Source organism: Protopterus annectens, chromosome 4.part0 (genome assembly GCF_019279795.1).
Source record: "Protopterus annectens isolate FY-2018-M chromosome 4.part0, PAN1.0, whole genome shotgun sequence".
NCBI classification, from domain to species: domain Eukaryota; kingdom Metazoa; phylum Chordata; order Ceratodontiformes; family Protopteridae; genus Protopterus; species Protopterus annectens.
Genome location: NC_056733.1, coordinates 341,517,294 through 341,589,382, shown reverse-complemented (window position 1 = coordinate 341,589,382; position 72,089 = coordinate 341,517,294).

Below are 72,089 nucleotides of genomic sequence, written 5' to 3'. Positions count from 1 at the left end.
TGAGGGTATTTTTGGGGGGATGGTTGTGGGGGGGGGTAAACTTGGAACTGAATTTGTCTACTAAGAGGTTCATTATATCACCAGGCTTGGTGAATGTGCACCATTGACCACCAGTTCAGCACATTGCTGTGTACATCCCTTGACATTTCTGACACAACTGAAAGCCTTATGGCTATCCTTCACTGGGGAGGCTATCTTAACCTCACAGTTAGCTTTGATTGGCCTAATTATCCCTTTTAGTTGTCTATTTATTAGTTTTATGAGACAATCTTTATCTTTTTTTTTTAAAACAAGAAACATCCTATGAATTACCCTTCCTGATTTTTGCTATAGTTCTTTACTTTTATTGTATATTCTATTTAATTTGAGATGCCACCAAACTAGTTTGTTTCTGGGGTTGGTCCTGGGTTTACTTCTGATAGGTACAGCAGTCTCTATACAGCCATTGATATGGTTCTACAGAGCTTGTGAGAGCAATTCGGCATAAGCTGCTTTGTTCTCGGAGTTTGGAGGGGCATTGAATTTGATAAACCATCACTTATTAAAAGGTAATTTCCCTTTGAATAGTTCCTTTTACTGGTTTTAATGGGATTGTGGAGTTGATTTTGATTTCTAAGGAGATAGCTTTATGAATAGACCTTACCAGGGAGTGCAAAACATTGGGTTGGAGTAGCGTTCTCCCATATTTGTGATACGGTTGCCAACTGTACAGAATTTTTCCGGATTGCCCGGAAATAAAGGCTGTTGTCCGGTTGTCCAGATTTCACTGTGAAAATCCAGAAATTGCTTTTTGCAGGCTCGCCGCTCGGTCAGCATTTGAAAAAAAAACTTGACTGGTGCCTGCTTGGCCCTGCCGAGAGTCAGACTGCTGATGAAACATCAGCGAGTTATAACACTAACCAGTAACCGCTCACAACGTTGTCACGACTCACAACCCAACAACACCAGTGTCACCTAACCTTATTGTTGAGGTTGCTAAAGCAACCATATATGGGCATGCAAGCCATGGTGCCCATGCAGCATGAGGGACTGTAGATTCTCGCTCCATTCACCCGGGATCGCATGGAGGTGAGATTTATCAATGATCTTTACTGCCAAAAAGAACGATTTTTCAGTAGGGGTATTTGCCAAGAAGAGTTTCAAAAATGTGTATTAGCGCCGCTAATATAATACACATTTTTGAAACTCTTCTAGAGCATTAGTAACCAGCATATACCTAACCTAACTAAATGTATTGGAATTATAATTAATATAGTTTGGCAGTTTGATACTTGCAGTAAGGGACTCCCGGACTCCTCTTGCATCCGTCCGTCGCCGTCCTTGGTCTCCTCAGTGCTCTAGCAAACTTTAGGGTTTGGTAAAGAATGGGAGGGAGCAGGTTTTACCAATTAACAGGGTTAGCGCCTGTCCATTTTTACACAAGACAATTTGTGCAGTTGTGTTCTGGAAAAAAGCATGATAAGTGGCAAATGTCCTCTGAAATTAGAACATCGACTAGCCATAGCTGCATAAATAAACAAATGCTCTGAACTAATAAATAACATGTTATATGATATGAGACAAGAAAAAAAAAGCAACTCAAAATTCTATTACTTAGAGTGAGTTTTTACTTTGACAAACAAAACTGAACTTCGGCTTTTTGCACGGTTGTGTGAGAATGGTTTGTCCATTGTCCTGTCCTGAAAAATCTCACGTTCCCGTGGACCCGTGCCCCACTTTGGACATAATGAATGAAAATAAATATTGCACCAGTGACCAGTGGGTTTTACAGACGAGACCTTAGTAGTAGGCAGCCAGCAGAATGAATGATGACAACATACTGAATTGATAGAATAGATAGATAATCATTAGATCCGTCCGGAGTCCGGACTCTGTACATACTAGGCTAGCCCAGGTGGCATAAGCAGGAGGGTGGAGAGTAGTTCTTCTCAGTCCACAAAAGGCAAAAGCTGATGATGATGATCCGATCCCTACAATAAACAATACACAGACATATATACTACTTGATTAACTCTCATTTTCTCTTTGCTTGCTTCCTTTACCCTACACTACTGCAGTAACCGAACTGAGGCATTTCCCCAAAGGTGATTGGTTAATCTCAGTTTGCAAGTGAAAGCTGAGATAACCAATTACCACAGATTCAGCACCGCACCAGAATTGAAGAAAACAAACAGAAAATTCAGAAATCCAGGTTTGACAGCTCCTGAGACCTCACGAAAGTGAGGCATGTATAAAAACACCATGGATGCATCCACCTTATGCAAAGAAAAAGTGAAGGTGACTGACTAGTGACTGACTATGTGGAAAACAACAATAAATTATCTTTTAGGCGGGAAGAAGATTAGAAGGAGAAGGAATAAGGATTGGAATTTGGAAGAACTTACTGTAAAGATTGAAGCCAATTATTGTAGGTAAGTAAGTACAGTGTAATTTAATACAGAGTCAGACAGAGAATAACTTTCATTGCAGAGAAGGAGAAGGTATAAAAAAACAATAAATAATAAATAATACACGACAACAGCACAGTGCATTATTATTTATTAATGGAATGGCACGGTGATCATTTTATTCATAGTAATAAGTAAATGCGTGACTATACAGAGTAACAGAGACAGACAGATTCTAAATTTATAGATATATATTAATTAGATATATTCTAAATGTATAGATTGGTAGCAGTGTGGAAGAGTGGAACAATGTGGAAAGTATAGTAAAATTGAAAACCAGTGGGAAAAAGGGAGAAGAAGATATGGTGGATGGCAGTCTAGAGCATACCTCAACTGTACAGATTTCTGCAGAATGTTCCTCTATTTTCCTGGCAAATCACTGGGATGCTCTTGCTCTCAGGATTGTAGTCACTAAATGAGTGACACTAAATAATGACATACATTTGAGTTTCAGACTTCAGAGATCCTTCAGAAAAATGTATATGAAAACCAATCCTGTTACTCTAGCAACTTTCTAAAAGTTTATAAGAGCAATATTTAAAATATGCCCCTATTTCTACCCCCATTTTGTCAAGCTTTGTTCAGATTTTTTGCATTAAGAGGTTGAGAGGTATGGTATGGTCTAGTCTAGAGCTTAGCTGAAATGTAAAAGAAAACATAACATTGGTGGTATTATATGTTTGTAGTTGTAGAGGTTTATCTTGGGAGAAGTGCAAGAGCAAAGTAAGCAATCCAAATTTAGGTATTTTGTGTAGTGTGTTAGGTGTGATTTGAAGGAGTTTTAATTTTCAGTTTGAGGGAGAGAGAGTGTTGGTGTTCTACTTTTTTTTTCTTTGAGACCTTTTAGTATAATGAGTTCCCTGCTGCTGCATTGATTTGGATTACAAATAGGCAGCTGTTTCTTTCTTTTGTGGAGCATACAATTCTGCTTGCTTAGTAGTGCTCGCTTGTCTCGATAATGCCATTTACAGTCTCAGAAGGCATGGGATTGGGTAGTTTTCTACAGTAGTTTTCTGGTTTGTTAATGGGATTATGCTGCATTGTTTGTCACTAACTTAGCTAGCTCAATCCAGTCTGTTGTTGTAAGACTGCACAATGGTGTAGTTGCCAGTGAGATGACAGCAGTACAGTACAGAAGGAAGATATGATTAAATTAATAATTTAAAATACTAAAATACATTAAATTAATAATTTAAAATACTAAAAATAAGATACTAAAAATAAAGTAAGAAAAAAAATGAAAGTTTTTTCTACAGCAGAAACAAACAACAAATACAACAACATAGTAGAAATATAAGAATATATAACAAGCAGTACTATAAAGATAAAAAAGCACACGTAAAAAAATTTACCGCCAGCCATCACCAATGTATCTATATATGTATGCCATACACTTAACATTTATAGTTTTATAAGGCAGATAGAGATGCATACGGCGGTGTTATGTAGACAGTTATGTAAATAGCAATGACATATTGTTGCACATAATGTTTTACCCATTTAGTGGGTTAGGCTATATGGGTTTGTTGGTCAGCAGTCTGATTTAGCGTGTGACACTGTGTATTGGAAGAAGAAGCTGTTATGGTTATGGAATCTGGATGTCCAGGCTGCATCTAATGCTTGTAGCACTCCCTTGGAGTTTGGTTTCATGCATCTATATTATATGTTTATATATATATGTTATTATGTTATATATATATAATTCAAACTGTGCATTCATGCAGAGAGACTGTATATAATTGCATTCTGAATTAATAACAGTACAACAACTTTGTTGATCTGTCCCACTCCCCTTCAAGTTGTCAACTTGTTTGCTAATTATGTAGATCATCACCAGTATGAACAGTAGTGGGTGGGTGCAAAACTACATCCTAATGCACATCCACACACCCACTGGAAAATCCCTCTGAGTCCACACTGTTTGTACTTCAACAGTACTTGTGTCATCTCATTGGAGTCTTGTACTGTGCATAGCCTGTATGAAGTCTACTGTTTCTGGAGCCTTTGAACTATCTTAGCACTGCCAATGCCAACATCAACTTTCTTGGAACCTTGTATGCTTTCTCCAAATCTAGAAATGCCCACTTGGACTCTTTCCACATCTCTAGCCTTTTCTCCACAGTCCACTATCTGTCTCATTGCAACATGTTTGTTTATTTGGTTAGTGTATCCTCCTGATGATCTGAATCCAAACTGCTCCTGTCTCCCCCACCCTTACTTTCATTTAGCACCATGATTCTACTTATTTCTTGATGAGGCCGGGGAAAGTAAATTATATTGTTTTCCTTTTCTACTAGGAAATTTAATAGACAAACAGGATTTGCTGCATCAGCATCATCACACATCTTGAAAAATGGATAATGGACTTCCTCCTGCACCTGTGGAGAAGAAGATAACCTCACGTCCTACATGTGCGACTACTAAGGAAGACACTCCACCTAAAAAGAAACAAAGAAGTTGCGTGTTTCGACAGGGGTGGCTGAAGGATTCAGAGTTCAAATCATGGTTATACCGGGATGATAAAAATGTCGACTTTGCCCAGGTGTAAAGTTTGCTGCTGTTCATTTTCTGTCAGAACTGATGGACTTACAGGTGTCCGGAAACATGCAGCTGGTGACAAGCACAAACGAAACTTTGAAAGACAAAAAATGTCAAGTACAGTGAAGCATTTCTTTCCTACTCCCAACTGTTTGGATGAAGAACAAGTTACTGCTTCCGAATTAGCAATGACATTTCATGGAATACATCATCATAGCTACTCTTCACAGGCTTGTGGTAATAAACTCTTTTGCCAAATATTTTCCGATTCCAAATTGAGCAAAAAAAATTCCTGTGGAAAAATCAAAGCAGAGTCATTCGCTGAAAACATTTTATCACCTCATTCTGTGGAGCTGGCTTTAAGGGAACTGCAGCAAAATAAGCCATTCTCATTAGCAACCGATGCTTCAAACAAAGGCAATTTGAAAATGTATCCGGTGTCAGTCAGGTTCTTTTCATCTAGCAGAGGTGTCACTGATTGTTTGATTGATTTCTATGCGGACAGTGATGAAACGGCAGATGGAGTAACAACCAAGATTTTAGAAGTGCTAGAAGGCAATGGTCTGCAAGTTGAAAACGTAGTCAGCTACTGTGCTGATAATGCATCTGTCAGCTATGGCAAGCACCATTCCATTTTTACTAATTTAAAGACCAAACAGCCTCGTCTTATCAAAGCAAACTGCAACTGCCATGTTCTGCACAACACTGCCAAACACGCATGCAAACAGCTAAGCTATTATGTTGAACAGTTGATTGTCAAGGTGTACAATGAATTTTCATCATCAGCTAAATGATTGGATGAGCTGAAATCTTGCTATGACTTTGCAGGGGAAGAATACATTGCTTTATTGCATCATATTCCTGTACGTTGGTTGTCTCTTGAACCTGCAGTTGAAAGGCTAATAAATGCTGGACAGCTGTAAAGATTTACTTCATCAGTGAAGGAAAACAGGAAACCAATAAATTGATTTGGAGTTTTATTTCAGATCAGGAAGATGGGTTGTTGAAGAATGGTGAACTTTCTGTCCCAGAATGCTACATCCATTTTGTGTACAGCTTCATGAGAGTGTTCACACAGGCCATTAAGCAGCTGGAGTCAAACACAACTTATATCACACAGCTTTTTGCTGTGATGGAGAAAGTACACAATGAGTTGGTCGAGAGAAAAAATGATCAATTTTTTGGATTTGCTGTTAACAACAATTTCAGATTTATGACCGACGGCCAGGTGTCATCATTTAAAACAGAAGCACTGAAAGTGTACGATCGAGCAATTGCTTACCTGGATAAGTGGTTTGACTTTGAAACAAGTCTGCTGAAGAAACTGCATGTTCTAAACCTTGATGAGCCTTGCTGCTTTTCTGACATTTTGGAGATAGTATCAGCCTGTGGTGTGACTGTTGATGGAGATGAACTGTATGCGGAGTATCTGTGCTTGAAACAAGTCATTCCAAAGCTGAAGGAAAATCAAGCTGAAGTTGACAAACGATGGGTTGAATTCTTTAGTGGTTGTGATGCACCTAACTTGAAACGAATCATTGAATTTGTTTTTGCTATTCCTACTAGCAATGCCTATGTTGAACGTATATTTTCAATGATGAAAAACTTGTGGACTGATGAAAGAAACCGCATGAGGCCTGAACTTGTGAAAGTTGAACTATGTGTAAAAGTCAACTTTGATATGTCGTGTTCTCAGTCTTTTCACTATGTATCCAAAGAAAAGTCATTGCTGAGAGCTGCAAAAAGTGAGCAGAAATATTCATTTAAGAAGAACAGGTATTAGAGCATTAGACAGTAGTCATGGAGGAACAATAACAGTTTATGGACCTGGTATATATTTGTTTGAAGTGTTAGGGACAGTAGGAGTAGGACCTTGTGGGATTCAAGTGGGACTGGGGAGACGTCCTTAAAACTGAATGGCTTTAGAACTGTCCTCACTCAGTCAGAGGAGACTTCTATTCTATAACAAAAGAACAGCAAGCCCCAGAAACCTCTGGCACTAAGAGAAGATAACAAGTGTTCTCTCTCCTCTGTCCTGAGTTTGTTTTCCTCTGTTTTAAGTTTAACTAGGTTGAACTGTAACTGAGTGTTTTGTTTCCCCTTGCTAAACTGTGTGAAAAAATATTATATAAACCAATATTGTGTGCCCTTCCTTAACACTGTGTTAACTAAGTTTGCTATAATATGCATGCAACAAAAATTGTTTATCTAGCACTAGCAATTAAAATAAAGTTTCATATTATATATGTGTGCTGTGTATATGCATGTTCATGTTTTGTGTGTGTGTGTGTGTGTGTGTGTGTGTGTGTGTGTGTGTGTGTGTGTGTGTGTGTGTGTAAGTCTGTGAACTACTTACAGTTTAAGCATCAGAGAATAATTATTCTCTTTGGCTAGGAGCCTATGAATGGAGAGGTTTGCTGTCATGTATGAAAGACAAGTGTACATTTAATTGAAGTAAAAACCCTGTGAGTCTTTAACACCTAGGTCTCATTCAGACCTTCACAATCACATATTTGGTTGAAGTCACCTCCTAACATCAGCTCACTGACTCAGCATCTTTTTTTTTTTCCATAATTTTGAATCATTTAAGTACTGTCAGTCAGTTTCCTTTTCAGCATTAGTGAATTGAGCAAAATGGTTTGTTTTCTATATAATATTTCTTTTCAATTTTACTATCTCCTCACATTGTCCACTTTTTTGGGTAATTGTAAATGTAAATATGCCAATTTTAATTCAGGCTCTTTCTATTGTGTCCAACCCAGCCTATGTTTTCCAGGGATTCTTTTCAAATACATTCATTAGTTATTTATTTTGTCAATTAGCTTTGTGTAGTCTGTCTGTATATCTTCATGAAGATTATCTGCAATTTTTTACCCCATCCTACAGCAAGATGATTCAAGCATCATCAAGTTCTTGATAGGCAGTGTCAGCCGACAGCAGACAATACATTTTCAGTATTAAGCAGAATAAAGTATTAAGTACTTTCAGCTCAACTAAGCATAAAGAAAGATCATATGACATGTCCAATGTAATGGAAAGCAGAGGGTTGCCACTTGCCACCTTTTTAAATGCCCAAGGTTGGACATTTTTGGTAGAAACGTGAGATTTTTTAGGAAAGAAACATATCCATGAGTATGTTTCATTGTTCCATGGCTGTGTAAATACAAAATCTTACAGTTTACAGCCAGAAAAAAAGTAAGAAATGTAAGTTGCAGTTAATAAAAATAATGCGAGAGCAAGACTAATGATTCCAAACATTATTAAGCAAAATTTTGTATTTTGAGTACCAAAATTACATGCCATTTTTGGTTTCACGTACATGTCCAGAATTTTTGACATGAGTCCAGAATTTTTGACATGAAAAGTTGTACATGTCCAGAATTTTTGACATGAAAAGTCGGCAACCCTAATTTGTGAGTGTGAGGTCCAGTCTGTTGTAGCCTCAGGTTGGAGTATTCACTATTTGGACAAATGTGTTTGCATTTAAAAACTCCAGGAACCTCTGTACTTGTAGACTTGAGGCTGTGTAGGATTTCTAGTCTATTTAGGGGTAATTAAAGTCTGCCATGAATAGAGTGTTAGGTTGGATGGTACGTGTCTCCAGTAGGTCAAAGTATGCATTGTCAGCTTCTTGGGACTTGGAGGATGACCTATAGCTGGCTAGGTTATGGTACAGGATTTTGTCTGTGATGATCTGCATGTTGACAAACTCCAGCACGTCATCCTGTTTGACCACCCTACAGGTATGCTTGTAATGGATTTATATTGAGACACCTCCACCTTTAACACTTGTCTGAGCAGCTATTGGTCTAAAGGTGTGGAAGGCACTGAAACTTTACACTGCTGGGATACTCTTTGTCTCTTTAAACCATGTCTCAGTAACTGTACAGATATCTGTAGTCTCAAGTGTGAGGAGGGCTTAGAATGAGCATGGTTTTTATTTATTTTTTTTAGGCTCCTGGCATTGAGCAGTAACACCTCAAGGTTCAGTTGAATTGATTTTGCTATATCGGTAGGTTTATCAGTTTGGCATTGCCTAAAAAAGGCACTATGAAGGTGGATAAAGTTTTAGCCAGTATTCTAAAGCATAAAGGGGAGAAGGTGCAGGCCATCCTTGGCAAAGCAATGTGGTCTGTTAACCGTGTCCTCCCAAGTTTAGCCAGTATTCAAAAGCATAATGGGGAAAGGTGCAGACCATCCTTGGAAAAGCACTGTGGTCTGTAACCATGTCCTCCCAAGCTGACAAATACTGGATGCTCTTAGAATGACACCAGAAAAACAGCCAGTTGTTGAAATCAATCATTTTTGCTCATATTGTAGCATCAACCTCTGTGATGATAATACGCTGCTCAGTGCTAGGCTCATACCAGCCTGAAACACATAGTCTGAAAGCTCCATAATGTCTCCCTTCGTATAGTCCAGGGAGATACATCACAGGTCATATACACCTACATGTACTATGATGGAATTATACTGGTACATGTGACATAACTGACTTGAATGCATGTGTGATTTGGCGGACCCTGGCTCCAGATAAGGAACTACTATTTATCTTCTTCTTGTGCAGCCTGGTTAGAGGGACATCAGTATATCTTAAAATCGGGTCCCCTATGACGAGAGTCCTGGGAAGTGTATTTCCTTGCCTTAGGGGCTTAGTCTTTTGGGTTCCACTGAGAGTGACAGTATGTCTGGTGTTAGGTGTTGTTTTTTCTGATTGTCTTTGGACTTGCTGAGGCATTGCTTTGACAGCAGACAGTCTGGATGATCTTTTTTGTTTAGAAAGATTGCTTTTAAGTGCCTCAGTATACATTAGTCTATTTGTATTGTGTACTATGTAAGTTGGGTGTTCTGTGTGTGGTTTTGACAACTTCATGTGTGCTTGTATGCTAGAGTTTAGCTTCCAGTGTCATTGTCTATCTACACCTATTGCATACTGTGTCTGCTTCTTTAAAGATTAGGTGGTTGTTAGTAAACATGAGACAATTGCTGCATTGTCTCAAAATGTCCTTATCCACCAAGCTGGCTATAGAGAAATTAGGAAACTGAATAACCATATTGTCCAGTCCTACAAGGGTGCTGTGTATTGGGGCAGATTATGCTAGACAGTTCTAAATTATGCTAACTTTAATGTTTATACAATACTGAATTTTAATAATTCTGCAGGTATTACCACTTGAAGCCCAACTAGCTGCTCTAAGCTTGTCAGCACACAAAATATTTGCTGTATATTCCTGTTTTACAGGGTATAGTTTTATGGACTATTCTACACGGAAAATTTGCTTTCTTGGTGTTTACTACTGTACAGGGTACTACTTCTTCTTTCGGCTTTTCCCAGTTAGGGGTCACCACAGTGGATCATCTGTCCGCTCATGATTGGCAGTAGAGTTTTTACAGTGTTGAGTTGCCAGCCCAGTGCCCAACCTTCCACAGAAGGCACACACTCATACCTAGGGCCAATTTACAGTGTCCAATCCACCTACAGCATGTCTTTGGGATGAAACCAGAGCACCCAGAGGAAACCCATGTGACCACAGGAAGGACATGCCAACTCCAGACAGAAGGCGCCCCAACCGATGATCGAACCGGAGAACCTCTTGCTGTGAGGTGACAACGCTAACCGCTGCACCACCATGGCCATCCACTGTGCAGGGTACTCCTAATCCACACAAATGTGTGCAAAATTTATAGAAGGACAGCAAAAAAACAGAAAACTAACAAATGAGACCTCTGGCTACACAATGAGTCCTTTTGTGTATTTTCCAACTCATATAGACCAGGCAAACATCTCCTGCCACACGACAAATACACCCAGTCCTCCTAACTTAAAAAACATAGTAGAAAAGACTCACACATGCAATGCTTCCACAAACAAATTAAACAGTAGCTGAAAATCCCTTGCTGAAGGTGATTTTAAGACAGTCTCACAGCAGTAACAGTGAAAAGAAGAGCATTTTTTACAAAAAATACAGTGAAATGGACAGGTAAAAACAGGAAGCAGTCGAAATCACTCAAAACTACTTAAACAAGTGCAATTTATTTATTTTACATTTGTTAACCGGGGAAGTCCGACTGGATACAGGTCCATTTTCAGCGGAGGCCCGGGAAGAAAAGCTCCACATAACACTAAGAATGAATACATCTAAGAATAAAAATAGGCATTCATAAGGAAGCATTAACAATTTCTAGGTAGTTGCAATAGTGAATGGTGCATGAAGAAAGGCTTGAGTTACCTTTTTTTTTTACTAGAAGGATGCTCTTTGTGTTGAGAACTTTTCATTAGTTAAACAGGTCTACTGCCACTGTAAAGGACTTATCTTTGGAATAGTTGGATCATGATAGATTCCCAGCAACAGTGCAGAGTATGGATTAACTTGGGGAGTAGCATGAGCAAAGCCAGTTATTTAAGTAATGGGTTTGAGGACTTTTTTAAATAGGAGATGGGAGATGATAGAAGTTAACTGGATTGGGAGTGAGTTCCAGATGTTGGAAATGGAGAAGAGAGATTTCCCAGCTTCATTTTTACGTTTGATGACACTGATTAGGTTTTGATTATTAGATCTTAAGGCTCTGGTGGTGGTATAGTGATGAATTAAGTGCTGAAGGGCTGTTTTTTTCTGGAAGGAAGCAGAGCTTGTGAGCTATTAAGAGTTGGTTGAGTAGGAGTAGCTGAGGTAGCTCAAGCCAGTTTAGTTGCTTGAGGGCAAGGCAGTGATGGGCTCTATGAGTGGCATCTGTGGCGAACTTGTCAGTCTTGTTGTAACAAGATTCCATTTTGTTTAGTTCACTGTGGTAGGACTGTGTACCAGCTGAAGGTACTTAACTTTGCCTGGATGGTACTGGATACAAGTAAAACACTTCTGAAATGCAGACTAGGACCCCAAGCTTTGCTGAGCTCTGGGAAAATGAGCAGCACACAATATGTAGCAAAGAAGGTTTACTCAAGAGCAATACTGTTTTTCTGGGGGGGGATACTCATTATCATGGATCTATGGAAAACAATGTGTGGAAAAAGTAGCTATCATTCTAAGTCTTTTTGATTAAGCACTTGGGCTTCAGACCAGTCATTTTACATTAAGAAGGTTCGTGGTCTGCACTCTTGCGGGAGGAGAGGCTGGACTCTGCCCTTCTGAGCTGGGAATTTCTGGTTAAAGGCTTATAGTGCCTGCATATTTGAACTGTTTCTTACTGAAATTGGTACACCTTTTTTGCTGTAGCATAGACTAGATCCAGGCCTGCTGAATCTAGCTTTGTTTGTATGCTTGTTGTTTGTTTGCTTGTTATTTCCCTGAAATGCTAATTCCACGTAAAACGCGGCTTTTCAGCGCTTCTGTGGATCCCTAGTGATATCTGCATTGCTTACTGTACTTATTTCCTTGTTTCACTTGAAAGAAAGTTACTGTTTGTCGTTGTTGCATTTAAGTTACCTGTAACACATTGCATTTAAGTTACCTGGCACTTGCTCACTAAAGCAATTATATAAGTCAGCACTAAAATATTAAAAGCACTACACCCTCACAAACTCCCCTTTTGTACCTCATTCCCCATTGGCCCTTTTTTTTCAATTATAAAGGAATTCCCAATACTATTCTAGCATGTCCAAAAGTCAGTTGTCAATCTCCTCTCCGGTCCAGCTGGTGAATCTGGGAATCTTGAGACAATGTTACAACTGCCTCATGTATACAGACAACCCTCTCCTCCTCCCAACAAATTCCTACACATGTGAGAGATGCAACCATATAGCCATACTGGAGGCTAAGCTCTCTCAACTCAGTACTGGCGAAACCAGTCAGGAGGAGAAGGAAACCACACTCACTACAATTCCAGTCTCACATAGACCTACCATGACAGCAAACCAAAAACACAAACACACAAAAACATACTCGGAGGCTCTAAATAAAAATCTGCCTAAGCAGCAGAGACCTCCAAAGCAGACACGCAAGCAACCGCTACCCCAAAACAAAACACGTGCAACACATAGCTCACAAAGCCAGTGTGCTGAACAGTCACAGCCCTTAAGGCTAAACAACACACCTGATACACTTGTAATAGGTGACTCTATCGTCAGGCACACTGACGTCCCACTCACCAGGCTGAACAAGGAGAAGGTCACGGTGAGCTGCCTGTCGGGTACTAGGATCCGCCACATAACACAAGCACTCAGGTCACTCCAAGGCAAGTACAAATATGACTCAGTCATTGTCCATGCTGATGTGAATGACCTGAGACGTACCTCCCTGGACTACATGAAAAGAGACATAGAGGAGCTCTCTGAGCATGTAGCCCAGGCCGGTATGACCCTGACCTTGAGTAGCATCTTACCCTCACCAAGAATGATGCCACAATATGAAGACAAGATGATCAATTTCAACAATTGGCTTAAGTATTGGTGTCATTCAAAGGGGATCCAATGCCTGTCAGCCTGGGATGACATGCTCGACAAGTCACGATGCTTCGCTAGGGACGGCTTGCATCTGTCACCCCTGGGCTTTTGGATATTGGCAAAGGCTCTTGCTACCCCCATAGTGCCTTTTTTAGGCAAGGCTCAAAAGACAAACCCACCTCCATAGGTATCACAAGGGATAAGAAACTAAGAGTAATGCTACTCAACGCCAGAAGTCTAAACCTCAAGATGCATGCACTCGAAACTCTCCTTAGCATGGAGAACATCGATATCAGTGCGGTAACAGAAACCTGGTTCAAGGCTCCCGAGAGCACCCCAGCACTACCAGGTTATACCTCATACCACACTTTTTGGCCCCAAAACTTAGACCAAACCACAAAAGGAGGGGGAGTATCAATATCCGTCAAAGATACCCACACCTCCAGATTGGTGGCACAGCACGAACCATCAGAGACTATCCATGTGCAACTAACAGTGGGTAAAACTGCCTTCCAGTTTATAGCCTGCTACAGACCACCCTCCAAAACCCAGGAACCCCACTCTGCCTTCCTGAGAACACTGGAAAATATGAAGGTCTCTCCAAACACCATTATATTGGGCGACTTCAACTACCCAAACATAGACTGGGAGCATTACTCTAGCTCCAACACCCTAGCCCAAAGGTTCCTAGAATTTATAAACTCAAATGCTATGGAACAACTTGTTACCACTCCCACAAGAGAGGAAAACATACTGGACCTGATCATCACCAACATGGGGACTCTATGCTCCAGACCAGAAGTGTATCCCTCACTGGTAAGATCAGACCATAAACTAATCTCACTGGATATTCACATCCCGACTCCACCCCCTGCCCTGAAAACCACAGTGAAAAACTTCTCTAAAGCAAATTTCACACTCCTCAAAACTGAGGTGGAATCCTTCAAAGCCCCCGGGCCTGTGGAAAATATGGCCCAGACCGCAGAATCCTTTATAAACGCATTCTATGAACACCTTCAGAAATGCATGGATCATGCAATCCCAAATAAAACCAAGACCCAATCCTCCAAAGGCAGACGTCCTGTCTGGTGGATCCCAGCCATAAACAAACTATACAATAGAAGGAGGAAGCTACTACATGATAGAGCAAAATCCCAAAAAGGGAAGGCATCTCTGATCAGTATTAGCAAAAAACTACGGGCACTCATAAAATCGTCTAAGGCCAGCTTTGAGAGGAAAATTGCACAGGACACTAAGGATAATCACAAGGCTTTCTTTAGTTATGTTAGGAACCTGGGTGGGAATTCCCAGATATGCTCAGAATTAGTCCAAAATGACAAAAAATACACTGAACCCACAGACATTGCCAACGTCCTAGCTGACAGGTTCAGTGCAAACTTCTCCCACCAAAAGGGCAAATATCTATCCCAGCAGAGTGCTGCCCCCCTGACATCTCAGATGCTCAGGTAAGAGCTGCCCTCTCCAAAGCAAAAAACACAGCATGAATGGAACCAGACGGTGTCCCGGGCTGCGTCTTACATGAACTCCAAGAAGAGCTAAACCCAAACATAAAACTACTGTTCAATCTCAGCCTTACTACAGGATATGTACCCAAAGAGTGGCGTACAGCAACAGTGGTCCCTCTCCACAAAGGTGGTGCCTCAACAGATCCTGGAAAGTATCGCCCCATAAGCCTGACTAGCTTGGTCTGAAAAGCTATGGAAAGGATCATCATGGACCTCATAAATAAAGATATTGGGGACCTACAGACACTGGATCCTACCCAGTTCGGCTTTGTTTAGGGCAGATCCTGCCTCTTATACCTGGTTGATTTCTTTGAAACAGTCACCAAGGCCATTGATGAGGGGAAGGTGGTCCACACAGCCTACCTGGACCTCGCAAAAGCCTTCGATACAATACCCCACTCGGGCATTATAGATAAGCTCACCAGCTTAAATTTAAACCCCTATGTCACTAGATGGGTTGCAAACTGGCTCAAGGACAGAACCCATATGGTTAGAATTGCTGGAGCCATGTCAGACTCCAAACCAGATACAAGTGGCGTCCCACAAGGCTCAGTCCTGGGACCTCTCTTGTTCGGTATATATTTCTCGGAGGTACAGGCCAACACGAAAGGACTGTGGCTGACCAAGTTCGCAGATGACTGCAAACTGGGTGCCAGAATCGACTCTCCAGCTGACACAAGCATCCTCCAAAAGGGCCTCATAGAAACAGACAACTGGTGCCAGATCCATGGCCTCAAGCTAAACACCAAAAAGTGTATAGTCATCCCCTTTGGCAAAAACAAAGTGCCCACAAATTACCACACAGGTGGTAATCCATTAAGTACAGAAGAAGTAATTAGAGACCTGGGGACCCAAGTTGATAGCAATCTCTCATTTGACAACCACGTGGCCAAAGTGATTAGAAAAACATTTTATATAGCCCACCTAATCATGAAGGGATTCACATCTAGATCAGGGGAGGTCATCGTGCCTCTTTACTCATCCCTCATCAGGTCCATAATTGAGTACAATGCCCCTTTTGGGATGTACCTTACCAGACACCTGCAGCAACTGGAAAGACCCCAAAAGTACCTCACCAAGAGGATCAAAGGGCTCAAACAGATGCCATATGCTGCCCGGTTAAAGAAACTCCAGCTCTACTCAGTGGCATACCACCTGCTCAGAGGCGATCTGTGCCTGATGTATAAAGCCATGTCCAACCCAGAATTAATGGACATGCTGCACCTCAGAAAATCCAAATCCCATCGAGCTACGTGCTTGAGAGACTTGAACCTCAGCACTGAAATAAATAGGACAGGCTGGAGGGACAGATTCATAACCCAGAGGCTCCCTTCACTCTGGAATAAAATCCCAGTCCAGGTTAGGCAGAGTCCCTCATTGACTCTCTTCAAGAGGAATCTTGATGAGTGGATGGGAGATCGTAGGTTTACCCCGGGTATCTCTTCTGTGTCACTGTTAGACAGAGGCACAGTATACTAACCTCGAAAAAGGGCATAGCAAAATGAATTTAAAATGGGTGGCGAAAGCCAAACACACTCTGGCTAGGCTTATAAATCCCCTAGGGCAGATAGCCTAGTATGAACCTATGAACCTATGAACCTATAAATACCTTATATAACAGACAATAGCAATGAAAGAGGGGAGGTAAGGACTTTGGAAATCAGATTACCATAAGGAGTGGGGGATAGAGATACAGCCTTATAAAATCACCACAGCAAAAGGGTAGGTGTACTGAGAATTTTTAAGCAGGCTAGATAGAGAGGCATCCAATCAAATAAAGCCAGTATTGGAGCTCTTTCAGAAACTTAAGCTTAATGTGCTAGAGGGGGATGGGGTAGACACAGGATGCAACTTTAATCAGGTAAATGATAAGCAGAATATAAAACACTGGTGCAGATGTAATTTTCCACTACTGAAGTTCTAGTACAGTTTAAGGCACCAGACTATGCAGGAATTTACCAATAACACTGTTTTTGGAAACATGAAGTAATAAATGACTAAGTTTCAAATCTGGCAGTATTATACAGTCCTGCAACAGCTGTGAATTAAACTACAAGGCTATAGTCCAGCAGGGTTTAAAATACAAATGTAAAGCTTTTACAAGTAATTTTCTTTGCAGAAATAGAAGGGCAAAATAATGAAAAAACATAGTCTTCCCACAACTGCAAATCCTGCAAATTAAAATTCAAGACTAAAGTCCCAGAACAAACTTAAAATGTAAACAGATAACCTTTTTGACTAAAACAAGAAAAAGGCAGTGAAGTAGTATGCTACTGGTTTACCCTCTTGAAGAAATAATTCAACAGCTGCTTGAATGGCATCATCCAGAAGAGTAACTAGTTTAAAAGACATAAATGTTTAAGGTTGGAACTTCTGTGACAAGGCTTTTAGCAGTGTAAAGCTCTTGTCTTGCTCTAAAGACCAAAACCAAGTAATGCCATGCTTGAATAGCTTCCTTAGTAGAACTGTATTTTCTGACAAGTTAGAAATAACCTTTGAAAGATGTCAGAATTTTCTTGACAATCACATATGAGCAGACTTGTCTTGCAGTTTCTGCATATTAGCAATGACATTGGGCAGGATTCACGAAGCCTCCGTGTAAGAGTTACAAGGCTTATACGGAGGCTGCAGTTAAACGGTGTGACGTCAGCATGTCATGCATATGCATGAGGGCATGCTGAATCACACCTAAGGCTATCACGGTCCGTGGAAGACAGTAGGGGGCGTATCCGTAGGGCGAGCCCTGCAAATGGACACGCCCCCCAGAAGAGTAAAAGTCCCGAAAGTAAACCCCCACGACAGAGTCCGTGTAAATGTGAATAAACACAACCCATGCCCCCACAGACTATGAACATAAAATGTATAAATGAACATCTTATAGTTTTTTTTTTAAGTTGTAAAGATGTTTGCCCGTGAGTGCTTCGTTGCTGCATGCGTGCCGCTTAGCCACAGTTAGCAGTCAGTGGAAAAGCATATAAGAACTAAATATGCAAAGTAAGCCAAGAAGCAATAGCGTAGCAGTAGAGACGTTGGCTGAAGAGGAGGCAGTCATGGTTCGAGCCCCCACAACATCAATTTTTATTTTTAGTGAAATAAGCACGAAACAAGTCCCTGACACATATGTACACATATAAAATTATATTTTATGTAAAATGTAATGAAATGGGCCATGTATTTTGAAGAAATGTGAGATAAAAAAAAAAAATGTCAGATGTGCCTATAGCTGAGCTACAGTCTAACAAGTTGAGTACATCTGCCTGTAGGTGAGCAGTGTTTTAACAGGTTTAAAACGAGTACTCGTAGGTGAGCAGTGGTTTAACAGGTGTAAAATGAGTGCCCGGGGTTGAGCAGCGTTTTAACACACTGAAACTGTGTGCCCGTAACTGAGCTGAGCGTAATATGCATGCTGACAGCCAAACCACGCGTAAACCAGCGTGATCCGTTTGTGCGGAGCTGCGCACCGCGCTAACAAGCTAACCGATGGGCAACGTTGAGCAAGCTGTATCAAAACTGCCTTTACACAGACAGACCTCCTAGCCTGTGTAGACAGACATAAAATATAAAAAGCAATGGCCAGGTTCGAGCCCAGGATACCATGCACCATAGTCAAAGTACTGAACCACTAAGTCATGACAGTTGCACTTAGAAATGCAGTAATAGCATATATATAGGAATGAATAGAAAGAGGAGCATGACAAAGCAGGTTTTGTGAAGCTGATACAATTCCAAAATGGCCAATCACAGATAAGTGCAGGAAAAACGGCATATATAAGCCCCATAGGAGGGAATACACAGCATAACCGATTGTAGAACCGACTTGCAGCCAGGATGTCAGGTGTAGGTGAGGGTAGTTGCTTCCGAGCACAGAGGTGGGGCATTGAGGAGTCCAAATATATGGTTTGGCTCCTCGTCCATAATCATGAGGCCCAACTCATGCAGGGCCAGGTCCTGTGGGGAGCATATAGGGCTGAGGCATGGGACCGGTTGGCTCATGATCTCACCAGTGCCACAGGAATACCAAGGACTGGTGAGCAGGTCCGTCACCACCATACGGACCTGAAGAGATGGAAGCAGGACCAACTGAACCGTTGGATCCAGGAGGCCCGGCAAATGCCCAACACCCCACTACTGAGTAAGTTACATGTAATTATTTATGTAAGAAATTAACCTAGCTGATATTATGGAGATGTGTATTCCAATATTACTTTATTTACATTACAGCTGCAGGTGTCCGTTCTGCGAACCGTCGAGCCTATGGCGATAGGCTGGCATGGTTGCGCCACCAGGCAGGTCAGTAATTCTCTCCTGTAACTGTAAATAAATATATAAGTATGACAGTTAGCAAAAGAGTGCAGTGTAGTCACTAATTAATAAAATGTGCAAGTAACAGTGTAAGAGGGTTTGCAGGTATTGCTTGATTACAAAAGTGTGATGCAGCCTGTAATCCAAACATAAAAATGAAACAAGTCTGAAATAAAGATGTCCCACCTGTAATATAATAGTACATAACCTGCAGCAGGCTGAAAAGTACAGCTGCAGAAGCTGAGTAAAACACATGTGTGAAATATATCCCTTTTGAAATACAGAAACATGACAGAAGTGAGACTGTTGGAAAGGATTGTTATAACTACAGGTAAAACATGTCAATAAAGCCTAGAATTAAGTACCATCCTGAATTGTAAAAATAAAACAAGTGAGAGAGTGTGAGAAAGAGGTATGAATCCACCAATAAAGTAGTAATAACTCCTGAATAAAGTATACTGCAGTCAGTACAGAATGAAATGAATGTGACAGGCAGAACCAAACAGTAACATGTGTGGAAAATGGTACCACAGCTGGAATGTGTGTCCCAAAATCTGGATATGTTGCTCTCAGTCTGCAATATGCAGATAGTATGGTTGTCTGAAATACCAAACATCCACAGTTGTCTATAGCTATATAAAGCAAATGTAGCAGGATGATGTAGCTGAACAGAGCCAGATATGAATGTGAATGAATAAAAATGAAAATGTATATTGATGTAGCAGTAACATTTCTATCACCAACCTGAAGTAGTTATCACATAGGAAACTGTAGGCAGAACTGTAGTGTGTATATATCTGCAGCTATTAGAAATGTACAGCATATGTATTGGTATTTGAAGTTGTTAATTAAATTTTCTTCACCCTACCCTATAACCACATATAATCCATTCCACGTGAAATCGGTATGTGCAGTCACAATTAACACCCCTGGACATTTGTCCTGTTGGTTCATACATATTTGCATGTACATTGATGCATCTGCCCTGTTCATACATCCAAACCTGATGGCCTGTTGCCATCAATCAACCCTTCATGTTGTTGGATTGTGTATTGCTGTTCAAATTATGCATGTGTTATGCTTGCTGTTAAATGGTTTGAATATATGGGTGTTTGGTTAATGGTAATACTAATGCATGCTGTTACAACTAATTGTGAATGGTATTGTACGTTACTAACCCAAACTGTCATAACATAATGCAAAACATAGAACAACAAGGAAGGCGGGTTCCAGCGGACCCACCTCTCCCTCCTCAGCTGGCGAGTGCACCTGGCAGTAGTGCCCAGGCCGGACCCTCCTCCGGTGGCCCTGTGCCACCTGCGGGTGGAAGCGCTGCAGGGGATGGGGCTCGTCCCCCCTCTGCAAGTGTGGCCGGAGGAGAACATCCACTCACCCTCCGTAATTTCCGGACTGTGGTGTATAGGGAGATCCGGGACGCTGTTCTTGGGCCCCTACACCAGCTTGAGGCATGGGTGGCACAACTCATGGGCGTGCCTGCTGCCCGGCCTACACAGCCCCCAGCACAGCCCCGTCCTGGGCAGTGAAGGCACAGTGGCAACTGCCCATGGGTGGGGATCTCAGTTCCACTGTTGCCATCTGTGGGCTCATGGGCTCGAGATATCCAAACATCCGTCCCCATCAATTGTGTAACCCCCCACATGTGTCATACACCGCCCCAGTATGCATCTTGTTTGTCTTGTCTGTTAACCTACCCAACCTACCTCCCCAGCTATACCGACTTCCTGTACCTGACATACCACTCTCACCTGAAAAAAAAAAAAGGGCACTCTGTACCCACAAAAAAATTATGCCTCTTACATAGCTGCCCATTTTGCACACATGTCTGCTGGACATGTAAACTGTCAATTACAATTGGCTGTACAAGTATTATTGTTGTCCTTACACCTCTCTCAGGGGTGGAAGGTTTCAAATGTCACATCAAATTACAAACATATGCACAGCTGTTGCTGATGAAGAAATGGGCAGCTATGGGCCTTACCTACATCCCTCCTGCAAAACCCGAGCTTGTTTCCCTACTGTCCTACCCTCTTTGTGACCCCTTTTTCACCACTTTCCTGTCTCCCCATTTTCATTTCTTTCAAAGAAATTAGCGCGGGTGTGCGCAAGAGTAAGCACTTTTAAGCAGTTGTAAGCGGGTATGCGCGGAGCTGAACGCCAGTGCGCATGCGTGAGCTCTGGCAAACCAGCGCTAACCCACTTACAACTGCTTAAAAGTGCCTTAGTCACTCTGAATGACAAGGCCTGTAGTCTGCTCAAAAGCAAAATAAAATCCCACTCTCAGTCCCGAACCCAGGACCTTGGAAACAGTAGTCTGCATGACTTACCACTAAGCCATGACTGCTATATAAGAACATTGTGCTACAATAAATATATCATGCAATAGTAGGAATGAATGTAAAGGGAATATAGGATGTGTAGTACACAAAGCATGTGATGTATATTTACTGTCAAATGTAGTGGATTTCTATAATAGTAGTGTGTGAACAGAAACAGCCATGCTAGTTGGTAGCTAGTAGGTAATAATGTCACTGTAGCACCTTGCAAGCCACACACATACTCACAGCAGGATAATCACTGCCCATACCCCACAACCTCTTACAGCAACACATCCGACTAAGTAATAAAAATGTGGAGCAAAGGCCCAAAAACAGGGACACATTTCAAATATTGCTCCGACAAACTTAGTTGAGAGAGTAACAGGTTTTGCATTATGTTGGATGTTTGGAAGGGTACGAAGTCTGAAACTGAAATGTTTGTCACTATAGTCTGACATGAGCCCTGAGTGATTTGCCAGAAAAAGCTGTTTATGAGATATGGACCAAAATATGAGGCAAAAATGTGGACATCCTGCAAATATCTGTACACCTGAGAGGTCTGACACTGCCATATTTGAATAGTTAAGAGCCTAGACATAGCAACAGTGACTGAGTTACAGGGATGCCCCACAGACTCCCTGTGAAATGTACAAACAGTAGGCAGAAAGGTGTTACAACACATGCAATGGTAACTATGAAGTATTGAAAGTATGCACCACTTGCATGGCAGAAATAGTGTAGTAATACATATGCTCATGCTAACCCACAGTCACAACTGCAGAATACCAGACAATTTAATGGGTGTACCCCACTGATATGTACCATTCCATGAGGCAGATAAAAGATGCACCTGAGAGTCTCTGGGGCCTGCTCAGCAGCATACTCAAATACCCTAATAGATGTCAAGGCCCACACCATGGCCAGACCACACTGCATGCAGTAACACCCTAGCAGATATAGCAAGCATTCCAAGGTGTGAATGTACATGGAAAATAGGAAAGCCACAGCAACACACTACAGTCAAGACACCTAGCAGGCATACAAGTAGTGAATGTAAAGGGCAAATATTGAAGCCATAGCAACAAAGTGCAAGAGACACTGCTATATACCAGTTACACCATATGTCCCACAGGAAAGCACACATACCCACATTAACAGTAGTAGTAGTCTTAGGTGTCAGTGTACATACACACTTAGTACAGGAAACTGGAAAAATGAATGGAGAAATGTTAATCTACAACACAGCCGGAAATATGAGAGAGATACTAACCTTTACACTCTCAGAACAGTGTCCACAGCATACCAGCATGGTCCCTGCCCTTAAACTCTGAAAGGGCTACGCCTATTTCACATACCTTTTTATAGCACTGTCCTGAAATCACAATGAGAACTGCAATCAGTACACAACTGGCTGCATGCAATTAGCAAATGCTGGCTAACAATTTGTGCAGAGGCCATCACATGGACATATGCAGATACCTACAAAAGTATGCTGTACTCCCAGTCCACACATGCAATACTTTCATTGCACCCTCTGGAGGTAGGGAGAGAGAGAGAGAGAGAGAGAGAGAGAGAGAGAATAATAATACACAAACAAAAACACTTAACAAAACCTACTAGAAAGCTGACATCTGTCAACTGGAGCAGCAGCAGGACACCGATCCAAAAGGCAACGCAAGCAGCTGTGACAAACACAGGTAATGTAAAGTAATACTTTAAAAGTCTACATACTGTGAACCCTCCATATGTGTCATTGGTCTGTATCTATATGTATATGAAGATGTGCATAGGGTGGGGACATACAGCAACTATCAGTGAAGGCTGTACATACATATGTATGTGAGGGCATCTATGTGCACATATCAATGTAGGTTGAATGTAGGTTGTAGTGCAATGTACAAAGTAGGTTTCACAGTTATGTATGTTTAGCAGTATGTTAGTGTGTGTATACAGTTTTGTAAACAAACATGTTGATATACCTATCTATCATATGGATACGTATGTATGTCAATATATGTATGTATGTATATATATATATATATATATATATATATATATATATATATATATATATATATATATATATATAATATGCATATATGTATACATAGAGAGGGATGTAGGAATACATATATATATAATACACACATACAGATATAGATATATGTAGATACATATACATAGACAGACAGATCTGACTATCTACAGATATGACTGTATATGACTATCTCAAACTCCCCCTGTCCCACCCCCTCTGTCACTCTCACCCCCTCTCTGTCACACTCCCCCCCTCTCTCCATATCTATAGCAATATATGTACATCGATATATATATATATGTGTATATGTATACAGACATATATATATATATATATATATATATATATATATATATAGATATATTCTGAGTGGGCACATGTGTACAGATGTATTGCAACAGGTGCCTGGTGACAAAGGCATGGAGTGAACACCAGTGTTGAAACTGGAGTACCATACCCCATTTCAAATCACCTACACCAGTAACCACCAGATATGTGATTGGCTGCCCACCACTGCATGTGTCAGGGGTGAACAGGGTCATAAATGTGTACAATAGTCCCCCCAATGATAGTCACAGTGGCACACTATTCCTGGAATACCTGTACATGGTATGTGTCAGCAGACATGGTGTTTCAGCTATGGACATGTAGGTCAGTGTACCCCTCCACACCACACAATGGCTGCCACGGTATGTACCTCACATGACAGCTACAGATATGGAGAAGGACACAGTGACATGTACGACACTGTGACAATGCACTCAAACACATTACCAATGCACAGTGACTGACAACACCACAGAGTGCACACATACTACCCACATAGAGGTTACCACTCCTGGATTTACATACTTAAGTCACACCCATGACAGATGTCCAACAACCATAGTAACACCTCACACCATCCACAACCTAAATGACCGCTGTGTGTCGTCCTTGACACCACAGTAGAGAGCACATGGCGGAGGTACAGGTTCCTACCCACAGATAAGACATACCCTGCAATAAACCACACAGCGTTAAGAAGCAAGACTCCCCATGAGTACATGTCACACATACCCCTGCTGAATGTTAGTCAGATAGGTAATATGCCATATGAGTCACCCTGTGTAACTGTTTGACAGGAGCAGGTACCATCACATCACATGTGTCACAATGGTCAGGGTAGCAGAACAGTATGCTGCTCTAGTCCCAGGGGCAATAGCATATTGTATTGTATTGTATTGTATTGTATTGTATTGTTATGTAGAGGTGCCTCCTTTGTGGAGTGGAACCACTGCTGCTGTACGCCAGTGTACAGGTACATATCCTGTAGTCAGGCTAGTGTTACATAGCACTTCTATATGCGGGTTTAGCTCCTCTTGGAGTTCATGTAGCATGCAACCGGGGATACCATCAGGTCCCATCGATGCTGCGTGTTTTGCTTTTCTGAGGGCGGCTCTCACCTGGACATCTGTGATGACAGGGAGGTTACATTCAGCTGGGATAAGTATGTCTTCATTTTGGGGGAGGGAGGGAAAATTGCACTGAACCTGTCTGCCACAATGTTGCCAATATCTGTGGGTTCAGTGAATTATTTGTTGTTGTGTACTAACTATGAGCATATTGGAGGGTTTCTGACCAGGTTTCTAACATAACTGAAGAAGGCCTTGTGATTATCTGTAGTGTCCCTGGTGATTTCCCTCTCAAAGTTGCCCATGGATGTTTGTATGAGAGAACATAGCTCTTTACTAGTGCTGATCAGACATGCCTTCCCTTTATGGAATTATGCGCTGTCTTGCAGTAGCTTCCATCTTTTGTTATACAATCTGTTTATGGCTGGGGTCCACCAGACAGGATGCTTTCCCTTTGTGGAGAGTGTCTTGGTCTTATATGGGATTGCATGATCCATGCATTCTCAGAGATGTCCGTAGAAATCATTTGTGAAGGAGTCAGCATTGTGGGTTGTGGCTTCCACTGGCCCAGTGGGCTTAAAGGATACCATCTCAGTCTTAAGAAGTGTAAAGTTTGCGTTTGAAATGTTATTCACTGTAGTCGTTTATGCTGGTGGTGGAGGTGGGATATGTATATCCAGGGCGATTAGTTTGTGGTCAGATCACAGTAGTTGATGATGTACCCCATAAAGTACCTCGATACAAACCCCCAGAGTGAGGAGGTGCTTTGGACCTGAATCAGTGTGCTGACTGCTGGGGTTTGGTAGTATGTCGTATGGAGTGTGCCAGGTACTGTTGCACAGTTGTTGGCTGAGCACTGATACCTGGCCATTTACCATCCACCAATAGACAGATAGATGCTATATATGGGAGATATGTTGTATCACAACAGTCGAGTAGCATGTGTAGTATGTGTGCCAAATTCTGCTGACATATTTTGCTGATATCATTTTATTTCCTTTTTCAGGACCATGGCTCACCAGCACAATCCGGCATACTCTGCAGCCGAGGATGAGGAAATACACCAGAGCCTGGTGCGGGATTTTGCAATACTCTTTTCCCGCACCAGCCAGAATCAGCAGGAGAGGGCTGCACTGTGGCAAGACCTGGTCCATCGGGTAAATGACATAGGCATGCATAATGGGACATATGAGCAGGTACGACATCACTGCAGTGATTTAATCAGAAATGTCCATCAGCATGCGTCGGATATCCACAGGCAACAGGTTGCCACAGGTGGTGGGGTGGCTACACATCCCCCACTCACCAGACTGGAGGGACTACTCCTAAGTGTTGTGGCTCCAGCCCACCAACAACAACAACAGCAGCAGACCTGCATTATGATGGAGGCTGGAGCCACACAGCACCATGACTATGAGCGTGCAGGTAATATGCCATATGTATAGTTGACTGTTGTGTACACTGGTAGTTAATGCATGCGCGAGGTGTGTCCTTGGTTTGTAGCTGTCATCATAGAATTTAATGTGCAAGTGTGATATTCTCAATATCAGCAGCTGACCTGTGAAAGGCAACTGTTGTACTACTGACCTGTATCATACTCAGTAACAATGGCACAGTTGTGCCCACTGACATTAATTTCCTCACTTCTGCAGGTCCCTCCGGTGTAACAGCAATGCAGCCTATCCATGCTGGTGAGTGTGTATTAACAATACCTTTAATAGTCTTGATAGTAATAGTAATATTAGGCTCAATCAGTAGTGCTCTGTGTATTCATGCAGGTGTGTCTGTGTCTGTGTGTTGATATCTCACATACTGAGTAGTGTGCAAGTGTGCAACTGTGTGCAAGTGTGCAACTGTGTGCATGTGTGCATGTGTGCATCACTGGTAACTGTGTAGACATTGTCAACTGTGTTTCCTGTTTCCCTCCCACAGGTTCTGGTGCTGCTCTGGTGTCATGCAGCAGGGAACCTGAATCAGGTGCCACGGGTACTGATAATGATGACATCTGTGTAATGGCACAGGAAGGTGTGCCAGGGTCCATCATTGGTCAGCCAATTGACAGTACACAGCTGTCAACCCCATCAATGCGCACAGTCATCCTGCCAATACATCCTTTGTCACCAATGTCCCTAGGTGATTGACAAGATACAGTGGGCATTGACCAGGGTAATGTGGTATCTATGGCACATGCTTCCCCACACAGCAGCCATGGGCATGGCCCTGAGATGGTACCACACAGACAGATGTCCAGGGGTTCTCGTGGGAGCATCCGTGGGTGTATTGCCCCTGTCAGACGTGCCCACAGATGTCTTGCAACCTCAGCTATGTTTCAGGCTGTCATGCAGGCACAGTCACTTATGGAACGGTACATCAGACAGGGTCTGAGGGAGCTGACAGCATGTCGCACAGCCATGAGTGACAGTATGCGTGACATTGTGGCTGCCATCCATAATTTCACCGATGTCATAGACAGACATTGTGGGGACATATTAGATCAGTTCCACAACTACATGTCCATGAGCCAGGGCAATGGTGGACGGTTGAGGCATTGACGTGGGCGTATGCCAGCAACAGCAGCAGCTGGCAGTCATCGTGGATGACAACAGGGCCGCGGCCGCCCCCGTAGTGCCAGCAGCAGCCCCAGCAATGCTGGGTCTGTGCTGTCATCAGACCGCCCCAGGAGACCACGTGCATGTGGCTCTGGACAGGCCCAACAGGGATCTGTGCCCAGTCAACGAACACCTGCTTCTGATGACAGTACCCAGTCTGGATTAGTACCTGATACGGTCCGTAGCACCCCTGCAAGGCACAGGTACCGTGTCCGTGGCCAGATACACTGATCTGTATGACCTGGCAGGTACAGTCTGTGGCTGTCCACAAACACCGGTATATGGCAGCCATGAGGTGGAACTGTGTGCATCCATACACACATGCAAATTGGCAACACATAGGGCTACCGCATACACACACACACTGCATCAACATTGCCCCACCTTGTACTGCTGTCCCTCACCAACACACATACACATACATGTCAATTGGTGGTATCAGTGGCAGACTCAGGCATACCAAGTTCACACCCTGTACATATGATGAAACTGTGCCACCTCCTGCAATCTGTAACATCAGTGCAGGTACAGGTTAACATGTTGCTGATGCACAGGGTGACTACATAAATGTGTAGTAATAGTATCATGTTGTTAACAGTACAGTGTGCTGATATAATTGTGGGTATATCCCAGCATGCCTGATGCAGTAAGGGTATGATTGTCTTGTACTGTTTTCTACACCCATGGTAAGTACCATAGTGTATCATCTGCACATGTTGGCATACTGGTGGTAAGGATGTCAACAGAAGGCCACATACATAGGTAGCACAGGGGATAAGGTAATGAAAGTATTGATACGCAATGATGGACATGTAAACTGAAAGTGGCATGTTGCCCACACTGGACTCTGCAATGTGGATGTTTGAGGATGTTGATATGTGTGCAGTACTACACGACTGGTACAGGACACACAGGAGCACCCTAGCACTGCAAGCTCACATCTCATACCATGCTAGACAGCCCCAACACACAAAACTAAATTTCACAGGAGGGAGAGTCCCCATAAATGTCAGGGATACTGAGGTGGCAGGACAGGTAGCATACATCCTACTAAGTATGGAACCACTGAGTGAAGGCTCAGTGTCTGTTATTTGACATGTGTATTACTGCAGGTATGAGCACCTGGGTTTCCATCCGGTTATTGTACATCCTGACGATACATGGTATGTACACTTGTGTGCGCTTAGACTGGACCCTGGCCATCTGACCTGTGTATTTCCATGTACATGTGTATAGTGCCTGCATATTTGCACTGTTACCTACTGGAAGTGGTACAGCTTGTTTGTTGTACAATGGACTACATGCAGCCCTGCTTACTGTAGCTTTTTTTTGCATGCATGTTTGCTTGCAGTTACCCTGGAACACTGATTCCACCTGCAATGCAGATTTACGGAGCTTCTGTGGATTCCTAGTGACATCTGCATAGCTTACTATATGTATGTCCATGTCTCACTTAACAGAACGTTACTGTTTGTCCTGTTCGCATGTACGTTGCCTGTGACACATTGCATATGACTTACCTGGCATTTGACCACGTGAGCAGTCATATATGCCAGTGCTAACTAATCACAGGCACTACACCATCACATACTCACCTTCTGTACCTTGTTCCCCATTGGCCCTATGTGCTGTTAATCACCATGGCAATCACAATACTATGGTAGCATGTGCAAAGGTCACTTGTCAGTCACCTCTATGGTACAGTTGTGGAATATGTGAGTCATGTGGCAATGTCACAGCTGCAACATGTACACAGTCAACCCTCTCCCCTACACATGGACATACAACACATGTGTGAGATGCAACCACATAGCCAAACTGGGGACTAAGCACTCTGAACCCAGTACTGGCATAACCTGTCAGGTGGCATGAAATACTACAGTGACTACAATACCAGTCTGATGTAGACCTACACTGACAGCAATCCAAATACATGAACACACTGGGGCATTCGTGGAGCCTCAGAATAGCATCCTGCCTGAGCAGCAGACACCTCTGCAGCTGGCACACAGGCATACGTTAAGCCGGAACACAGCACAGCACGTGCAACACATAGCACACAAATCCTGTGTGCCAAACAGTCACAGCCTGTATGGCTAGACAATACACCTGCTACAGTTGTGTTAGGTACCTTTATTGTCCGGTACAGTGAGGTCCCGCTCACCAGGCTGGACAAGGTGAAGGTCACAGTGATATGCCTGTGGGGCACTATGGTCCACCACATAACACAAGCATACAGGTCAGTCAGAGGCATGGACACATATGACTCAGTCATTGTCCATGCCATTATGGCTGACCTGTGATGTACCTCCCTGGACTACATGCTAGGGAACATAGAACGGCTCTCTGAGCATGTGGCACAGGCTGGTATGACCCTGACCTTGGTTGGCATCATACCCTCACCAAGAATGCTGAAGCATTACTGAATGCTGATGAATTACTGTAGCTACAACACCCTAGCTGAAAGGTTTCTAGCATGTAGTCACTGCATTGCTATGGAACAACTTGTTACCACTCCCACAACAGGTGAAAACATGCAGCACCTGTTCATCAACAACATGTAGACTATATGCCCCAGACCAGATGTGTATCCCTCGCTGCTAGGATGATACCATATACAACTCACACTGTATATACACATACCACATGCAGCACCCACACAGAAAACCACTGTCATAATGTTATCCAGTGCAATTACCATGTATTCACATGTGGCAGGCGTCAGACATGGGAACTATTGAAGGTCACAGGTATATATGTGTATTTGGCACACACATACATCATATGTGGGCATTGCCATTACTGGTTTAATCGATGTCATGCATTATTTTGAACAACAACCCACACACATGGGCATTCTGTGTGACAAAAACACACGTGACATTTGTGGAATTCAAAGCCATAACTAACTGTGCTATAACAGTAGTGAGAGATGCAGTAGCAGAGCATGCTATTTGCATTACTAGGAGATTTGCCCTCTTCTGCTGTACTTGTAGGGTGCTGACATCATCTCTGTGTAGAGATTGGAATATGCAGCAGCTGGTGTGTTGTACTGGTTGCCAAAAGAGTCAGTTTTCTCACACATTTAATTGCACACACCCTACTTCCACCCCCCCACACACACTTGCAGGATGCAATCCCTACCTAACTATTTTATAACACTAGTACGAGACGCAGTAGCCGAGCGTGCTATTTGCATTACTGGGAGGTTTTTCTTCTCCAGCTGTACTTATAGGGTGCTGACATCATCAGTGTTTAGAAAGGGGAATGTGCATCCTGTAGTGTGTTCTCCTAGTTGCCAAAAGGGACATTTTTTTCACACACACTAACCCCCCTCACCCAAACACACACACTGAGCATTTGCAGGATTCAAACTTCTCTCTAACTATGTTATGACACTCAAGACGGACGCATTAGCAGAGTGCACTATTCGCATTATTGGGAGGTTTCCCTTCTCTTGCTGTACTTATAGGGTGCTAACATCATCAGTGTTTAGAAAGGGGAATGTGCATCCTGTAGTGTGTTCTCCTAGTTGCCAAAAGGGACATTTCTCTCACACAGAATTGCACACACACTAACCCCCCTCACCCAAACAAACACACTGAGCATTTGCAGGATTCAAACCCCTATCTAACTAGGTTATGACACTTGAGACAGACATACTAGCAGAGCGCACTATTCACATTACTGGGAGGTTTCCCTTCTCCTGCTTTACTTATAGGGTGCTGACATCATCATTGTTTAGAAAGGGGAATGTGCATCCTGTAGTGTGTTCTAGTTGCCAAAAGGGACATTTTCTCACACAGAATTGCACACACACACTAACCCCCCTCACCCAAACACACACACTGAGCATCTGCAGGATTCAAACCCCTACCTAACTATGTTATGACACTTGAGATGGATGCATTAGCAGAGCACGCTATTCGCATTACTGGGAGGTTTCCCTTCTCCTGCTGTACTTATAGGGTGCTGACATCATCAGTGTTTAGAAAGGGGAATGTGCATCCTGTAGTGTGTTTTCCTAGTTGCCAAAAGGGACATTTCTCTCACACAGAATTGCACACACACCAACCCCGCTCACCCACACACACACACACACACACACACACACACACACACACACTGAGCATTTGCAGAATTCAAACCCCTACCTAACTATAGTATGACATTTGAGGGAGATGCATTAGCAGAGCACACTATCAGAATTACTGGGCATTTGTTCTGCACCTGCAGTATTTATAGGGTGCTGACATCATTATTTATACAGAGGTATGTACATCTATTACTACCTGTCAGGTGGGGGATAGCATATATATGCATTTGCAGCCACCTACTTCAGGGTCAGATATGCACATCAGCACTGGCAGGTTATGTTTTATACCATGCTTCGTGACCACAGGACCTGTAACACACAACACAACCAGTTCAGACCACCCCTCCCACATCCAGGACACACACTTTGCTTCTCTGGGAACAGTGCCAAGATATGAAGGTGTTCACATACACCATTCCAGTTGTTAACGTCAGGTACAGGTATATTGTGTGTGGGAACTACTCAGGCCTCTACAACATTACCCTACAGCCACTACAATTTGTGAGTCCATGTGCTATGGCAGGACCACTCACCACAGCCACAAGGGGAATACATATTGCACCTGACCATCTGCAACATGGGTACTCACTGTTCCACACCAGAGGTAGACCACCATTGTTGATATCTGACCATACCCACCTTTCCCTGGACATCCATATCCCATCCCCACCCCAGGCAAGGTTGTCACTGCAAACAAAGTGTATTTATCAAAAGCAGACTTTGCACTTGTGAAGACTGGGGTGGAAGACTTCAAAGGACCCATGCTGGGGGAGTATACAGGCCACTCTGCATAATCCTTGACAATTGCATTCTATGAGCATGTGGAAGGTTTGCATTGATCATGCTATCCCAAATATACCCATGACTCCTCCACAACAGGACACCTGTCAGGTGTACACCAGCCATATATGAGTCAAACATGTTTAAGGGGCAGGATCTGCACTTAAGAAAGCCACACTGGGTAGGGTCCAGTGTCAGTAAGTCCCCAATATTTTTATGTCTGAGGTACATGCTGATCCTTTCCATAGATTTGCAGACCAAGCTTGTCAGGATTCTGGGGTGGTAGTTTGCAGTATCCATTCAGGCAACACCTTTGTGGAGAAGGACCACTGTTGTTGTACACTGCTCTTTGGGTACATATCCTGTGGTAAGGCTGACATTGAGCAGTAGTGTTATTTGGCGTTCCATTCTTCTTGGAGTCCATGTTGGACTCAGCCCAGGACACCATCTCGTACCATTGATGCTGTGTGTTTTGCTTTGTAGATGCTGGCTGTTACCTCAGCATCTGCAATGTCAGGGGGCCAGCACTCTGCTGGGATAGATATTTGGCATTTTGGGGGGGGGGGGGTTGCACTGCACCTGTCAGGTTGGATGTTGGCAATATGTGTGTGTGTTTGGTATGTTGTTTGTAATATTTGAGTGATTCAGAGCATATCTGTGAATTCCCAACAAAGTTCCTACCACCAGTTAAGAAAGCCTTGTGATTATCCTTAGTGTCCTGTACAATTTGTATCTTCATAGGTTCATAGGTTCATACTAGGCTATCTGCCCTAGGGCATTTATAAGCCTAGCCAGAGTGTGTGTGGCTTTCGCCACCCCTTGCTATGTGAATATTATGGCCATTTAGGATTTACTTTACTGTGCCTCTGTCTGGACGTGACACAGTGAAGACCCCCAGTGTACATCTACGATCACCCATCCACTTGGCAAGATTCCTGTTGAAGAGAGTCATTGAGGGGCTCTGCCTAACATGGAGTGGGATTCCGTTCCAGGGTGTAGGGAGCCCCTGGGTTATGTATCTGTCCCTCCAGCAAATCCTATTTCATTATGTGTTGAAGTTGACATCTCTCACTCTCACAGCTCTGATGGATTTGGGTTTTCTGGGGTGGAGCATGTCCATTAATCCTGTGTTGGACATGGCCTTGTACAACAGGCATACAACGCCTCTGCGTAGGCAGTATGTGACTGCATACAGCTGGGGTGTCTACAGCCAGGCAGCATATGACATATATTTGAGACCCTTTATCCTCTTGGTGAGGTACCTTTGAGGTCTTTCTAACTGCTGCAGGTGTCGGGTAAGGTACATCCCAAATGAGGCATTGTACTAAATTATGGGCCTGACAAGAGAACAGTATAGGGGCACAATGACCTCTGTTGACGTAGATGTGAATCCTTTCATGATAAAGTGGCCAATATAGATGGTCTTCCTAGCCACGTTGGCAATGTGAGTGTCACATGACAGGTTACTGTCCACTTGTGTCCCTAGGTCCCTGATTACTCCTTCCATAAATAATGGATTACCACCTATGTGGTAATTTGTGAGTACCTTGTTTGGTATTTGGTGAGACATTCATACTGTCCAGTGTCTTCAGGACGGCTGAGTGGGGTTCCTGTGTGTGAGAGTATGGTCTGTAGCATGCTACAGACTGTACAGCAGTTTTGCCTATGGTTAGTTGCACATGGGTGGTCTCCGCTGCTTCGTGCATTGTCAGTTACCTGGACGTGTGGGTATCTGTGCTGAATATGGATACTCCCCCTCTTTTTATGTTTTGGTCCAGGTTTTGGGGCCATAACGCATGATATGAGGTATAACCTGGTAATACTGGTGTGCTGTCAGGAGCCTTGCTGCAGGTTTCTGTCACTGCACGGACATTGATGTTCTCCATACTGGGGAGGGCCTCGGGAGCATGCATGTTGAGGTTTACACGTCTGGCATTGGGCAGCATTACCCTTATGTTTCTTTCCACTTATGTTTTCTAGGGAGGTGGGTTAGTCTTTTCAGCCTTGCCTACAAAAGGCTCTATGGAGGTGGCAATAGCCTTATCCAATATCCAGACACCCAGGGGTAGCAGGTGCAAGCCATCCCTGGCACAGCAGCGTGGCTTGTCAAGCATGACATCCCAAGCAGACAGACATTGGATCCCCTTGGAATGACACCAGTAATTGTGCCACTTGTTAAAGCTGATCATTCTGTGTTTGTACTGTGGCATCATTCTTGGTGAGGGTAGGATGCTGCACAAGGTCAGTGTCATACCGGCCTGGACTACATAATTGGAGAGCTCATCTATGTCTCTTTTCATGTAGTCCGGGGAGGTACATCTCAGGTCATTCACGCCAGCATGGACAATGACTGCATCATATTTCTACTTGCTTTGGGGTGACCTGCATACTTGTGTTATGTGGCATATTGTAGCAGCCTACAGGCAGCTTACTGTACCCTTTCCCTTGTTCAGTCTGGTGAGTGGGACAGCAGTGTGTCTGACTATGGAGTCACCTATTACAACTGTATCAGGCATGTTGTTTCTCCTTCTGGCCTGTGACTGTTTGGCACACCAGCTTTGTGTACTATGTGTTGCATGTGCTATGTTTGGAGGTAGTGGTTGCTTGGGTGTCTGCTTTGGAGGCCTCTGTTGATGTGGTGTGTTTGTAATTAGAGCCTCCGGAAATGTTTTTCTGTGTTTATGTCTTTGGTTTGCAGTTGTGATAGGTCTATGTGAGACTGGGTTTGTGGTGTGTGTGGTTACCTTCTCCTCCTGACTAGTTTTGACAGTACTGAGTTGAGAGAGCTCAGCCTCCGGTTTGGATAAATGGTTGCATCTCTCATATATATTTCTATTTCTAGGGGGGAGGTGAGGATGTCTGTGTACATGGGGCAGGTGTAACATTGCCTCAAGATTCACAGATTCAACTTGTTGTAGCTGGCCTTAGTGGATTGTATGAGTGGACATATTTTATTGCCATACTACTGATCAGAGATTACTTCCCTTTTTAGGTTTGCTCTATCATGTAGTAGCTTCCTCATTCTCTTGCATGGTTTGGTAATGGCTGGGGTCCACCATGCCAGATGCCTGCGTGTATGGCATTGTGTCTTGGTTTTATTTGGGATTGCATAATCCATGCATTCCTGGCAGTGTTCATGGAATGCCTGTATAACAGGTTCTGAGGTGTGACCCATATTTTGCACCTGCACAGGGCCTTTAATGGATTCCACATCAGTTTGGAGGAGTGCAACATTTGCTTTACACATGTTTTTCACTGTGGTTTTCTGGCCAGGGACTGTGGTCAGGATGTGTATATCCGGTGTGATTACTCTATGGTCTGATCTTACCAATGAGGGATACACTTCTCATCTTGCCATCCAGTACCCATGTTGCTGATTATCACATCCAATATGCTTACCCCTCTCGTGGGAGTGGTACGTTGTTCCTGGGCATTTTGGTTTATGGATTCTAGGAACCTTTGTCCTAGGGTGTTGGAGCTAGAATAATACTCCCAGTCTATGTTTGGGTATTTTCAGTCACCCAATATAATGTGGTTTGGAGGGCTTGATATATTCATGTATTCCAACATAGGCCAAGTGCAGTTCCTGGTGTTAGGATGGTAGTCTGTAGCAGGCTATAAACTGGGAGGCAGTTTTAGCCACTGTTACTTGACCATGGCCAGTCCATGCTGCTTCTTGTTGTGGTACCAACATGGGGGTGTGGTTATCCTTGACAATTATTGCTAGTCACCCTCCTTTTGTAGCTTGTTCCATGTTTTGAGGCTGTACAGCACAGTATGAGGTGTAACCTGGTAGTGTTAGGGTGCTGTTGTGTGCCTTGACCCAGTTTTCTTTTACAGGACAGATATCAACATTCTCCATACTGGGGGAGTTTAGACTGCATGCATCTTGCTGTTTAGACTTTTGGCATTGGGTAGCATTACATCTAGGTTCTTATCCCTTGTGATACCTATGGAGGTGGGTTTGTGTTTTGAGCCTTACCTATTCAAGGCACGCTGTGGGTAACAACAGCCTTTGCCAGTATCCATAAGGCCAGGACTGATAGGTGCACGCCACCCCTAGCTGGTAGAGCATCATGTCATGCTCAGCATGTCATCCCAGGCTGGCACACATTGGATCCCCTTTGACTAATAGCAATACTTCAGCCAATTATTGCAATTGATCATCTCATCTTCATATTGTGGCATCATGCTTGGTGAGGGTAGGATGTTAGTCAGGGTCATCAAGTTTGCATATACTACATGGTGTTACATTGCTTAACACATGGCAATCATGCCTCAGGTGGTGCTGCAGGGTTGCCTCTGTCGGATGCACATACTACACTCCCTGTACATGTTTGAGAGCAGGTTATGTCATTTTAGGCATCCCTGTTATTATATGAGTGAGTCAGAGAGGGGTATCATTCCCAGGGTTTCTACTGAGCCAGTGTATGTGCTATGTGTTGCCTCTTTGCCAAGGCCAGGGCATACTGGGCACGCCTCCTTCTGCCTACTGGGGCAGGCTCAGGTTGTTCCTCCTCCGAGTCACGCTCTGCCTGTGATGGCCTTGGCAATGGTGGGGGGCTGTTTGGCCCGGCCCTATGCTGGTCCTGCTGCAGCTGTTTTCGCAAGATCATATTATGTAGCATAGCACATACCATGACAATTTGGGTACATGTAGTTGGTGAGTACTGCAAGGCTCCACCAGATGTGTCCAGACACCGGAACCGTGACTTGAGCAGCCCAAACACACGCTCTATTACATTATGTGTTTGTGCATGTGCCTCATCATGGCATTCCTGTTCAGTTGTGTGTGCATTTCTGATGGGTGTCATCAGCCATGGCTCCAGTGCATAACCTGCATCCCCCACTAGGTGTCCATGTGGGATGTCCCCATTGGCAAATGTCTGGTACAGCTGCGTCAAATGCCAGATATGGGAATCATGGTATCTCCCAGGGCAGCCAGCACACACATTCATTATTATGCCCTGGGCATCACACATGACCTGGCAGTTGATGGAGGGGAAGCCCTTGCAGTTTATGTAGGCCCTACCCCGCTCACCGGCTGGTGCTTTGATGCGTATGTGCATGCAATCTATTGCACCCACTACCTCAGGGTATTCCGCTATTTGCTGGAAGAGACGCATATTGCTGGCCAATACCTCACGGGCATTGGGGAAATATACATGATCACCGACATGTGCTGACATGGCATCCAGGAACTGGTGCAGTACCCTGGAGGCTAATGCCTGTGATATCCCCATCATATCACCAGTTGGTCTCTGGAAGGTACCTGTTGCTAGTATTCTTAGGCCAACACATACCTTGGTTTCCACTGGGATGGGTTCCCCTCTGTTGGTTCTGTGTGTGAGGCGTGGCCTGCACAGCTCGACATTTTGCTGCAGGAGGTCTCTGTCCACTCTATAGCGCTCCACTATCTCCAGCTCATGTAACCCGTGGTAGGTGACCCTGGGCCTGTACACTCTTCTCCGTCTCCTCACTGTGGGTTGTCTGGCACCATTTGCATTGTCACCACCCTCAGCAAGTCGCCTATGTCTCCTTATGGCAGCTATGGCAGCCCCTAGCATTTCTGCTCTGAGTTAAGCTTTTTCAGTTTTCACTTCTAATAGCTTACTCCTGTCTTGCAGTGTCTCTTGAGAGAAACATCCTGCACTGCTGTTTGCAGAGTTTTAAGTGCTGGGCTGGGCTACTATTCTGCCTGTGTAATTGCCTGCTTCTAATTGTTTTCACCTGCTAGCTCCAGCAGTATTCCCTGCTAGCTTCCTTCTAATTCTGTTGCTTCCTTTTTCCTTTCTGTTTCCTCAGGGGGGAGCAACGCGCATACCAGCGGAAACACGCTCACAGTGGCTTACACGCGTGCACACATGCTTACATGGTTTAGAATCTTCTTATTCGGGTTAAAACACATACACCAGCGCAAACAGTCTTACAAGTCTGCCAACAGGCTCCCACATGCTCAGTCTGCCTTACACGCGTGCACACTGCCCTACTCGCGCCTCATGGCGTGCACATGTGTGCATGCACGCCCAGCAAGAAACTTTGGTGTTGGCAACAGTGTACACCTTCCATTTCTTGACTTTCCCATGCTTATCTTGTGGCACTCCTCTTTCCATGATATGTGTCTGACATCTGTCATGTAACACTGACCTCCAATGAACTGCATTTCTTTCTGTCATTCCCCCCTGTGATGTCACCTATCTCCTACTCTGTTCCTCCCCCTTATGTAACTCTTACACTACTCAGAATGTGCTCATTTGCTATGTGACAGTGGGATTCAGTATCCTAACACTCATTTACATCAAATTGCCTACTAATGCTTAGTTACATGTCTTAGACTCAGCTTCCCCCTTAGCAACCACTAAACGGTGGCCATGTTGTTTTTGGTCTGCTGGTCCCTGCATTGTAAATCCATGTATTGCATAAAACCCACATTTGTGGGTTTATAACCTTCATTTTTATGTTTTATATAGCGCAGCCCGTTAGCGCGGGGCTGCGCTGCATTTAAACATCGGCGATCGCCAAAAAAAAAATATTTATTTCTCATATTTGCATCGGGGTACTTGCCAATGGCCACATATTTGGCCATTGGCATGCTGCCTGACACATATGCACCCTTTATTTGGAGCTGACATGGCTCCATTGTGTTATTTGCAGAAACGTACACAGTTGTCAACTGAGTACATTTCTGCAGCTAACACGACTCTTACACGGGCTGGTTTGAGCTTCGTGGATCGCTAATCTACCTCATTTGCATGCCTTTCGGCTGCAAGTGAGGTGATTGGCATATCCACGCCCAGTCCGTGTAAGAGACGTTTTAGCTGGTCTCTTACACGGAATTTCGGGCTGTTCCTGGATCGCAAGGGCTGCATGAAGTCTTACACTACTCTTAGACTCCGTGCAAGCCTTCGTGAATCATGCCCATTAACTTTCTCAGTATCTGGTTTGGCATCAGATGCAGAATATGACAAATATGTTTAAGATGAGCTACAAAGATACTTCATTTGTTTTTCTTAAGTCTCAAACCTTTGTGACTTAATCCGCCTAGTATTTTAATTATTCTCATATAATATTCCTGCTTGGTGCACCACAAAAAAGCTAATAATTTGTGTCGTTCATAGCACCACCTAGTGTTTTAATTACATCAGCAACTGCCATTTGCAATAATTTTGGTGCCAGTAATGTTCCAAAAGGAAATTTCAGAAATCTTTATGTGTCAGAAAGAGTTTTGAAAGCACACAAAAAGTGGCTTTATCCAAGCTGGCTTGCCAGAAGCTCTGAATTGCATCCAAGAATGAAACATATGTAGGATTAAACATGACTGAAATACTTTTTCAGAAGTCTGCAGTGGATAATGTTCCCTTCTAATATTTTACTTAGGTCTTCAGGACCACTGCATATCTGTCTTTACAATAGTCACCTTTCTATTTAACCTTTCTTTTGATTCCTCTTGCTTAACAGCTATTCAGAACAACACAATTATTTTTAACTCTTGTCCTCTTTTTTCTATAAAAGCAGTATGTACTTCTCTAGGACAATTTATCATGTGGACAGCCTTAGAGGAAATTTTAATTTGATACACTGACAACATACAACTGTACCAGTTAAACGAACTGGCATATGTGTTTGAAGCATGGCGCAAGAATCCACAACAAAATGATCCATATTTTAACTAGGATTAGGATTACATTGTCCCTGTTTCATTTTGAAATAAGCCCTTGTTATTCTACTAACTCTCTTGCACTGCATTTTAATTACTTTTTACACTGACAGTTATGCTTTCAACCATTTGCATTATGACTTTATTATTATTTATTTTCTGAAATGCCTATTGGCATGTTTTCCATACCTATTCCTTCTCCTACTCCTACTACCAGATGTCTTAGTTTCAGAAAAATTAATTTGGTCTGAGAGCAAGGAGCTATGAACTAGGGCACTGTACCTATTACTTGTTTACGGACATTTGGAAAAAAGAGTCTGCTTGAATCTGTGGATTGCTTTCTTTTATCCATGCCCATTTTTCTATTAAGCAAGATGACAAAAATGTTAGAGTGATCAATTGCATTTTCCATTAGTGTTTTTTAAACATAAGTTTATGGTTTTTATGCTTGCATTCACAAGGCAGGACAGTCTAAAGGAATGGTTTAAGTTTATGACTTGAATATATAACTGTAGAATGCATGCAGAATTATGCATAGAGGCAAATGAATTCAGAGATTCAAACACAGATTAAAAAATACATTTGTCTACAGTATAATGCTTAAAACTATCACATTTGCTTTGGATAATCAGTTTTTCTCAATAAAATGTATTTTCTTTGCTACATATGCTTTTAATATGCAGCCCTTCTGCAACCACACATGCATTTCTGCTTTCACTCTTCCTTTACAACCAACTAAATGTAAATCTTGTAAGTTTATTTCTAAATCTGCTTGATTTTGCAAAGTGATACAGACCTCATAGACACTGTAAATCTTGTTAGACGTTTTACATAGCATTTTTGTCTACATTACCTGCCCATTAGCACCTCTTCCTTCTTCCAAAGAGCCTATTCATTCCTCCTTCCATGTAGGGCCAACACAAGACCTTGTTATTACCCACTCGGGGGATGAACTCTATGGCTAATTTGTTCATATTGCCAGTGGCAAGGCCCCTATCTTTAAGAGTCAGGGCCTAGGGAATTAGCCATTTTGCCAAATCATGTAGCCCTGTATGGTGAGACATGCTCCCCTATGCTCAGCTCAGCCCTGCTGCTAGACCCCATCATCAATCTCTTCAAACCATGATGGATGAACCAACAAATGTGAATTGCTCCCTACACTCTTGACTAACTTTTTCCCTTTCCACACCACTGTGTTCTGCATTTTTTACACTCTCAACTACACCTCATGCATGCAGCTAAATGCTTAATTATCCATTTATTTTTGACTACTACCTTAAATTACCTGCTAGTTGACATTTATTTCTATTTAATTTATAAAGTTTTCTGTTTTATTTTATTTTCACACTCATTTCCACCCTTTATTTTGCATAGTTCTAGTTTCTCATTTAGCCCTTGGAGATGAATAATTATTTCAGTAGCGCTGCACACATCCACCATTTTAGCAACTATCACATCTCACTCATTCAGTACTCTGCCTCTGCCTTAATCATTAATAAGGCGACAGATAACTATGTCTTTTAACAGGCAATCATGCAGGTTACCAAACATACCTGTGTATTTACAGACATACAAGGTTGCATGATTTGGCAAGAACTTCATTAAAATAAAAGTCATTCCTGGAAAACATGCTTAAATATGCTAAAAAAGTAGGTGTGACAGGAAGTGGTAATGCTTTAACCTATCAGACCAAAGTAAGGTAGTTTACCAATCAGCCCCACTACACACACACACACACACACACACACACACACACACACACACACACACACACACACACACAGAAGCATCATTAAACACTATGGGATGGTGTGAATGGTGCACAGATGCACCCGGTAAGCTAAATACTATCCTGCTCTGGCATGTCTAGAAGTCTTCTATAGTCTGACATTGCTACATAGCACACAGTAATGAAACAACTTGGGTTTCATAGTATGCCTTGTCATATAATTATGTGCGGCTACTTGGGAAGTCATACTGTAAAACCCTACATTGCCTTAAGATAGGTGCATTTTGTCTGTCCTCCTGGCTGCCTGTGCATTCTTTATTATGGTAATGAGTGGTTAATGAAGGGTTCTGGTGCTATGTAACCTCTCACTGGCATTATGGTGGGAGTGGAAAGGGGGCAGGTCTGATAGTAGCTTTGCCTGCTGTACAAAGGACTATGTTACCTATAGTGTTTTTCACACCATGCAGTGGAAGGGGTTACTTTTTTTCTAATGAACTACCTCATTCTTAGCTATGTCTGCTCTGCATCATAAATGCAGGAGAGGGGGATCAGTGCACTGACAGGTGCAACATGAGTGTTATTACCTCACTGGCTTCTTTTAGGTACCCTTTTAAGAACAGACAGTACTCCAGCTCACTTCCTTTTATAAACGGCATACAATCCTGAGGGGGTGGGGTGGGGGGCGGGGGGGTTGCAACATGCACTCAGTGCAAACAAACCAAAGAGTAGATTACATGTTCCAAAATGAAAATCAAATAAACAAAACAAGAACACTCTGCAAGAAGTACATGACAGAATTTATTGATTTAACCCTTTTGTTCCTATTACCAAAACATCTTCAGAATAAAAGACATCCTTGTAAAACAAGATGAAATATGCAAAAAAGGTAGGTTTAACAGGAAGTGTAAATGCTTTGAACTATCAGACCAATTCTTTAAAACTAGAGCTAGAGAAACATATGCATTCAAGAAAGGTAAATCATCAGAGTTTAAAAGGATTTGTCATGACAATTCCCCACAAAGTAAGGTAGTTTGCCATTCACATCCCTGTTGTCCTGGAAGACCTTTCCCAATACAAAAAGTAAACTTTTTAAAATTTGTACAAGAACAAGAAAGTTTAAACAAAGCATTATTTTCATCTCCATTTTTAATGGAAAGTAAATGTTCATAGATTATTTTATTTAATCTTCTCTCAATATAAAAAACAGGACATGCAGTAAAACCACCACTTTCGTGTTGCAGGTTTATCCGCATTGGCAAGAAATAACCTTAGGATGGTTTGGAATAACCACAAGTGGCCTCTCAAAGATATAACAACATTGGCTGCATGTACCACACTTGCTAATATGGCAGTAAGTAGTTGGAGTGGCCATCCTGTGCTCAAAGGAGATATCAGTATTGTTCAGTGACTTGGATGTAAATAGGCACATGGTGAAAAATGTATTAAGACCAGGAAAAATAAAAGAAAACCTGGACCAATTGTTCTTAACAAGTGTGTGTATGCTACCAATATCCAAGGAATGAAGTAAGACCATAAATAACATATAGTCAAATAGAATTCTTGTCCTGGGGGTGTTACACAAAGGTTCTCTCAAGATGGGTGCATAACAATCCGGTCTACCCGACCAGATAAAATCAATGACTTCCTCCAATTAGTTGTTAGGGTAAGCATGATCAGGAAACATATTCTTAAGCAAAATACATTCCTTAATAAATTGTTTCATCGTTACATACAATTCTAGAAAGAAGAATGAATTGTCCCTTCATAATACCCTTTTTTGTTTATAAGAATGCGCACATAAAAAATGTAAGTAGTTGTTGGAAAAGGTGTCTTTGCTATATATGGTTATTAGCCAAATTCTTGTATAAATTATACATCAAGAAAAGAAATGTCACCTACTGAATGTTAAAAGAGAATTCCAGAAAGGAAGTAGTAGAACCAAGGTATTTAAAAATTGGTAAAGTCCAGTCTAGTTGCCACTCCAAAGAATGAAATATTATCTAAGAATCATAGATATAATTGAATGAAGGGCCAGAACTCACTGCTCCTAATGGCATAAAACCAAACTGGCAAAGGTTGGAGTGTAGGCCGCCCACATTGCTACTGCAGAGGAGTGCTTAAAATATTAATTCTCAAATTAGCAAAAGTTGTTGCATAGAACCAAATATGTCATAAGTCAAATAGTGTTGATGTCCCATGGAGACATTGGTGTGTTAGTAGAAACAATGCATGAAGCCATTCAAGGTCAGTAGAATGGGGAATAATATGAACAAGTCCTTGACGTCTGCTGTGAGGAAAAGATCAATTGGCTGATATTGTAACTCCCTGATTTTACAGTGGAAGTCCCTTTTAGGATTGTGGGAAAATTTGTGATGAAAACATTTAGTAGCTGCTCAAGAAAAATAGCTAGTGTTTCCATCTTGAAAACATCTGCTGATATAATGGGTCTCACTGTGGGATTAACTCTGTCCTCATGAACCTTGGATATACTGAAAATTATAAGAATCTGGTTTCTTCGTGGCCAAAAAGCTGTATTCCTCCATTGAGATGTCATTATCTAAGAATAAATCATAAAGGACCATATTGATATGTTAGTATGAGTGGTGGACTTCTTTTATACTCAATAGCTGATAAAAATTGTCATTTAAAATGAGATTTTGCATATTCCTAGTATAATCAGTTTTATCCATCAAAACATCCCCTCCTCCCTTGTCAGGTTTCATTATCCTGATCTCAGGGTATTGTAACAATTCACAGATTGTTTGCTGTTCTTTGAATGTAAAATTTGTAAAATTTATATGCCAGCCAGTGGATTGGATGCCAAGGCTCAAACATCATTTATACAGAATCTTTCAGTACAGCTAATGATGCTTGTAATAATGGGTTCCATTGAGATCTTTGCCAGGGACCCAATGTAGGTTTCACTGAATTAATAGTTCTATCAATTAATAAAGCAATATTGAGTTAGTATACAAAGATTTTCAGTCCAATTATACTATTAACCACATTAAGGTGACTTGCAGGAATGAAAGTGAAATCTTTTTTTGAATAATTGTACATAAATCTAGGAGGGGTGATAATACTTAAGTCAAATAATTGAAGTTTGAATTTAAATCTTGGCTGTCAGTAGACAAAGAAACATCAATAGGTGATATGCATCAATTCCTGGGACCCTTTTTCCTGTGTGCTTGGCCCTGATTTTTGTTTCAAATGTTACTGTTTTGTTAGGCTATACTGAACCCTCCTATTCTCAAGTCTCTATGAATGTCTCAGTGGTGGTTCCTTTAAAAAAGACATAGGGGGCACAGGAAACCTGATATAACCAGTTTCATATGGATCTTGGTGTAAACTAAATAACAGATATTGTATCCGAATGGCTAACCACTGAAGTGCTAATGCTGCAAGCAATAGAAAATACTCTCCCTGCTACGTAGTGTTATGGTCTGTAACCACAGTGAACTTTCTTCCATAAAATAAGGTTGTTGTTTATGTAGTGTCCAAATTATGGCCCAACATTTTTTTCTCTATTGCTGCATAAGATTCCTCTCTGGGTTGAAGTCTATGGCTCAAATACACACTAGAGCTCTCCTCTCCCTCAAAGGAATCCTGGCTAAGTACAGGCCCTACCTGATAGTCAGAAGCACCTACTTGCACAATGAATTCTTGACTGCATTCAGGAATAGCTAATACAGATGAGACACTAAGAGGTTACTTGAGCTTTTCAAATGTCTGCTTGCAGGCTGTTGTCCAGACAGCCATGTCTGGTCTATTCTTCCTGACAAGTTCTACAAAGGAAGTAACTATTCTAATTATACTGGGGGACCAATTTCCTATGGTAACCAGACATCCCTGGGAATATCTGTACCAGTTTCTTGATACTAGGGGTGAACCATGCCTGAACAGCCTAAAACATAGCAGGTACTGGACTAATCTTTCCTACATCCACTCCATGAACTATATAAGCTGCCCTGCTATAGTTAACTGACACTTGGTAGCCTTGACAGTCAGTCCTTCCCTGTGCAATCTGCCCAGCACTTCACTGACATGCTACACATGTTCTGCCCAGGACCAGATGTAGATGGCAATATCATTCAGATAAACAAGGGAATAATCTTCTGTTGTTGTTAGGATGCAATCTACTAGCCTCTAGAATGTTGCTGGTGCATTCTTCATACCAAAGTAATTTTTTGTAAACTCATACTACCTAAATGGGGTAAAAAATGCTGACCGCTCCCTGGTTGCAAGGTGTCAAGGGTTCCTGCAAGAAACCCTTGGCCAAGTCATTAGTAGTTAGCCCCACCCAGATGTTATACATGGTGCGGGGAGTAGAATCCACAGCCTTCTATACAAATGGCAATTATGCTACTAATACTGCTTTCAAATTCTACAACACAGTGTGCCATTTGATAATAAAAAACAGCTAGTTGCACACTGAAAACATTTACACTTGTTAAATGTGTTTTAAATTTGTAGTTTTGAACATTTTTCCAGTAAGCAATGAAACAAAATGTATGACCCAATAATGACAAAACTGCCCATTTCAGTACATTTTAATTATAAAAGGCCCCTCAAACTTCTGTCATTACCACCCAGCAATATCAGTCAATAAGCACAATCTCTGAAGAAGTAAAATTCATCCAAATAATTCTACATTAAGGAGATTTATAACTGATGAAGAGGCTGTTACTGGCAAACAACTTTACAAATTCAGTGCTTGCTGCCCTTGAAGAATTAATTGCTTATGTTACGTTAAAGAAAAAATTGGTACGCTGGTAATACTGCAATAGAGAATGACTGAGAAACCAACAACAAGTTCATAGTTACTAGGCATCTTATACAAAGGAGAGTATATTAAGGAATACAGAACCTCTATACACCCTTAAAATGCAACAGATAATCGGCAACTAGGGAATTACATACCATGCATTCATATCTCTCAACCTCTTAGCACAAGAAATCTGAACAAAGCCTAAAATAATGGGGGAGGCAAAGGCCCCCAAACAGGGGCAGATTTTAAATATTGCTCTTATAGACTTAGAAAGTTGCTAGAATAAGAGCATTTGTCTTAACATGCATTTTTGGAAGGAACTGAAGGCTGAAACACAAATGTATGACATTTTATCTAAATCCTCACTGATTTGCCAGAAAACCACAAATTTTATGAAGAATTGGCCAAAAATATGAGACAAAAATCTGGACAGTTGAGAGGTATGCATACCTCTCAACATCTTAGTGCAAGAAATCTGGACAAAGCCTAATATGATGTGGATGTAATGGCTGAAAAAATAGGGCTGGATTTTAAATATTGCACTTTAACTTAAGACAGTTGCTAGAAGAACATGTACTAGTCTAACTACTCATGTGGGCTATTTTAAGCCTAGCTAATTTTCCTTTTAGAAGCGAGAATCAAACCCTGTACCTTCTGTCTCTGAAGTAAAAGTCTTAACCATTATACCAACCAGCAATAAAAGTTAAATCTTTATACATTTTTCTACACTATAGGTGTGTAAACAATACACATTTTTGTATGTTGCATTTAACATTCACTTCATTATTATATCAATTGTTTGCCTTGTACTATTCATTTCAATTTTTTCTTTTGTTGTACTGTATTTATTTTATAAATGTGTATATATATATATATATATATATATATATATATATATATATATATATATATGGATCCCCTACAGAAGACCGATAGCTCACAACACCGACACCAAAAGCCCAACACACAAAATACCGACAACAGCGCTACTGCTCTGCCCCCCCACACCCCCTGTAACTTTAGTATACCATCTCCAAGATCGCACTACAGTGCAGGAATGGAAATATTTCCATTCCGCACTATGGAGACTTACCATTTCCCCATTGTCGGTATTTCATATGTCGGGCTTTTGGTGTCTGTGTTGTGAGCTGTCGGACTTCTGTAGGAGACCCGTATATACATATATATATATATATATATATATATATATATATGTATATACACAGAGGGAGCGAGAGATACTGTTTTAACTTATTTTTTATGACTGACTGAAATAGAGCTATAATGGCTCAATCCGCTGCCATGGATAAAAAAAAATTAAATGAAATAATTAAAATAAACATTAACTTTCACTTCTACCTTTGGTCAAGAAGGGCTTGTCTTTTGGAACAGAATTAAAACCAATAACAGTAAACATTCCACTATCATCTTGGATTTTCACAGTCGTGTTTTGCTCACCTGTAATCTCATGAATTGCTCCCTGCATCCATATTACAGTTCTGTCTAAAACAGATTTTCCCCACTGGATGCTTCTGTCATACCAAAAAGAATTTTTTGCATTGTTTTTAATTCGGGACTCACACCTTTTCAACTGATGAGAAAGAATTTTAATTGGAGGTGACTTAATCTTCCAGCCATATATATATAGCCAGTCCCAAGCCTGGATAAATGGGGAGGGTTGCGTCAGGATGGGCATCCGGCGTAAAACTTTGCCAAAACATTCATGCAAACAGCAGTAAATATTTACATACCGGATTGGTCAAGGCCCGGGTTAACAACGACTGCCACCAGTACTGTTAGCCAACAGGGTGCTGGCGGAAATTGGGCTACTGTTGCCCGAAGAAGGAGAAGTGGGGGAAGGCATGGCCGAAGGCTGGAAGAGAGGAGAAAGGCTAGGATTGTGGTAGTGAGGGTCAGAACTTTGAATGTTGGCAGTATGACTGGTATAGGGAGAGAGCTAGCCGATATGATGCACAGAAGAAAGGCTGGTATATTGCATGTGCAAGAGACCAGATGGAAGGGGAGTAAGGCTAGGTCTATCGGAGGTGGGTTCAAATTGTTTTATCATGGTGTGGATGGGAGGAGAAACGGCGTAGGAGTTATCCTGAAGGAACAGTATGCTAAGAATGTTTTGGAGGTGAAAAGAGTGTCGGATAGAGTGATGTTTATGAAGCTGGAAATTGATGGTGTAATGATAAATGTTGTTAGTGCATATGCTCCACAAGTTGGGTGTGCAATGGATGATAAAGAAATATTTTGGAGTGAGTTGGATGAAGTGGTGATGACTGTACCCAAGGGTGAGAGAGTGGTGATTGGAGCAGATTTCAATGGGCATGTTGGTGAAGGGAACAGAGGGGATGATAAAGTGATGGGTAGGTATGGTGTTAAGCAAAGGAATGCAGAAGGTCAGATGGTAGTGGATTTTGTGAAAAGGATGGACATGGCTGTGGTGAATACATATTTTAACAAGAGGGAGGAGCATAGGGTGACATACAAGAGTGGAGGAAGATGCACACAGGTGGATTATATCTTATGTAGGAGGGCCAGTTTGAAGGAGATTGGAGACTGTAAAATGGTGACCAGGGAAAGTGTAGTTAGGCAGCATAGGATGGTGGTTTGTAGGATGACGTTGGTGAGCAAGAATAGGAGGAGGAGTGTGAGGGCAGCACCAAGGATCAAATGGTGGAAATTGAAAAAGGGTAATTGTGAGGTGGAGTTCAGGGAAGAGTTAAGACAGGCACTGGGTGGCAGTGAAGAGTTACCAAATAGCTGGATAACTACAGCAGAGCTTGTAAGGGAGACTGCTAGAAAGGTGCTTGGGATGACATCTGGACAGAGGAAGGACGACAAGGAGACATGGTGATGAAATGAGGAAGTACAGGAGAGTATACAAAGAAAGAGGTTGGCAAAGAAGAAGTGGGATTGTCAGAGAGATGAAAAAAGTAGACAGGAGTAAAAGGAGACGAGGTGCATGGCAAAGAGAGAGGTGGCAAAGGCTAAGGATAAGGCATATGAAGAGTTGTATGAAAGGTTGGACACTAAGAAGAGAGAAAAGGACCTTTACCGATTGGTTATACAGAAGGACTGAGCTAGGAAAGATGTGTAGCAGGTAAAGGTGATAAAGGATAATGAGGGAAACATACTCACAAGTGAGGAGAGTGTGTTGAGCAGATGGAAAGAGTACTTTGAGGAGCTGATGAATGAAGAGAATGAGAGGGAGAGAAGGCTGGATGACGTGGGTATAATGAATCATGAAGTACAATGGATTAGCAAGGAGGAAGTAAGGATAGCTCTGATGAGGATGAAGAATGGAAAGGCCGTTGGTCCAAATGACATACCTGTGGAAGCATGGAGGTGTTTAAGTGAAATGGCAGTGGAGTTTCTAACCAGATTGTTTAATGAAATCTTGGAAAGTGAGAGGATGCCTGAGGAATGGAGAAAAAGTGTTTTGGTACCGATTTTTAAGAATAAGGGTGATGTGCAGAGCTGTACTAACTACAGAAGGATTAAATTGATTAGTCACAACATGAAGTTATGGGAAAGAGTACTGGAAGCTAGGTTAAGAAGGGACGTGATGATTAGTGATCAGCAGTATGGTTTCATGCCAGGAAAGAGCACTACAGATGCGATGTTTGCTCTGAGAGTGTTGATGGAAAAGTACAGAGAAGGTCAGAAGGAGTTGCATTGTGTTTTTGTAGACTTAGAGAAAGCATATGACAGAGTGCCTAGAGAGGAGTTGTGGTATTGTATGAGGAAGTCGGGAGTGTCAGAGAAGTATGTAAGAGTGGTACAGGATATGTACGAGGGTAGTGTGACAGTGGTGAGGTCTGCAGTGGGAGTGATGGATGCATTTAAGGTGGAGGTAGGATTACATCAAGGATCAGCTCTGAGCCCTTTCTTATTTGCAATGGTGATGGACAGGTTGACAGATGAGATCGACAGGAGTTCCCATGGACTATGATGTTTGCAGATGACATTGTGATCTGTAGTGAGAGTAGGGAACAGGCGGAGGAGACCCTGGAGACATGGAGATATGATCAAGAGAAAAGAGGAATGAAGGTCAGCAGGACTAAGACAGAATATATGTGTGTGAATGAGAGGGAGGATAGAGGAATAGTGAGGATACAAGGAGTAGAGGTGGCGAAGGTAGATGAATTTAAATACTTGGGATCAATAGTTCAGAGTAATGGTGAGTGTGGAAGAGAGGTGAAGAAGAGAGTACAGGCAGGATGGATTGGGTGGAGAAGAGTGTCAGGAGTGATTTGTGACAGACGAGAACCTGTAAGAGTGAAAGGGAAGGTCTACAAGAGGGTAGTGAGATCAGCTATGTTATAGGGGTTGGAGACAGTGGCATTGACAAAAAGGCAGGAGTTTGAGCTGGATGTGGCAGAATTAAAGATGTTAAGATTTGCACTGGGTGTGATGAGGGTGGACAGGATTAGGAATAAGTATATTAGAGGATCAGCCCAGGTTGGAAGGTTTGGAGACAAAGCCAGAGAGGCAAGATTACATTGGTTTGGACATGTGCTGAGGAGGGATGCTGAGTATATTGGGAAAATGATGCTAAGGATGAAGCTACCAGGTAACAGGAAAAGAGGAAGGCCTAAGATAAGGTTTATGGATGTGGTGAGAGAGGACATGCAGGTGGTTGGTGTGACAGAGCAAGATGCAGAGGACAGAAAAAATGGAAACAGATGATCCACTGCAGCAACCCCTAACGGGAACAAGCAAAAGAAGAAGATGATGATGACATATATATATATATATATATGTGTGCGTGTGTGTGTGTGTGTGTGTGTGTGTGTGTGTGTGTGTGTGTGTGTGTGTGTGTGTATATGTATATAAAATCATTATTTAGGTGACTTCAGTTCTGTGATTTACCACAGAACCACAAATTTTATGAGGACAATTGAGATGTATGGTAGACACACACACACACACACACACACACACACACACACACGTGGCTACTCTCTCACATAGCAATACACACACACATACCTACTCTGTAACAAAGCAGCACACACATACCTTCTCTTTCATACAGCAACTACCAACTAGTTTCAATTCCACACACTCCTACTCTCTCATACAACACACAAACGTGCACTTTCTCTCTCATACACACACCTATTCTCTCACACAGTAACACACGCACTTTATCTCTTATACAAACAGAATGACTAATTTAAATTCCATACACCAAGATATACATACACACACACATACATACACATTTTCTCTCGCATACAGAAGCCCAGTTTAAACTACACAGACACTTACCTTCTTTTTAAACCGAATGACTACATGCGTACCCATGGAACTAACCCTTATCTTAACTGAAGTGCTAGTTTAATTTCCACTTGCAACTGTAGAACACCTTTTCATCCACATTGGGATGCATGTATGTGAAGTATGCATGTTCCTCCTTAAAGAAAAAGACTCCATTACCGTGAAGTGATGATTTTTTTTTCTCTTGGCCAACCTGCAGGTATAAAACTGGGAGGGTGCTTGTCCCTCCCTCTCGCTCTATGATTCTCACAGCCTATGGTTTATTTATTTATTTTAATTAATTTATTTTTCATATTATGCATTTGTATAATAAGAAAAGTAAATTAATTACAATAAATAAATAAATAAACAAACACAAATTGCACCCTTTACAAGGTGGGCCTGTATGGCACCCTGTGCACAACTGTTTTGTGGGGAGGGCCACTACACAAATTTTTAATGCATCTGCAAGCCACCTCAAAACATAGTAAGTCATTACGAGTTAACAATAGGTACAGGTGACTGGCATTTTTACTTAAGACAGCACTCATGAAATTGCCTGTATTCTACATCAACTTTGCACTTAACTTTATTCTGGCTTGCCGCCATGACTTATTACAAACTCTTGCAGAAAGTTACTACTGTTTACAGACTACAAGTTATAAACAACAAAGAACAGTTATATCCACAGCTAAAATTAGAGGCGTGTGCAGCTACAGTCAATTAGGTAAGTAAGCATGTGCTGGAAAGTTTACGTGACTGGAGTAAGGCATAGCATGTTTTCACATTTTTTTTTTAATTTTGGTTACTCTCTGGGGACCAGATGGTGTTGCATCGAGGGCCGGATTTGGCCCTGGGGACAGACGTTGTGCACCACTGGCCTATGCGTAAGACAGGTCATGCTAGTAACCTACTTCAGAACAAGCCAGGCAGATGTGGTGAGTGGATCTTGATGTTGTCAGGTCAAAGACAAAATACAGAATACAGTCTCTCACCAAGAGACTTCCCAAATTAATATCTCAAATATTACTGCTGGGATAGCTTGCAGAATGACATCATTTCTTGTCATCTGACTCTATCTCAGGTGAAACCCCCCACTGACGCAGCTGGTAGCATTTAGCATCTAACTATGAAAATACATAGACAAGAGTTTTTCTTAGATCTAAGGCAGATCCTGGAAGTCATAAAACAATAAAACACTTCCAAGACAATACAGAAAACTTCTAGTTCTAGACATTGTGTCTGTTACTGCACTGAAACTGAAAGATATCCCCTGGGATTTAATAAACTCCATGCAGGAATAGTGCTATTCCTGCACGGAGTGGTTCATGTCCATGTAGCCACAGCAGCGGGCCCTGCATATTCATGAAGGCAAGCTGCTATTTTAGCTACATGGACACAAACCATGAATGAGTGCAGAGGGTGTATTCAAGTAGTGCAAAGACATTAAACATGCCCCCCTGCACTTAGAAAGTGCCATACAGCACTTTCTAATCATGATCTGGTATAATATTACAGAATTTCTCTAATATTATGCCAGCATTTCAGTGTTGGACACTGAAATACATATGGCAGCAGAAAAGCAATGCAGGGGGTGGTTGACAGGTTCTGTGACACACACCCTGCATTGTAAAAGTGCTGTATGACACCTTGCAGCCTGTTAAAGCAGGAAATGTGTACAAGGGTACAAATAATGGGGGATAAAGCCCTGAAAAGGGAGACATCTTACATATTGCCCTCTCAAACCTAGAAAGCTGATAGAAAACAGGTCATGCATTAGCATGATTTTCCGAAGGATAAAAGTCTGAAAGTAAATGTACACCAATATTCCCTGACAGCAGTCCATGTGGACAAAGGCACAAACAGTAGGGGGCAAAACACCAAAAATAGGGACACCACTTAAATATTGCCCTCATACACTTAGAAATAAAATTGGATAGAAAACAGGGTATGTATTAGCATGAATATGTGAAGGATAGAAGCCTGAAAGCCAAATGTATGCCATTATTTCCTGACTGCAGTCCTCAATGGCTTGGCAGAATACCACAATACTCACCAAATGACATAATAATATAATAATAATAATATTATATTTTTTTCTAGACTAAGGAATGTTTAAGTGTAGCTAAGCAGTTGTGTGCATTATGGTCCTGTGCTTACCATAGCTTAAACATCCCATAGGAGATAAATACAAATATATAGCGGAAATTCCCAAGCTGAGATAGTGTAGTGGTTAGAGTCCCAACTTTACATGTAGGCGTTCACGGTTTGAGCACCAAAGCAGGAAAGTTGTTTTTATATGGGAAAGCAGTGTTAAAATGATTTTTTTAAACTTAAATTATGTAATAACTGTTTTTTGTCAACCAGAGTAGTGCAGCTGGTGTAAAATGTAAGTGTGAGTGCATATAACATGTGAAGCCCCCCCCCCCATATATACACAAGTGTCCCATACAGTATCGTCACACCCCTTGCCAATGTAAGGAAAGCACATAGAGGGATGTCATGTACAGTAAATCATATACACTTAATAAATGAAGTCAGTATTCTGATATATTTAAAAAATTAAAAGTGAGCAATGGTTAGCAATGCTCAGCTATGCTTAGCAGGTGTAGCCATTGCAAAGGCATCAATGCTAAGCAGCAGGTAGCTCAGCTAAGTGGATTTGCACACTATTAAACAGTGCTGAACAACTTCTGCTTTAAGCGGTGTTAAAACTGGCTTAGAGGGTTTGCGCACTGTTTAGCAGATCTTAACCTTTTTAAAATGGTCCAATGACAGCAAAGGGTGGGAATATTGCATGATTTAAATGGCGCAAGCGGGGATACAGCCATAATCTGTTATAGTTCATCTCTGCAGATACAATGGCTGATGTAGGAAAGGGAGTGCACTTTTGTGCACAACGCTGGAGCATGCAGGAGTCCAGGGTCATGGCTGGACTCCTAGTAAAAAAACATGAGGAGAGACTGCTGCAGGGCCAGTACCAGAGCTCCCAATACAAAGTGGAGGCCCACCTGGGACCGTCTCAAAATGTGGTACATGCAATCAGTGTAGGTTTATTATAAACACACCCCTACTTAATTTGGAGGATATCAATAAGACAGTGGTCAAATTTCAGAAGGGGAATTGTAGATAGCAACATCTAGTGTATTTAGCAAAATGCACAAAGTGCCCTTGTTTTTACATTGGGAAGATCGATAGATGTCTTAGGCAGAGAATTTATGACCACTGTTATTGTATGAACAAAAAAGATGTAAACAATGCCCTATGGAGACATTTGGATGGTAACAAAATATGTGAAACTTTCCATTTTGGTATACCTGATATAGTTAGAGGTAATCCCAGGGGTGGTAGTATTAAGAAGAAACTGGGAGAGTTGGAGGCTAGATGGCAAATTAAGGTGAATGCCTCAGTACATCCTGGTATTAATGACCACATATCCATAAAACCTATTCTAGAAAACTTATTCTAGAAAACTTTAGTTGATGGTTCGCCAATTGAACTGTCTTGTTATTGTCTTACAAAATAATTACTATTATTAACTAGGATGGTGGGTGCATTTAGTAGTGTACGCACTAGAATGTTTTTACAGTTAGGATGAATGTATTTCAATGCGTTGCATAGAGATAAGGATGAGTTATTTAATAAGCATTTTAAATGCGAATGAAAATGTATTTTATAGTTAATGAAAAGGGATTAATACACTGGCACTTTAAAGCTTTAATATGAAGAAATTCAATTAATTTCCGATTGGTTAAAGGCTATATATAAGCTGTGAGTATTTTAATTTGTGTGTTCTAATGAGGTCTATACTATTAGATGAAAGCGCTTAACAACTTGTATTTTGGAAAGAATAAAGTGGTTTTGGAGACATTTTTTTGACTTGGTGTCCAACTTGTGCTAGTGTAACGTTCATGCTGCATTTTGGAACGGAATTTTTGTGTTCAGTTTACAAGCTGAGATAGTGTAGTGGTTAGAGTCCCAACTTTACATGTAGGCATTCACAGTTTGAGCACCAAGGCAGGAAAGTTATTTTTATATGGGAAAGCAGTGTTAAAATTATTTTTTTAAACTTAAATTATGTCATAACTGTTTTTTGTCAACCAGAGTAGTGCAGCTGGTGTAAAATGTAAGTGTGAGTGCATATAACATGTGAAGCCCCCCCCCCATATATACACAAGTGTCCCATACAGTATCGTCACACCCCTTGCCAATGTAAGGAAAGCACATAGAGGGATGTCATGTACAGTAAATCATATACACTTAATAAATGAAGTCAGTATTCTGATATATTTAAAAAATTAAAAGTGAGCAATGGTTAGCAATGCTCAGCTATGCTTAGCAGGTGTAACCATTGCTAAGGCATCAATGCTAAGCAGCAGGTAGCTCAGCTAAGTGGATTTGCACACTATTAAACAGTGCTGAACAACTTCTGCTTTAAGCGGTGTTAAAACTGGCTTAGAGGGTTTGCGCACTGTTTAGCAGATCTTAACCTTTTTAAAATGGTCCAATGACAGCAAAGGGTGGGAATATTGCACTATTTAAATGGCACAAGCGGGGATACAGCCATAATCTGTTATAGTTCATCTCTGCAGATACAATGGCTGATGTAGGAAAGGGAGTGCACGCCTGGGACCGTCTCACACGTGACCTCACCAGTGCTACTGGCATCCCCCGGATTGGTGAGCAGGTACAGTACCACTATGCCGACCTAAAGCATAGGAAGGGGGTGCTTTTGGACTAGTGAATCAAAGATGAATGGGACTGGAATGCTCCAGTAGTGTGTAAGTATCACTATCAAGTAGTTTGCAGCAAATACTAGCCTGAGAATGTGATAGACAGATATGCATAATGTGTGTTTTTCTCCCCTACAGCTGCAGCAGAGGAGGGCTATGAATGTCGAAGCCCTTGGTGACAGACTGCTAAGGCTGCACGAACAGGTTTATGAGTACAAATCTGTTTTGCAGTATATTGCTCAAATAGCTAAGAAGGAGTACATTGCTTACTGCTAGCAGGTATACTGTTACTGTGTGAACTGAATAAATAAAAATGTTTGACTGACTAATATTGATGTACACTAAAGACCCTTACAAAAAACTGTTGTGTTGTGGTATGTTGTTGTAGACATATACAGAATGTGTACAGGTTCTTCACAGCAAATATGGCTATGACAGCATATATTAACTGAGGTTCATCTGTGAACAAGCTGTTAAGAGAAACTGTAGATGATGTAGCTGTAAAATGAGATATAAATTAAATGTGAAATATTAAAAATAAAGAAAGAAAAAGCTCTGTTCCTGAGTGATGGAACAAATACACAATAGTCCAATCAAAAACAAAAATATGTTCCAAACACTGAACCACCACAAAGGAGCTCAAATCCAAGTAGAAATCGAAATAAAGTTCAAATGAGATTCCACAGAAACTTTATTACAAGGGTAAGTGCTTTCACAACCTGTCCTGGTTGCTTCCACAGACCAAAATGAATTCTTAAAAACTCACACCCATTTTAAAATACATGTCATATAAAATCATCCAATCAAATCAAGAAAGGTGCAAATGCTTTCCAAGCTTAAAGAGATAGACAATTTAAAAACATAGACAATTCAAAAGCAGTTTAGAGGCAGCTTAGTTACAATTCAATAACATGTTCTCCCACCCTATCCAAAAAAAAACTTAAGTAATCACAATAAAATGTATTATATATTACAATGTATATTTCTAAAAAATGTGTATCTAAAAATATAAATATATATATATATATATATATATATATATATATATATATATATATATATAACAAAAAGGGAGTCTAACAAAACTGCTTCATGTTACTTTCTTCTGAAGTTTCCTACTTTTTAAGACTGGTTTCACTGATATATAATTATTTAGCCCCCGGTGGTTTATGTGCAGCTAACATCAAAATCCATCTGAGCTCCTTCTATTCCGTTTTATTATATAAATCCCCACCTCTCATGTAGTCTGTTAAGGTATCTGTAATGGAAAAACTAAAATAATGATTCTCCCCATTTTGAATCATGTGTTTAGCTATTGCACTGTGCTCCTGTCCTCTCCTGAAGCAATAAAGATGGTCATGTATCTGCTCTCTCAAGCGTCTGTTGGTCTTTCCTACATAAAATGCCTCACAGCACACACACTGGGCCCAATATATCACATCCTTACTTTGACAATTCCCGGTCACCCTAAACTCATATAATCTCTGTGTTGTAGGATGGACAACCAATTTGTTTGTCTCAATGTATTGACAAAATGCACAACTATTACACCTCATTGTTCCATAATTGACCAAAGAGATATGGTTCATCTTTCTTTGAGGCAAAGCATTTGTCTGAGTGACCTTTTATTCTTATATATAAACTTAGGCTTATCACCCACTATTTTCCTGACTTGGTTGTCAGTCCCTAAAATATGCCAATTCCTGTATAGTATATCCTTAACCAAGTTCATATCCCCCGAGTGTGTCATGCTGTAATTTTGGGTTTATATATCATCCACCTTTTTCTCGGAGGTCAGACCACATCTAATCGGACTGGAGAAGTAGGGTTTCCCTATATTATCTCTCTTAGCCTTAGCAATCAAGCAAGCCTCATCTATCTCTTTCTCATGGTAGCCTCTGGCTACAAACTCATCTCTCAGAGTCATCAAACTAGTCTCAAAGTCCTGGTCCCTTGCATGTAGTCTTGACATTCGTACAGCCTTGTTTTTAACATTTTTAAAAATGTGGGGTGGATGCATACTCATGTGGTGGACATAGCTATTACGATAGCAATCCTTTCTATGTAATCTAGTATATATCTTCCCTGTTGTCATTTCCATTATTACTTTAACATCCAAGAAGTCAGCACTGACCCTTGAACTGTTCATAGTAAAATTTAAGAATTCTGTGCTATTATTTAAGCACTCAACAAATTCATATAACCTTTCTTCAGTGCCACCCCATAAAAGAAACAAATCATCTACAAACTGTTGAAAGAACAATATGTTCCTACTAAAAACAGTGTTGTTCATCATGAAACTTTGTTCCCACTGAGCCATTACTAAATTGGCATTGCTATTAGCTGTGGGGGTCCCCATGGCTACTCCTGATGTTTGTAAAAAATACTTTGTCTCAAATGTAAAAACATTGAACTCCAATATCAATTCAAGTAAAAAACATATTAAATCAATCTTTTCCACACTTAATGTGGCATCCTTCTTCAAGAATTCCCTTAGATAACATATTCCTATTTTATTGGGAATGCTAGTAAAAAGGGATACCACATCTAGGATAACCAAACAGTCTTCCCCAGTTGCCTTATAATTGCTTAAAAAAAGCATAGAAATCTTTCAAAAAATGTTCTGTATCTCTCAATATTAAACAATATTTAGATATCAAGGGTCTCAGTTGTTTTTCCATAAAAATAGATGCTGGCTCAGTGATCCACCCAGCCACTGAGACTATAAGTCTGAAGGGTGGTTTCAATCTGTTTTTATGGACCTTGGGAAGTCCATTGAAACTGGGAACAGTTGGTGTATCAACAATAAAATATTTATATAAATCATCAGATATAACATTCTCCAAAAAACTATTTTCAATTTGACGGTTGAAGCTCTCAGTCAATGAATGCACTTCTCTTTCATCAATCACCTTATATGTGTTTGCACAGTCTAGTAAATTATTCATAGATTCTAAATAGAAGGACTTGTCCATCACCACTATTAAATGCCCCTTATCTGCTGGTTTAATAATTATTTCCCCATCATTACAAAGCCTATTCAATGCCTGTTTTTCATTTAGTGTCATATTATAGAATCTCTTACCCCTATAGTTAGACCTAAAAATGTCATACAAATCCTTCTCGCATGCTTTAACAAAAGCTTCTATACTAGGTGGTAAAGTTGGTGTGAATACACTCAGTTTTCTGAAAAGATTTACATCAGCATGATTTTCAGTACTTACATTGTACATCATTTTCAAAGTGACATTATGTGCAGACTCAATTCGGTTAACGTATCTGGTAAATCCGCTTGTGCAGAGGGTATAAAACTCAAGCCTTTATTCAACACTTTAACTTCATGCTCATCCAGTTCTCTCATGGAAATGTTGCAAACTAAGTCATTTGCCACATTTTCTTCAATGTCTGTGCCTGTCCCTCTCCAAACGATTGTTTCCTCTTGAACTTTCTTCCTTCTGGTTCCACTTCCAAACCCCTCTTCGACCGTACGTGAAAAGGAAGAGGTAAAACCAGAAACAAATGTTCACGGCTGGTGGAGGGCTCTATTCCCTCTGTTGTAGCTTCTTTATTAGTTGTTGTGGTCTTCTGTCTAACCACTTGTTCGAATATAAAATATATACTGCACTAAGCTCTGAGCCCTGAATAGTAATATGTAAAGTATCAAAGTATACTCCATGCAGCATTGCCCCTTGTTAACCTTTGCTTTCCAGATTGTAGTAATCCAAAGGCGTAATGCATAGTACAGTAACTATCTGTCATGCATGCATCACAGGATTACAAGTTCAGACAGTCTAACCAAGAGATTATTAGGCAGAAACCAGTAAAACATGAAACAGCAGTTCCCAAGTAGCTCATTGTGATGAGAAATAGCTTAGTTGTTAATTCAACACACCCAGAGATGGTTCAAATCCAGGGAGTGGTACTAAGATGTGTGCAAATCTACACACAAGTAATCAGGAATAAATGTAAAAACAGTCAGGTAGTGTTAAAAGATATTTTCCCCACAGGTTTTACAGGTAAGGAAATGTTGCCAGTAGCTGTATGACTGGTAAAATGGTGATTCAGGTCATAGCCTGCTATAGGTCCCCAACCATGTCCCAAGACTCTCATTCAATGTTCCTAAGCACCCTGGAAACTGTTAGGGTCCAACCCAACACTCTCATACTGGGTGACTTCAACTACCCCACCATCAACTGGGAAAACTATTCATGCACCAATACACTTGCCCAACGCTTCCTGGAATTCATTAATTCTAATGCGCTGGACCAGCTCATTCTTACCCCCACTAGAGGAAGCAACATCCTTGACCTGGTTATTACTAACATGGGCAACTGTTGCTCAATACCAATAGTCAAATCCCCCCTGGTTAGATCCAACCACAAACTAATTATCATGGAAATCCACATCTCACCCACACCACCAGCAAAGGTAAGCACCATGAAAAACTTCTCCAGAGCTGACTTTGGGCTCCTAAAAACAGAGGTGGCTAACTTCATGATACCCATGCAAATGGAAAATAGGTGCATGACTGCCAAATCATACACCAATGCACTCTACAAACACGTACATGAATGCATGAAACTAGCCGTACCTAACAGAACCAAGACGCTCTCCTCCAAAAAAGGAAGCCAGTCTGGTGGTCCCCTGCCATTAACAAACTACAACAGAAGGAAGAAACTGTTGCAGAAAAAGGTGAAGTCCCAAGACTGGAAAAACTCCCTTATTAGCCTCAACAAAAAGTTGAGATCTCTCATCAAAACCTCTAAAGCTAGCTACGAAGGCAGAATTGTGGCAGACACTAAAAAGAACCACAAAGCCTTCTACAATTATATCAAGAATCTCCATGGCAATAACCAGATTTGCTCTGAGTTACTGCACAATGGTACCTCCTATACCGAGCCAACAGATATTGTCAACATACTGGCTGGCAGATTCAGTGACAACTTTACCCCTCTCTCCCCCCAAAGGACCAATCACAATACCAGAAAAATGCCAGGCACCAAGAATTACTGCAGCACAGGTTAAAGTTGCATTGTCCAAGGCCAAGTATACAGCTTCCATGGGACCCAACAATATCCCTGTCTGTGTTCTGCATGAACTACAAAGTGAACTGGCACCACACCTGTGTGCCCTGTTCAATCACAGCCTCACCTCAGGCTTTGTCCCTACAGAATGGTGCACTGCTATAGTCATTCCTGTCTATAAAGGGAGAGTGGCTACAGACCCTATGAATCGCCCCATTAGCCTGGTGCATCTGATATGTAAGGCTATGGAGCAAATCATCATGGACCTAATTAACAAGGATATAGGGAATCTCCAAACCATGGATCTCATGCAGTTTGGTTTTGTGAAGGGTAGATTATGCCTGCTCAACCTAGTTGACTTATTTGAATCAAACACCAGAGTTGTGGATAAAGGCAAGGCAGTTCATACGGCCCACCTTGATCTGGCCAAGGCCTTTGATACCATTCCCCTCTCAGGAATTATTGATAGACTCACCAAACTAGGCATCAACCCCTATATCACTAGGTAGGTTGCAAACTGGCTCACAGATAGAATCCACAGTGTGAAAGTAGCAGACTCTAAGTCAGACTGCTAACCAGTCATGAGTGAAGTCCCACAGGAATCAGTCCTGGGTTATCCCCTGTTTGGCATCTACTTCTCCGAAGTCCAGGCCAACATGAGGGACTCTGGCTGACCAAGTTCACCAATGACTGCAAGCTGTGAGCCATTCTTAACTCCCCAAGTGATGTAGACATCCTACAGAAAGGCCTCACTGAGACCAACAACTGATGTCGAAACCATGGCCTTAAGCTTAATGCCAAAAAATGAGTCATCATTCCCTTTGGGAAAAACTCAGTTCCCACTAATTACCACATTCATGGTAGCCCACTGAACACTGAAGATGCTATGAGAGATCTGGGGACACAGGTTGACAGCAATCTCTCCTTTGACCACCACATTGCCACTGTGGTCAGAAAGTCCTTCTATGTGGCACATCTCATTACCAAGGGTTTTGCATCCAGGAAGAAAGAGGTCATCATCTCTCTCTACTCTTCCTTCATTGGATCTATCATCGAGTATAATGCCTCATTTGGCATGTACCTAACTAAACACCTGCAACAGCAGGAAAGGCCACAAAAGTACTTCACAAAGAGGATCCTAGGCCTTAAACATATGCCCTACATGGACAAACTCAAAAAACTCCAGCTTTTCTCTGTCTCATATCGTCTATTAAGAGGCAATCTCTGCTTGACTTACAAAGCCATGTCTGACCCAGCCCTGTTAGAAATGTTACACCTAAAGAAATCCAATCCCTCCGCACCACACACTCCAGGGACCTCAGCCTCATTACCACAATCAACAGAACATGCTCTAGGGACAGGTTCATAACCCAGAGACTGCCCATGCTCTGGAATAGACTTTCCATACAGGTCAAGCAGAGCACCTCACTGGCCCTTTTCAAGACAAATCTTGATGAGTGGATGGGAAATAGAAAGTTCAACCCGGGGATCACTCCAGTGGCTCTACTTGATAGAGGCACCAGGAACTAACAGAGGCATGATGCCAGGGCACTTCTATGGGCTAGGCTTTTAAAGGCTCCAGGGCCATTGGCCTAGTACACACCTACGAACCTACGAACTGTGTACAACTGTTCGATTGTCCCACAAAATGCCTGCAAATGACAGCAGGGTAGGTACATACAATATGTACTCTTCCCGAATCATACCCTCAACTGTACAGATATTCCCTGAATGTCCAGATATTTGGCTCTGATTTTTGGTCTGTTTTACATAAAGTAGTGGTGTCATGGCAAATCAGTGGCAAATCATTATATACTGAAGTTAGAATATAATGATAGACATGTAAGTGTCAGATGTCATATCCTTCAGAAAAGCCATGCAAATGCAAAACCTATTTTACCAACTTTCTAAATTTTTAAGAGCAATATCTAAAAATTGTCCATATTTATGGGCCTTTGTCCCACTCTTATGTATGGCTTTGTCTAAATGTCATGCTGTCAGACAGTGAGAGGTATGTTCCTGATACATGAATCTCAAGTGTCATGCTGTCACGGCTAGTGGTCACTGCTGCAAACAGTCCTGGACACAGATAGGAAACCAGTTGATGTATGCCAGTAGCACCCTCACATAGCAGTTTAGGATACCCCTCCTGTGCCAGATATGTAACCTTGACATGTACGAGTCCCCTCTAGTCATGTACCTAGAATTGTCACTGTTTGCCTTATACCATTCCAGGCTGACAGTTTAATAGGTGTGTTTGTACTACAGAAGCTATGGGCCATAGGTAGATATAAAGTGAGGGCAGACCAACAAAGTATTTAGCAGTACTGTTCTAGAAAATGGAAGTATAAACAGTTAATGGACTTTTGTCTCTCCCCCCACCCCTCATCTGCATCAATAATTATTACTCATATACTATGGGTATGTTGTGCTCCAACCTTAAAGTTGGGACTTGTGTTATATTATTGTTAATATGTTTGATTGCTTGCATGTTAACATACCTTGTTCAAATACCATTGTTGGTGGCCTGTTGCTGTCAATGTTACTGGCATGCTGTTATGATGCATACTGTTGTTCCATTTATGTATGTGTTATGTTTGCTATGCAACTGTTTTAAATCTGTTTTATGGGGTTAATTGGAACACCCACGCATGGTGTTATAATTAATCTTGAAATGTGTTGTTCATGAGTAATGAACATATTTTGTAAAACCTCAACACCGTAGCTCATTTGGGAAGGCAGATCCCAGCAGATCTGCCTGTCCCGCCTCATCTGGCTGTGGCTCCAGGCCCCAGCATGTGTAGAACTCAACCTGGATCTTCCTTGTCCGCTGGTCCTGCACCGCCTTCAGGTGGAACTGCCTCAGGGGACAGGGACCATCTCACCCCTGGGAGCAGGCATGGACAGGAACCTGTCACCCACAGTCAAGTCCAGGGTTTCCTGCACAGCACCCTTCGATCTGAGTTCAGAGAGCAGCTGTGCCAGATTGAGGGCCAACTAGTGCACCTCTAGGGGTAGACTGTCCCTCCTGTCCAGCCCCCAGCACAGCCACCTTTGGGGCCATGAAGGTGCAGTGGTGACTGCCCATGGATGGGGATCTCAGTCACACTGTAACCATATGGGGGCCCATGGGCTTCAGATTCCCAACCACCCTCCCCGTCAAATGAGTTTACCCCCTCATGTGTCATATACCGCCCATGTCTGCTGTCTTGTCTGTCTTGCCTGTCTCTCTACCCAACCTACCTCTCAAGACGTACCTAAGATCCTTCCCCAGCATCCCACTCTCACCTTAAAAAAAAGAAAAGGATGTCTTTCCCAAAAAATATATCGCCCCATACATAGCTGTCCATTTCACACACGTGTCCACTAGATGCATGTAATCTGGTCCAATTGGCTTGACAACACATTACTATTGTCCTCACCCCTCTCTCTGGGGTTTAAGTGTCCAAATTCACCTGCAAATTCTGTACAATTGAACAGCTGTTGCTGTATCAGAAATGGACAGCTATGGACCTTCCCTACACCTGTCCTGCACATCCCTAGCTATCTTTCATATTGTTTTTCCCTCTGTGTGCCCCTTTTTCACCACTTTCCTATCATCCCTTTTTCTTTTCTTTTAAAGGAATTAGCACGGGTGTAGCAGCAGTAAGCTGGAGTAAGCGAGTTTGTGTGATGCTAAGTGAAGCCAGTACAGATTAAGCATCTCTACAGTTAACCATATGTTGGCATCGCTTAGCATCACGCAAACCTGTGCAAACCCACTTAAAACTGCTTTAATCACTCTGTCTCCATCAACCACTGTTCTGCCTAACAACAAAATAATCAACCCTGCCAAGTCTCTAACCCAGGGGCCTGTACTCCATAGTCAGAGCAATCTACCACTACACCATTTGAGCTCTAGGGATTTCTGATGCTTTTTCAAACATATCATGCAGTAGAGTCATTCAACAGTAGGGAAAAGATTCTGTAGAATCAGTTAGGTTTTGTATATATATATATATATATATATATATATATATATATATATATATACATATATATATATATATATATATATATATATATATATATATATATATATATAGATGCAAATATATGGAAAATATATACATAATATATAGAGACAGATACCTATAAAATATATACATATAAAATATATACGTATAGAGATATACGTATATATATATATATATATTAAAGAAAAAAAAAAAAATATATATATATATATATATATATATATATATATATGCTCATAACATGTAGTGGAGGTATACCTCAGAACCATACCTAGTGCAAGAAATGTGGCCAAAGGCTGTCAAAATGGGGGGACAATAGGCCAAAACTAAGGATCTATTTTAAATACTGCTCTTATAAATGTAGAAAGTTGTTAAGAGTAACAGGGTTTGTTTCAGCATACATGTTCTGAAGGATATGAGGTCTGAAACTGAAATGTATGCCATCATTTACTGACAGAAATCCTAACATCATCAGAGTGATTTACCAGAGGAAAAAAAATAATGAATCTGTGGAACAGACTAGAAATATGAGTAATAAACCTGGACATTCTGAAAGAATCTGGCTAATCGAGAGGTATGCTCAGAATCCCTTAGTGCAACAAATCTGGACCAAGCCTAACAAAGTGGGTGGAGAAAGCCATGAAAATAGGGAGATATCTGAAATACTGGAGTAGATAAGCTGACTTAGTTGCTGCAGTAACGTCTTCCTGTCTGTTCAAACATATATTGACTGAAATTGCACAAGTCCAACACTCAATTACTTTATTTATTTATTTATTTATTTATTTTATTTTACATTTGTTGACCGGGAAAAATCCGACTGGATACATGTCCATTTTCAGCGGAGGCCCGGGGAGAAAAGCTCCACATTTAACAGTTGGTACATTGTTACATAGAAAAAAAAAAGAAAAAAAAAAAACTGATGTTAAATTACATTAAGCAATAATAATAGAAATAATAAAAAAAGAGAAGCCAGAGATACAGGCGTTATTAGTTACATACATAAATAGTTGATAAAAAGAGGGTAATTAGACGCAGAACGGGTATATGATTTGAAGAAAAACACTTAGTCATGCATAAAAGATAATACAAGACTAAGATGATTCAGAGGGAAGAGAAATACAAGGGGAAAGAAAAGGAAAAGAAAAAGAAGCTGACATGGTAGATTCCATGGGATTCTATTGAGAGAAGAGGTGAGAGAAGTGAGTTAACTCAAGGCAGTTAGTCAGGGTGTGAGCATTGGCATAACCAGTGGGACTTAAAATATTGGAATAGACTTTTTTTAAAGTATGATAGAGAGGTGTTTGTGGTAATACTGGTGGGAAGGGAGTTCCATATATTAGCAGTAGTGTTAGCAAATAGAGCATCTCCACTTGCATTGTTGGATTTAACGTTTTGGATAAGTATTCTGTTTGAGGAGCGTAGGCTATTTAGGTTAGTATAAGGAATGACTAGGCTCTTTAGAGCAGGGGTTTTCTCAGGATGGGTAAGTAATTTATATGCCTCAGTAAGTTGAGACAGCTGAAGGAGGTTAGGGAGTTCTATCCATCCAAGGTCTTTTAGGTTATTACAATGGTGTGTTCTATATGGTGAACCATTTGCAAATCTGGCAATGTGATTATATGAACATGAGAGTTTATTTAGCTCAGTTTTATTCAGCTTAGTGAACATTGGGGATGCATATAGAAGTGTGGATAATAAGTGGGTACGAGCAATAGTTGTTTTGCCATAGGAGTTAGAAAGGCTTTGATTCTATATAATGATCCTAGTTTCCTGTTGACAGTTTTGATAGTAAGATTAATATGGATGTCATATTTAAGTTTATTGTCTATGGTAACTCCTAGTAGTTTAGTATGGGGGTCAGGTGTTATAATTGTACCATTATTTGAGTGTATATTAAAGTCTATGAAGGGAAGTTTCTGGGTAGGGTGAAATAGAAGCAGTTTGGTTTTTTTGGGATTAAGAAGTAGCTGTCTTCCTGTTAGCCAGTTTTCAACAGCTGTAAAGCAGGATTGAGTTTTAGCTAATAGATTGTCTAAAGAGGTGTCGAACAGACTAAGGTCGAATCGTCAGCATATTGTATACAGGTTGCGTTGGGGATGGCTTTGTATAGGTCGTTAATAAAGACTGAGAAGAGAAGTGGACCCAGTATGGATCCTTGTGGCACACCTATGGTATTTGGTAGGAGATTGGAAAGTTGATTTTGCCAGAGTATTGCTTGTTTCCTATCAGAGGTAAGCTTGAAACCAGTCTAAAGTTAGATTGTCAAGCTGTAAAGTTTTAGAGTATTATGAAGTAGTTGGTGGTTAACCATGTCAAAGGCCTTTGAAAGATCCAGAAAGAGAGCAGATGATATAATTTTGTTATTACGTTGCAATTTATAGTATCATTAAAGAGAGTAGTGCAGTAGTTGTGCTGTGGTTGGGTCTAAATCCGTGTTGTGAGTTGGTCAGTAGTTTGTTCTGGGTTAGATAGTAAAGTAGTTGTTTATGTATACATTTTTCCATGATTTTGGCAAGAGGGGACATTATGGCTATTGGTCTATAGTTGGACAGTTCAGTGGAAGAGCCACCTTTATGAAGAGGTATAACATGGGATGTTTTCCAAATTGTCGGGATGGAAGATTCCAGGATGGTACGATTTATAAGTATTGATATGGGGTAGGCTATTACATTTGGCTTTCTGTAAGTATTCAGCTGGGAGAAGGTCAGCAGAGGGGGTAGTAGGTTTAAGTTTTTGTAATAAGGATCTTATGCTAGATGTTGGGACAGGTTGTAGAGTGAAAGTGGGTCTAGTTTCTGGAATATCCTCTGTCACAGGACTGAATTTAGCAGATAGTTGGTTAGCTAAGGTTTGTATAGTACTCTGAAGAATGAGTTAAAGGTGTTAGCTACTTCTAATGGAGTTTTATCTGATACCATTTCTGGGGTGGGAGTTGAGGACTTGCCGGTAAGAGGTTGTTAAGACCTGCCCAAAATTTTTATGGTTGTTTTGGTGTTTATTTTGTAGTTGGCAGTAGTAACTTTTTTTGTCAGCTAGTATTGATTTTTTTGTGTCATTTCTTTTTTGTTGAAATATGATGCGGTCTCGGGATAATTTAGTTGCCGCCAGGTATCCCAGGATTTGTTTCTATTTTTAATTTTAGATTTGGTTTCCTTTGTAAGCCAGGGTGCAATGTTTACTTTGGTCTTAATTATCCTTTTTGGAGCATGATTATCAAGTATGTCTAAGAAGGTGGTATTAAATCTAGATACTGCTTCTTCAAGGGGGAGATACTTTAGTGGGGCCCAATTACAAGATCTGAGTTCTTCTTGGAATTTTGTTAGGTTAAATTGCTTCTTGTTTCTAATTGACCTGTACATGGGAATGGTAGATAGGCCTATTTTATTTTTTGTTATGTATGTGATGAGGTGGTCGCTTAGGTCATTTGGTACAGTCCCAGACTCATATGTTTGTGGCTGGCTATTTATTAGAATCCAGTCTAAAATACTTTCTTTTTGGTTTACATTTCAAGTTCTAGTTATAGTATTTATAATCTGGGTAAACCCATGTAGGTTAATGTGGATGGGGTTGGTCTCTGAAGAACATAGGTTCCAGTCAATATTGACGTCACCCGTGATAATAGTTTCTTGGGGATAGTTGTTGGATATCCAGTTAAGTAAGTTTTCCAGTGTATCAACATTGTTCCCTGGAGGGATATACACTGTAAATAGATTTATACTTTTTTCTTTGTTTAGCTGTATTTTTAAAGCAAGTATTTCTGCATTAGAGATTTGGGGTGGTTGTTTAGTGTTAAAGGTAATGTTGAGTGACTTAAATCCTCACATTATCCCACTGATGTGTCAGACAAATATCTAGACATAACATAACATTAGGGAAACTACACTGAGCTGTTAAGCATGTCACCAAGCACAGTCCATGCTACAGTCAGACTGACACAACACTAACCCAAATCCGTTATGGGGAATTACATATGTATTTGCAAATATATCAGGCAGTACAGGGATGTAATAGCACTGAAAAACAGACACCAGTGTAAAAGTGCATACCCACAACTAATTTTGCCACAGTCACAGTGACATACCAGTAAGCCAAATGAACAGTAGAGGATAAAGACTGTGTGAACAAAAACATCATGTTTGCCACAAACACACTAACCATACATATACTGGCCCAATTCACAGTTTAGTATGAGTCCTGACCATGGTGCAGGACATGCCTCAGTCTGCCCCTACAAACATATACAGCCTATAGACCACCAGAAACTAGAGCAGCATGCACAGTCAGATAGAAAAGGAGCCACAACACTTACATCAACCCCCCCCTCCCTTCTTCTTTCGGCTTTTCCCGGTTAGTGGTCGCCACAGCGGAACTCCGGTCCGCTAATGATTGGCAGTAGATTTCTAAGGTGTTAAAGTGCCAGCTCAATGCCCAACCTTCAACAAAGGCACGCCTATTCTAAGCATGTCTTCTGAACTCCACTCGACCATGGGGAGGACATGCAGACTCCACACAGAAGGTGCTCCAGCCGAGAATTGAATGGGAGAACCTTTTGCTGTGAGGCGACAACGCTACCGCTGCACCACCGTGGCTTTGACCCCCCTCCCTACACAGGCCAAATAACATTTACACACTACACTGCTACACAATCCTGACAGTCTGTTAACAATCACCAGAAATACACAGACCTGTCAACTGTTCAGAGTCCCACAGAATGTCCAGGCTTTGTCCTCATATATAAGGCCTCTTCCATATAACATGTCTGGCATTCTGATACATCACTGGGATGATATCAGGAATGAAAGTGCAAAATAATGATATAATATACCTGTCAACATCTTACTGCATGACATCTGGACAAAGCCTGACATACTTGGGGGACAAAGGCCCAAAAACAGGGGCATATTTGAAATATTGCTATTATAAACTGAGGAGGTTGTTGGTGTAACAGGGTTTGTTGTGACATATTTTTTCTGAGGGATATGAAGTCAGAAATACAAATGGATGTTACCATTTACTGACTGTAATCCCCAGAGTATGCTACTGATTTTCCAAAGACAAAAAACGACTGAGAAACACACCAAACATAAGAGTCCAAACTCTGGCCATTCTGTGGAGAGCCCTAGAGTTGAGAGTTATGTCAACTACATAACACTGTCAGACTTAAATTCACACAGAATATCCATGTCCACACAAACCCTGTTAAACTACCATTAATCCAACTGTATAACAGCAATACTTACATTCTGTCCCTATGTCTGGAACATTCTCCCCCATTTTGTTGGGCTGTCTCAACAGTTTTCGTTGTAAGAGGTATTTCCAACTACCCTCTGTGATGCTGTTGTTCACACACCTCCATGAAGTCTTCCTCACAGGCAAGGAAAAGGGGCAACGCCCACATGAAGTAGTTAATCATAGGAGTGTGTTGCCATGCCATTGGCTATAGGAATAAAAACACAGCTGTTCTGCATGCAATTAGCAAGTGGGAGACAGCAACTAGTGCACCGACTAGTGCACAAGCCATCAGCTGCACATGAGCATTACGTACAAAAGGCAATCTGCTGCCTATGCAAAATAGATGTGTACCCTACATCTTGGAGTGGGGCAGACAGACAGACAGACAAACAAACCAACAAAAAAACCCCTAAAAGAAATCAGAATCAAACTGACTATACTTGAGGAAAAAATGGTATGTCAAACAAGTAAACGTAATGGAATGCAGTAGGGGGTATGTAATAATGGGAAATAGGAGGTTCAACAAATATGTCTCAACAAGACTTGCTGTACTGATCTATTGCTGATCAGAACCTATGGCCATAGCATCTGGGTCTGTCTACAGTGATATAGATCACAGCTCAGTCCCCTGAGTCACCCCCAGAAAGGATGGCTCACATATGACTACTACTGGAGTGTGTGTCCAACAATACTGACTGTGACACTGCTAAGCCACCTACTGGGATGTCATAGATATCCATATGTTACTTGTGAATACAACTATGATATACATATTTGTCTCAGAAATGTGAGAGACCTATACAGGGTATTTGCATAGTAAACTACTATTGCAGACGTGTTATGAACTGCTTGTGATATACAGTGCCCATACCATTCAACTGTCCAGTGTTATGCACACTGACCATATGTGTGCCTCGTATTTGTAGTCATTTACTCATAGAGTTGTGTTACGTCTGGCAAATCATTGGCAAATCTGTGAAGACTGATATTACAACATCTCTTTCTTTTCTTTTGGCTGTTCCCGTTAGGGGTTGCCACAGCAGATCATCTGTTTACATTTCTTCCTGTCTTCTGCATCTTGCTCTGTCACACCAACCACCTGCATGTCCTCTCTCACCACATCTAGAAACCTTATCTTAGGCCTTCCTCTTTTCCTCTTACCTGGCAGCTTCATCCTTACCATCCTTTTCCCAACATACTCAGCATCCCT